Source organism: Kryptolebias marmoratus, linkage group LG14, assembly GCF_001649575.2.
Source record: "Kryptolebias marmoratus isolate JLee-2015 linkage group LG14, ASM164957v2, whole genome shotgun sequence".
NCBI lineage: Eukaryota > Metazoa > Chordata > Actinopteri > Cyprinodontiformes > Rivulidae > Kryptolebias > Kryptolebias marmoratus.
Window position 1 is genome coordinate 17,150,959 of NC_051443.1, and position 68,417 is coordinate 17,219,375.

Below are 68,417 nucleotides of genomic sequence, written 5' to 3' on the forward strand. Positions count from 1 at the left end.
AATCTACTGTACCTCTTGTGTCGGGATGATAGACTCATTTAGATGGAATGTGACCTCTGTTTTTCTGCTCTTTGCTTTCTCTTCTCTCCTCTTCTGCCTTTAAATAACAAAGTGAACATAGTCAGTACAATATCCAGAGAGTAATAAAACAGGACACTAACAAAACAATTTTTGATTGCCTTTTGCTGGGGGTGCATCTGGAAGGGCTACTTGGCCTTCTAGTCGATAGATTGACTCTGAGCAGCTGCAGCTGAGCGTCTTCAGCATCTCGCCGCCCGATTTCTGAACGGGTCAACTCTTCCATGGAGATAAGACGGGTCATTCGAGTTGGAGGAACCGTGCGTGGCATCATCTGCAATAAAAAAAAATTTGTAAAAACAGCTCATTTTACAAGATTTAATTTGACCAAATCTAAAATTCTTGAAGCAATGACAGAACTGCTTACCATTTTAGGTTCAGACTCAATGTGCAGAAGCTTAATCATAGGGGCTCCTGTCACTGGGGCTGAAACGACAGCAGGTCTCGACACAAAGGGAAGCGACAGTTTAGGAAAGGTGACGTTGCTTTGAGGAACGTGCTGCAACTGCAGCAGGCGAAGGCCCTGCGTTGGTGCTGGTGTGAAGGTTGGAAAAGCAGGACGAAGCAGAGAGAACACTTGACCGACGGACTGCTCCGATGGCCACATCTGGGGCTGAGGACTCCTGGGAGTTGGGTTATGTGGAGGATTAAAACTGAGATGTTTGGACCCGTTTCTTTGTTCTCCACTTTTCTTCTTCCGAGTGGCCTGATCCTTGTGTTTGTCCTTGGCCTGACAGGACTCAAAGGTTTCATGGTTTGCGGCGTGCAGCGTCTGTGGACAGTGAGGAGCACTGTGCTGGAATATCACAGAAGGATGGAGTTTAAGTAACTTCAGGCCCAACACCTGAGAAGAAGAGTCATTCTCTGCAGAAGGCAGTAACACAGGAGGGTTTTGAATAGCAGGACAGGTGTCAGTAGTGGCCAGAAGCCCCTGTGAAAAGGGGATCAAGTTCTCCTCCCTGTGTTGAATATCTGGTGACTGTGCTTGGACAGAGAGTGGCTGCATCTGCTGAAGAAAAGAGAACTTGTAAGTGGTGTTTGCACTTAAAGACAATCTTTCACAAGGAAATTAACATTTCACCTTTACCTGATAACTCACACCTACACCACTGGCACTGGAGAGTAGATTTCGATCGGCATGATTCTGGTTGGCTCCTGGAGAGATTTTGGTTGCGCTCCAGTTGACAAACTCACATGATGCAACCGGATTTGACTGTGTTTGAGGTGCAGCAGCAATGGTAGTTTGAATAGGGGAGACATTTGGTTCTGGCATGATTTTGGTAGAAGATGATGATGGCCTATTAGGTTGTGAGGGAATCCCTCCAGGTGGGGCCACAGAAAATCTCTGCTGGGCTTGATGAAAGCTGGAAAAAGAAGCTCCCAAAACCTCACTCAGACTCATATAGTTGATGTGCTGCAAAAAAGAATAGATCTTCAATACAGAGTTCAGTTTAATAAGTTCACTCCTTTCTTTTACATAGCCTGTTATTACCTGCACCAATCGGAATAAGTCTTCACCCAGGCGCTGCCTTATTGGTGAAGTGACTGATGGTTGGTTGCAGGAAGCAGAATCTGCAGCAGCTGTGGAGTTTTGTGGTTGGCGGTTTGGGGGATCCACAGCTGGGTTGGGGAAATGCACTCTACTCGAATCAGTAGGTTCTGCACAAGGAGTAGTTTTAGGCTGAGTGGAAGGAGGAGCAGGAGCTTCTGGGAGTTCAGGAGGACAACTGTGGATCAAACAACACAACAGAAAACATCACGGCTTCATTTATGTTTTATTTTTTCAGTTGCTTCTGTTAAAGAATCAGTTTACAGGACTAGTAAAACAACAAGTATCATTTTAAAGCATGATAAGACTTAAAATACCAAATAAAGTCTTTATTTTGGCCTACAGTAGAGCAGTTTACACTTTCACACATAAATCATTTCAAATTCAAAACATACTTGGAGGTGGAACTTGACATTTCTTCTGCTCTTTCAGAGTAGTCAAGATCTTCAAGCTTTAAACTCTGTAAAGAAAAAATGCAGCAGTTATTTCTGTCTTTGTGACAGCCTGAACAATACATGTGCAGACTAGGATTTTATCTGTTGGTGTCAACCATTTCAGGTGTGCAGATGTTTCTAGAGGTGTCCTCGTTGGAACCAGAAGACAGCACATCCAAACTCTTACTGTCACCGCTTCTGTCTACAAGATGAGACACATCGGTTATTATTCTTTGTAACAAGAGACATGGCAGTGGCTTTCATGGTTTACCTTTTCCACATACCTTCTTTTTCAGGTGTGACATCTAAGTCATCAAAAGACATTTGCTTTTCTGGACTGGCACGTCCCTGCTGAGGATCTAAACTTAGCTGAAGCTGGTCAGCTGGGAGAGGCATCCTCTGAAATGTCAGCTTTTCTGGTTCATCCGTATAAGAAGCACTGCAAAGATGAGCAAATATTATTTAATACAAATCCAGAGGACTCTCTGTTTACACTAAAATGAAAATCTGTACATGCAAAACTAAACATCAACAAAACTGATTATGAATAAACTGTGAAATTCTGAGTTATTACAAACACAGATGCACTTACCAACCATATCTACATTTTAATGTAATTTTACACTTTTAGATTATATCAGCCTTTCATTGCACTCTTTGGCAAAACACAATATCCTTGAATGAACACAAATATCTTCATTAATGCTTCATAACAAAATGAAATTAAAAAAAAAACACTTTGCAAAAAAAAGAATTGTTTCAAAGTTAACCCATTACCAACTCAATAACTTTACATGGGTCATCAAACGTTTTTGTGAAAACAAAAATTAAATGCCAATAAGTAGTCAGTTTCAGAGCAAAACTGACATGATGCAATTATGATCCACAAGAAAAAAGCTGGTTGATAGATTTTATTGTAAGTTTGATAAGCTGACGATAGATTATCAGATAGTTCTGGTAATGGACAATATATCTGTGTATCCCAAAGTTCATACTAACTGCTACTGAACTATTACTTAGAGCTCGGTTACAGTGATTTTGCTAATGTCCCTATTTCTCTTTCCAAAACAAAGGTTTAACTGTTTAGATTACAAACTAATAATCTATCATATTAATAATCTAGACAAAACTGAACACAAACAACCTACATTTTGTACAATACTAGATTCAATTTGGCCACAGATATTTGCATAAAAGACATTTATATTTTTGCACAACCTGAATTGATAGACTTTAGCAATGTATGTATGTGCATTAATCACTGCTGTTTCAGTAATGTAAAACTGTAAATAACAGATGGAGTACTCACAGTTCTCCGTGTTGCAGATTATGATCGAGACCAATGGTGGGAGTGTTAGCTGATCCAGGGTAGCCTGTGTCTATGCTGCTCTCCCTGTCCAGCTTCCTATCCCCCTCAGGTTGCAGCACAGGGGCAACAGCCCATTGCATTTCTGGAACTTGGATGTGAGAGCTGTAGCGTTCAGTCTGGGGAAGAGCAGTGTACTTGTACTCCAGCAAACTGAGCGAAGTGAGGATGGCAGGTGATGAGGCTTTGACGCGAATCACAACTCCTTCATCAGTTTCCCCCTCCTTAACGTTCTTCTTTTTCCCATGGTGACCCAACAGCACCTTTCTATCAGCCCATCGCACCATCCACTCCAGCAGCCGGCCCAGCTCTGGAAACTTAGCCTCTAATTCAGGAGTCAGCCCTTGCTGTAAGTCAGTCACAGCTTCTAGAGACACCGGGGAGCCAAATATGAAGCTCTCCGAGCGCTGCCTTGTGCTACAAGCATTTTTGTTGGGGCTGGTTTCAGAACCAAGAACGGCTTCCTTTACACTTGCTGAAGGTACACCGCTTTGCTGTCGGAGGCCAAACAAACCTTTCTGCTTCCCAGTTCTCAGTCCAGGATGAGAGCTGATGGAAAGGTTGGCCCTGGATGTGGGGGCTTCACTACAAACCAAAGAAGTTTGCAGCTCAGGTTTTTCACCCTGTTTCACAGGTTTATAGCAGCTGCCAGCTCTGAACACTGGTGGGGCACTGCTGCTCAAGTGTTTTCTCACAGGATGATGCTCCACTTTTTGACGACGGTGTATTGTAGAGAGTACGTCAAACTTTAGAGAATTCAGCTCCCGCTCCCTCAGCTCAGAGCAGAAGCCCCTTAGCAAAGGGAGCTCACTGCCCAAATCCTCCCCATCAGTGTTATTCTTCTCCAGCAAATAGCTGAGGAAGAGCTCCAAGAAGTTCAGATACTCCTTGTCTTCCAGCTCAAACTCCCATGTGCCAATGACTGGTAGGGAAGGCTGATCCTTCTCCCCGTCTTTAGTTTTGTCACCCTTCTCTTGAATGACATTTTCAGCATCTTTTCCTTCTTTTTTTGGTTTTTTGCTCCTGAAAATATAAACAAACCACAGAGTAAACCACAACACATACTGAAAAGACTTCCAAATAAAGGTAGAGCTACGTTTCCTCTCTGTGTACCTGGTCTTGGCTCTGAGGTGCTGTTCAGGAGAGACAGCCACAGATGTATTCGCTGCTGCGTCTACATCACCATCAGTTACTGTGCTGGTGGTCAGACTTGTACCCAGTGACAGCTGTCCCATCATGGCCGTGTTGTAGTTGCTCCCTTTGTTTTCTTCAGTCTCTTCTTTCTCCCACAGATGGAGCACAGGAGGGGCCAAGTGCCTCTGCAAACGTGCCAGATGTTTCCTCCTGTATTTGTTTTTGTCTCGAATCAGACTCATCATGGACTTGTTCGCCTCTTTTTTCTCTGCATCTGGAAAACATAAAAAAAATAATAATAGGAAAAGGATCCTATGCAGCAAGTTCAAAAACCAATGTTAGGACATGTCACAGGGTCAAACTAACCGAATATTCTGAGTATTTATCTTTTCCAACCTGAGTTATTAATTTTATAAATAGCAAATGCTTTTAACAGAACGTGAGAAAAGTTAAACTTTTGTCTCAAATCAACAAACAAGTTTAGGCGTTCAAAAACGCTTTTTGAAAAGGCTGCATAAATTAGTTATTTTGCTTATGGAGGAAGATACAGAAAAATCAAAAGACAGGAATTTCTTCAAATCAGTAGTTATAAATCATGTAAGATATTCACATATATGTATTTTTTTATCTGTAACAAACATGTAAGTATCTGTGCAATTTCAAGGCCAGAGATGGTCCAAATATGACCACAAGATTTTTTTTGGTTAAAATTAAATTAAATAAATTCACTGATTTGAATATTAACTCAACAGAATTATATTGTATTTAAACAGAATTAAATTTTACTTGTTTTGTTTCTCTGAAAACGTTCATTGTGAAATGGTGCTTTAAAAACACAATGAACTGAAAGACATGAGAAAGAAACACAGTACACAATCTGATCATTTAAAAAGTAGGTACCCCGAGAGAACATCACAGTTAAATAAGTTGGGCATATGTCAGATAATAAAATACTCTAGATCTAAACTTTGGCTTTCTTTAAGTACTGCACACTATTTCAAAAATATCTGGTAAAATTCAGAAATCTTTGTACCAAGGACGTTGCATTGCTTCAGTCTTTTCAGCAGTAAGTTATACTTCTCTCTCAAAGGCACTCTGACAGACTCCTCCTCTTGTGGGAAGGCTTGCACCAGCGTCTCTGCCACCTACCAATGAGAAAATGTTCTCACTCAGGAGCAAAATCACAGTATTTTTCTCTATAAAGTGCAACGTTTAATTAATCAAAGAATTGCTACCATAGTGACAGGAGGTAGTTCAGAGACCAGGCTGAGCAATATGTCCTGAAGGACTTCCTCAGCACCGAGGAAGTGGGAGAAAGGCAGAAAACGACAAGCCCAGCGGAGAGCATCAACACAAGCTGAATTCACCTCTGAATCATCGGAGATCTAAGAAACACAAATACACATGGGCAACTAAAATCATTAGCCAAAATCATTTTACATTTGTGATACACACATTAAACAGTGTGTGATACCTCTTCATCTCTTCTGTGCTGTCTGGCGGCTTGATACCTCCGGCAGTGAAGGGAGAGCTGATCCCTGACGTGAAGCACCCAGCATAAAGCACACAGCTCCCTGAAACAAACTTATGACAGAAAAAAATAACAATAAGAACAAAAAAAAAACCATTAGATATTTACAGTGTTGTTCATGATAAACAAATGCAATATTACTAATAGTGTGGATGATGTCAGAGTCCAGGCGACCGTCTTTATTGGGCCCTCGTCTAAAGTATCCCCCCCGGGTGATCAGCTTCATCAGTCCTTCTGGGAAAGCCTTTTCCTCCTGATCAGCTGATGGATAGGAATACTTCTTCTTGATCTGAAACAAAATAAGATACTTAAACCATTAATGACGATCAATCATCCCATTCAGTGTTAAACACATTAATTAAAAGAAAACAATCACAAATTGACAGTTTTCTCTTTAATTCTTATTTCCTTTTTACATGATAAACATCTAAAACATCTAAAAGTGTACTTAAATAGAAGCTTAGAACACTTAGAAAAATGTGAATATTTGACAACAAGTTTACCTCTTTGTGTATCACTTATTTGTCAGGATTAGGAACATTACCTTTAGCAATAAATGAAGCCTTTTAATAAATCAGACATAAACCAAGCTTTGGAAAGACAAACCTTGTGTAGTATATGTCTGGCATGGCGCAGACGACTGATGTACCACTGAGCGGCTGGATGGCAACAACGAGCACATCTCAGAAGTAAGAGTAATCTTTGCAGGAACCCGGACACTTTGTGGCGACATGAAACTTCAGCAAAATGCCCCATGGTCCCCATTTGATCCTGAATATGAAACATGGTATTTCATCTTTTTTTTTTTCATTTCATTTCTTTTATTTAACTAGATTTAAAACCCCATTGAGAACAAGATCTCATTTGCAAAGGGGGCCTGGGCAAAAACAATTACAGCACACGTCATAAAAGAGTAAACAAGTCACAAATATAATAAAAATATTCAAGTATTATAGTATTATAGTGTACCTGTGTGTTGGGAGAAGGTTGAGGGCAATAGAGAGGTGGAGAAGGTAGGTAAAGTCCAATAGGTACCAAGGCAGGCAGGGAAGAAGTCATGTTTTTGGCTTTTTCCAGCAAAGACGACAAAGGTGACAGTAAAACATTCACTCCTGCCATGACTGAAGCTTTCAGAATCTCCTGCACAGAAGCCCATAACATGTCCCAGTCTTCTCCTTCCAAAGGACCTGAACAAATGGAGACAACAAATAAATCTAGAATAAAGAGTTATATGGCCACAGCATTTGCCAACTTATTTACACACGTGAGGTTTAACTAACTTGTTAAACTCTTGTCTTCGTCTCTATCGGCACACTCTTGGGAGTCAGTTTTGTTGCCAAGAAGACTCCCCAGCTCAGCCTGAAACATGGTTTCCGGTTGTAAAACTGTTGGCAGGTGGAGCTCTCTCCTCCTGAGCCTGTCATGGAGATGTTCACAAAAAAAATGGTTCAAGTTTGAAAACAATTTTCAAACATCATCTATTTGTTAATTCTGGTTTTTAAACCTACTGAGTGAAGTCATAGCGTTCAGTGCAGTAACTGCTATAGGCCAGACTCAGAGTCACAGCAGTTTTCCAGTCCCCCAGATGATAAGCCAACCACACAGCCTCAGGAAGCAGTCCCCCCAGCAGAAGCAAGTCCAGGGCATAGTCCACTGTCCAAACCTCTGACAGATGTTGCTGTCGAACTGCCTTAGCCACATCCTCTTGGCACAGCGGCAACAAACGGCCAGCACTCGGGGCTGGAAATAAATATATTGACGTATGACCGTAAAGCAACAGTAATAGATAAAGGAGTCATCTTTTAAACTGACAAGAAACGTTTGAAAACACACTGTCGGGTAGATGTAGCAGAGGCAGGACGTCCACATTATGAGCAGGCAGAATAAAGAGCGGCTGGTTGGTGAAGTAAGAGGCCATGAATCTCCCGAGGGTCTGAACCACGGCACTGGCTACATCGCTATGAAGATTCATTGGCAGCCAGGGGCAAGGAAGAGGATCTGTTGAAGGGGGATGAAGACAGGGACAGAAAAAAACATATATCTTTTTTTTAAATTATTTTTTCAGTAACTATGACTTCTTGCGCAATCTGTGAATAGCCCGTAAAGCCGAATTTATGGTGCCTCCAAAGTGCATTTAAGACACCTGGAGAGCATTGGACACAAATCTGCACTCCCAGAACGTTACGATGTCAGTGTTTTTTAAAACAGTTTGATATTCACATATTCCTAACAGATGTAGTTAAAAAAAAATTTAAATGTCATTCCTTTGATGTATTTTTCTCACTTGTTGCTGATATTTTTGACATTTTGCCTAGGCACAGCCAAATAAAACACTTTATATACCGTGTCTCTAAAGAGAAGTGTGCAGCATTATCACATGTCTCCTCACCCACAACATCTTTTCAGCAGCTGACTTTTCATTGGGAAAAATTATATATTTGATTTCAAGCAGGATATATTGAGTTCATAGCCAAGTCCTTCCACTGAATAATGTCAGACCTGTATTGCGCAGCTATAAACACTGGTTTGTCAAGACTTTGAGAATTATTTAAACATTGAACCTGAGTAAATCTTATTTGTATGGAGCAGAAGCTCACCTACATTAACATGAACTACGAGATGCTATTGAACTTCATGGAGCAAAAACCTACTTTTTAATGTGTATATTGATTTCTTTATTAGTATCAAGAAGACTAACACTTCCCCTGTTTACAACTTTTACAATTTGAATGATAATAAAAATGCAGAAATGTAATAGAATTTGTAATATGGATCTAATGTGGATTAATATTACTTGTCACCAGAAATGATGATTCAGGTTTAAGATAAGGTAATTAAATAAGTGCTATGATGCCATTTGGCTCAGTGATGTATTATTATGCTTTCAAGGTTATTAAGCAGGAAGAGGTTGATAACTTCTGCAGCTAAATTCAAAAAGTGAGATATTATTACCCATGGCTGACCTGTTATAGAAGTCAGACTGTCAATCTGGTTTCCAGCTCGAAGCAAAATCAGCTGTGCCATGTGGTCCCCAAACTCTTGGGCCTCCTTCAAATGGTACTGGGACAGCAGACTGTAAAGCAGTGCCAGACAAAGCCGCATCTCCAGGAAGACACTACGTTCACTACCTAACAGGAAGACAAATGTTCATTATTAAGATGAAATGATCACATAAAAAGTACTTTAATTAGTTTCAAGAATAGTTTGAGTCTTACTTTTGCTGGCCTCTTGACAGATTTGCAAACGCCATGCATCTGCACTTTTTGGATACAAGCCACACAGGAAAAGACGTTCGCCTAAAAAGACGAGGGAAATTTCAAGTTCAGCAGCAACGTGTACAATAAGATGAAACAGTCTCTCTCCACGTCTATTTGAAATACCAATTAAGAAATATGTTGCTTTTCATATACATAAACAGCCATTTATAGTTTGTTTTCTGCTTCAGACCTGAGTAACTCAGCAGTGAAGGGCCCTCCTCTAGATTTTGTCCTGTAGTCTGCAGAGCTGTCTGGATCTGGGACATGATGACAGACAACCTTTCCTCTTCCTCCTCCCATCCATCACATCCTTTTAACCTTTTTAGCTCTTCTGCGTACTGCTGGGTTACATTATAGACCAGCTGCCATACTCCCAACAATCTGGAAAAAAAAGAGAAAGCATCACTGCTGTCAAGCCTTGAGACAACTGTATATTCTAAAGATTCATCGCATGTGTTTGACATCTCTCCAAACTCTTTGCTTATTATCATTGATGAATACAAACTCAAAACAGACTGTCCTTACCTGCTAGAAGGCCGATGAGGAACAGGTAGAGCCCGATGAGTAGAACTAGATTTTTCTGTGTTCTCATTTTGTAGCAGATGTATATGGTATACATCTGAAGGCCAGACTTGTGGCTTAGCAGGAGTTACCTCCTCCCCAGAAGACCAGTATGTTCTTTGCTGTAGGCTGTAAGCACGGTCAAGAGAATCAGTGACCAGCTGCAGGATATTCATGATTCTGGACAGACTTTGAGATGATACCAGACAGTGCCCAGTCTGGTAGGAGTCAGGGTGAGGGGTCAGCAGAAGGTGTACAATCCATTTACTAAACTCCACCAACAACCCCAAGCAGTGCGGCCCATCGGATGAAGTGCTATCCCAGGAAAGGAAAGAAAGGAGGGATTTGATGAGGTGCAGGAGGCAAGCAAAGGTGGGGTGGTTCTTTTTTCCTGTGTGGACCATGGAGCTGGGCAGCAAGTGGAGCAAAGCAGCAAATCGAACCACACAGCAGAGTGTATGCTTCATCAGAGAAACTCTGTGTTCAATAGCGTTTCCCATTGACATGCCAAAAGCCCAAGCTGTTAGCAGCTTGCTCTGGATCCTCCCTAACTCACGCTGAAGGGGAATCTTCTTCTCAGATTCAACAAAGTTCTTATTATGAATTGGGCCAGCAGGAAATGCAGAGTCATTATAGGTTTCCAGGGCGTGGAGAGTATCAAACATGGAGGCAAACTCCAAACGACCTCCTTCCTCCATATGAGAACCAGCAGGAACTCCTTCTAAATCAGACTCATCCTCAAAGAAAGCCTAAGAAAGCACAGAAATAAACCACAACTTTAAACAACCATCATATAAGAATAAAGTTCTTTAAACATCAGTCATGACACGTAACTCCTCTGTCCTTTAAACTTGCTTTCCCACAAAATCTAAAACTCTATGTTTTCAATATAAGATCAATAAGATGGAATGACCTGCATGCTTTCAAGAAGCTCCTTGGTGCCACCCAAGGTCTGCTGCTCCTGCAGGAACAGTGGCAACCTGGATGCATCTGTCCCCGCTGAAATGACGGAGTCTGAGGTTTTGGGCCGATATGAAACAGCAGGATTGAACTCATCAAGGCTGCTGTCCAGATTCAAGCAAGATATAGACTCCAGCCAAGCCTTCACATGAACCTGAAAATACTGTGAGTAAACTATACAGCCAAGATAAATCTAAAAAACAATATACTAACACAAGAGCGAAGTAAGAGCTTTTCTTTTAGTGTAAGAAATTTCTCATTGATCACCTGTGATTTATCTAGTTTGCAGCTGGCCTTCTCAAGATCTTTGCTAACTTCTTTTAGAAGAGTCTTCAGGAACAGAGCAGGAGAAGGCTTGTCGAGCACCCTCATAACTGTGGCCATGTAGCCATCAGACACAATGAGATACAACAGTCGTGGATGCCAGGTCACAGAATACCGCTGTCTCAGGATGTCACGCACGGAGATGCTCGAGCTGGACAGGGAAGCTTCGCCTTTGCCTGCAGACACTGGTGCCCTGCAAAGTGCATAGACATCACACATTCTATTCTGGATTTATACTTAAATTTCTTCTTTAGTTGAAAATTATACTAAAAGCAATCAATAGAAAAAACTGGATGTAGGACAGGGAGTTAGAGACAAAAAAGAAACTGTCCAATAAATCTATAAATACTAACATGTACGACAAGTCGAAGGAGTTTACCTGTAGGTGACCAGTGGGTGCAGGGGCAGGAATTGTGCAGGACCAAAGTCAACATTGCAACCAGAACTTGTGAGAGTCAGAAGTCCCCCAAGACGAGCCACCATCAGAAGGGAGCCTCTTTTCAACACACAGGCCAAGAAAAGGCCTCCAGGTGACCAGCTGACACTGCTCACCCAGTAGGACCTTAAAGAGAAAATATGTTAAGATTTAACGAGAACACAAGCATTCGCTTTAGCTAACTACAACAGGGAGCTTGTAGTTTGTAGCACAGTCTTGATGAGACATGTTAGCAAATCAGTTTTAACCATAAAATGTGATTTGTTGTGCCAGGATGTGAACATGTAGCGCTACTGTACCTATTCACTTATTTTGACTTCCCATATAGGCAGTTGTCTGACAGATGCAGAACGAAAGACATCACATCATCACTGGTTAATTTTACTTAAGCATACTGACCTTATATATTTAGATGGGATATCCATTTTCTTACTTCCACACCCACCAAGGGTACTTGAGATTGTAATAGTGTTCTGTGTGCTCACAAACAGAACTTGTGTTGCCTGCATTCAAAACCAGGAACAACACATTTTTCACTGTTTTAACAAAGATTCTAAGATAGACTGATTAAGAAGTTATAAATGAAGTAGAAAGGCCACATTCTCACCTGAGGCTGTCTCTGGTTCAAGACAATGGCCAACAGTCGGCCATCTGGGGAGAAGGCTGGTACCAAGGCTCCTCTGGACTTCACCGGGTGGCAGGGTGGGGTGAGATGAGACATGGGGTATGTCTTCGTAGCCCACTGTATGTTGTAACCAGCAGACCTACAAAGAAAAATGTTCACGTTTTGAAATGATAAGACACAAAACTCAGCGTGGTTCTGTACACTGACACAGACCTGTTCACTCACCCCATCTTCACATGGCCTTCTTTCCGCTGAATTTTAAGAACAGTGATTATGAGCTGTTTCCCAGATGTGAAAACAAAGGCTGACAAGCAAACATCACCCATAACCTGAAAAATTGTACAAAAAAAAAGTTAATATAGTATTTGATATAAAATCATGTCATAGACTCAAAAAAGGCAAAAAATAAATATAGTTTTTTGAATGTTGACCTCTGTCTTGACAAAGATGGTTTGCTGAGATGCTTCTTTATCTTGTAAAGAAGGTAATAAGGTCTCTTCAAGGGGCTGTATATGCGCCCAGTGTCCCTTGACTGGGCCATCTCGCAGACCTGTGAAGTCCCTCACATCTGCACACTCCCACAGGAATACTTGGCCAGTTATGGCTGCCAGGAGCACGTGCATCCCATCACATGAAACCTGAAGAGATAACTTTATGGAATTCTCTGTGAAAAAGCACAAATGTCTTCCATTTAATATTTAGTGAGTTACTGAAAGGCAAAAACATGTTAAATTAGATGTATGATATACATAAAAAGTATATTTCAAGTTGAGATTTCACCTCTACACATTTTGTAACTGACAGCATTGGATCTATGACTGCTATATTTAAACACAGTAAATAAAATGTAATTAAACCGATCAAAAATAAACCAGCAGGTCGGCTCTCTTTCAAATTTATTGTCAGATTTTGGATCTAAACATGTGAGTCTTCATACAATACAAACCTTGAGCAGAGGCAATTATCTGAGCTACTTCAGGGACTGCTACGGCAGTTTTTAATAAATCTTTATCCTTGCTCCACAGAAACAGTTCTCCTGACACCAAAAGTCCACACAGCCACATCCCTGGAAAACAACAACAACAGTTACGTACGATCCAACCTGATGAGATTGTTTTTTATTTCGTTTTTAACCCAATAGCCTCACCATTGTGGGATGAAGCCATTGTCACCACATTGTTGAGCAAATGGTGAAGTTTAGGTGTTTTCTTCTTGGTGCGACCTGACACCATGTTGATCTCACTGATCCGTTTGTCATCTAACAGAAACACAGACTCCTTCTCCTGAGGAGTGATGGCACAGTTCAGTTGTTTTCTCAAGGATGGCTAAGTTTTAGTACCTCTAAAAGGTGAAGTGGTACTCTCAACAACTGACACCTCTCACCTGCCCAAGCCAGCAGAATCGCGGCCATGGTTTCTTCCGTTTGATACTTGATGACAAAATAACCTCCAACTTCAGCTCCATGCTTTTTCATCTCTACCTACTGATCCTGCATCCAGAAAAGTATAAATGTGGCTCAGACAACAACGTGATACATCCATGTATTCGTTATTAAATATGAAAATAGGCTTTGATAATACGTAGAATGCACTAATTCACATCAATGCTTGCGTTAATAGCTGAAAACAGACAAAAGAAAACCCGAAAAAGAAACCAAACATTACCTCATTTATCCGTACCGTTATTGTAGCATTAGCTACCTAGCTAATGTGTTTACAGGCGGGGAATTGTTCCCTAAAAAAATCCCAACTTCACTATTTTAACAACAGAGGTCATACTCACAGGATAAACTCATATCAGATGATTACAAGTGTGTTAACGAAGCATTGGTAATAAATGTTTTATCGTTAAAAAAAGTCATTAAATATTTCGAAAATCCCTCCGCTTCAGTTGCTAGAACGGTTTCCCATGATCCTCTAGGAGGAAGCTCCAGCTCGTTGCCGTGGAAACGTAACGGGAAGTCGAGATGAAGCCGACGCCTTCTGGAAAACAACAGTAAAACTGTCACGAAACTTTCACAACTTTTATAATAAACACAGCATTAACCTTTGACATCTTTGCACCGACGCTGAATTTGAGATAAGCAGTCTGTTCGTTCATTTAATTACTTACAGTTATTGTTGATTTTCAGCACTTTGCTTGTGTTTTTTAATGAAGAATCTCGGGGTCAAAGGTGAAAAATAGTGCTCTTACAAAAAGGTACAACATTCTCAAAATGAGATGCAAATATGAATACAAATTAACCACAAAGGAAAGAATGAATAAATAAGGAGGGGAAATACTAGAACAAAACACAGAAAAATCATTAAAAACAATATAAATGAAGAGAATGAGCTACAAAATAATGGAAGAGGGTCAGGGACTGGACAAAAACAAAGAAATGTAGATGCAAATGAATGAAACATGTTAAATAACCACAAAAATAGAATAAATGAGGCTGAAATAGTCGTGTACAAGACACAAAGTTACAGAAATCTATATCTGCAATGGCACATATCAACAAAACAAGTGAATGGGTTCCCACTATAGAGGATTTCCAGGAAATCGTTTGATATTATTTGCCTCAATGCCCTTCATTTTGTTAATGGCTATGCAAAGGAAAATTGGTGGGAATGTAATTATAAGTGATTGATTTCTTCCCATTTATTAATTTAGAGTGGCCTTTGAATACCATTTTTATTTGATTATCGTATCAGTGCTTGTCTAATCAAGTTTAAATTCTAGTTTAATCATTTGTTAGACCGTAATAATGCTTTCTTTTGTATTGTTCTGAATGCTGTAGCACAAGCACTCTTTTGCCAGCAGATGGCAAAATGCTACAACAGGAGTTGACAGCATAAGACAGTGTTTTTAAACTCATACAGTATTTGAAAGCAGTTCTGACAGAAGCTGACAAAATCTCTGCTGCTGATAAACAGCAGCATAAGATCCTTTTTTATCATTCGTCTCCTTCAAATAACTCTCGAAAAGGTCATTTTTCTCTCAGGTGTTTGCAACCTTATCTGAATGTTTGCGTGGAATAAGTGATCTTTCTCGCCATTAGCATGCTTTGAGTTGTGTGGACCCTTAAGTTTATTATTGCCTTGTTACAGAGAGTTATTAGGTCTGCCTTCAGGCCCCTGCTGGTATTTAATTACCCCTGCAGTCTCTCTGCGTTTCATCATGATGGAGATGACGTCTGCCGTTGCCTATAGGTGAAAGAGAGGACTTCACCAGAACATAATTGCTTCATTTGCCACTGCCTGCCAGCTGCAGATGGAGCACTTTATTTCTGTCACTTCCAGGTTCATTTTCCTCTCAAAAGAAGCATTTTAAGAGGGAGAACTTGACATCCTGAGATAGCATGAGAATACCAAGAAAAGCAAATAATCAGACTTCTATAAAGCATGTTTTTTTTTCTATTTTCATCAGTTTGTTGTTCCATTTTAGCTCAACTTCCAAAATTTTACTGTCATCCTGGTTGATAGTTTTTGATGATATTATTTGAATGTTAGGTTCTCTGCATATTGGTTAAGATGGGTTTCTTCAATTACAGTATTTTTCTCGACACTGATTAATTTTGGTTTGTAATGCCCAGGTTTTTGATGCTTTTATTTGATCACATCATTTATCTACAGGATTATGTTTACCTAATGCTCCTTTATCATATGCTAAAAATGGACTCTACTGAAAGTAATTTCAGTTTACCAACATGTAATTAATTTGAGACTTATCTCCCATCTCTTATCTTTCACATTCAATAAATCAGCATTAGAACGTCAGTTGGCATGGTAACCTCATTTGCCATCTGCAGGCCCCATTCATGCTGAAAAATGACACTCAGGGAAGCTGTCAAGAAACAGTTGAGTATTCCTCAGCAACAGAGGGTCAGAGCGTGTCTGCGGTAAATCTCAGAGCTCTGGAGTGTGTTCAGCTGCCGTTGTTTAAAGATAACCAAAGGACGGTTTTGAAGGGTTTGACAGAGGTTGAATTCATCACATGTTTCTGACAGCTTTTGGCAGGTGTTGGGAAGGGTGATCAGAGTGGACTGACAAATTCATGTGATGTTCTATAACGTGTCCCATATATTGCAATACTTCCTTTTATGAAGGATTCAAGGAAATGATTGATAAAATATCAGTGACTGCAAACAAGAATGTCAATACTCTTGCTTCCAGTCCAAGCAAAGCTAACTGGCAGATGGCTTTAGTCTTTGGTAGATTAAAGCTATGAAATAAAACATAAAAAGGGTATTAAATAGTGCAGTTTGAAAGAGTGTACTTTAATAGTTTTGCAGATATGTTGAATGCAATTTTGAAATGTGGGTCCACACTTAATGTAAACAAAGCACTCATCTGAATTAAAAAAACCAAACATGGAAGCTTGAATTACACGATTGACCTACAGTAGGTTGGCTGTAGTCAGTGTACGTAAACAAAGATGGCCTTAAGTTCAGCATTTGACCTATTTTGAGTCACTTTGGCTGTTTCCATAGGTCAGTGGTGTCCGACCCTGGTCCTGGAGGGCCACTATCCTGCATGTTTTAGGTGTTTCTCTGCTTTGGCAGATATGACGTGAATGACTGAGGGATTAACAGGCTGCTGCAGAACTTGAGGACCTGCTGAAGAGACGCCATTGCTATAGGTAAACCAACACGCAGAGTAGTTGGCTTCCGGTAACAATTTCCCTTGGAAATTTTATATTTAAGGACACATTAATCATCAATATGAGAAAATACAATGGTAATTTTGTTTCTTACTTTATGATTTTTTAAGGTACAGTCTTCATGACTTTGCAGTTGGTACCTTTATTCTCTCAATCAGCAAAACAAGCATCTTATTAAAAAAAAATACTGATTCTCAGAAGACAACAGAAAGTAACTTGTGGTGAAACATTTAACTCATTTGGTCATAAAGTCCAAGTTGATGTTAATGGCACTAATAATGGCTCTATTCTCATCCTGGGTTTTGCAGTAAGCCATGAGAGGCTTACTATAAACCATATATTAAATGAAACTCAGCTTATTTTGTGAAAGAAAATCTGGGGGGAAAAAAAGGCCTGTTGTGTCTATTATATCAGCTAATGATGCACACACACGGACACACACACACACAGGTACATTAACTTTTCTGTAATGCAGTCACATCATGCTGTGGTGCCAATATACTTACAGCACGTTCATTTTTGCAGCCGCAGGAAACAGTTATTAGATTTAAGCTGGGTGAGCAGTCATGCATTGACTGTCATTTCTATCTGACTATGTCATCTACCTGCATGTTCTTAAGTGTAACAAGAAAACTGGGCTATTAAAGTGATAAATGCTCCATTTTTATGTGTCTCCACCTCAGGAGGCATAATGTAAAACATGAAACCAGGAACATGAAGTCACATTCTCCCCTTTAAATTAAATTGTATTCTATTTGTCATTGTTGCCCATAAAACATGCATATGTCACCTCGTTGCATATTTTGTTTTTACTTATTATTATAAATATAGCTGTGAAATTCAAATAATTTGGACCCACAGACACAAAAATGTACCCTTAGGAAGACCTATTTGGCACAGATTGACTGTGTTTGATATTATTTTAAAACCTAAAGCTTTTCAGTTTAACTGCATGCTCAGTTGGTTTCTGTAACAATCTGTGTTTCTTGTCTTGAGTTATTTCTAACCTAAGAGACACAAATTCGTCCTAAATTGAGCTTGCTGTTTGCTGTTAGGACACATGACTGTGGTTATTTGCATTGGAACTGTTTTCATGCGCATGTTTAAATTTCATATTTGTGTTAAGATGCCATAACCTCTCTGAGTTAAACTTGTGTGCGGTTGGGGTTTTTAGAAGCTCACGTAAAAAAAAAAACACAAAGTGTTACTTTGTATCATGTGAGCTTCAGCAGTTTAGGACCACCAATCTGAGGTTTCTTAGATGTTTATTTGTAAGAAGTAGCTTTTAATATTTTTATCAGATTCACCAGCAAAACGTTACTGAAGATGACACATGTCAAATATAAAATTACACAAAACGCACTAAAAAAAAGTCTCAAACAAGACAAACACAACTTTAACACAGGGCGGAGGAAATCTTTAGGTGCCACTGATATACAGCACCAGTTCAAAGTTTAAACTGTTAATATGTTTTCTATGTTCTATGGTGAATAAAATATGGGTTTATGAGTTTTGCAAACCACTGCATTCTGTTTTTCTATTTACATTTCACACGACGCCCTGACTTTTTTTAAACTGGGGTTGTATTTTTTTATGTGCGCACAACATATGTTTAGTGCACACAGCATAACTTCTGTGTGCAATATAACTTTTGCACTCAAGAAAACTATGCTTTGTGGGCAAAATGAAAAAAAAAAACCTTAGCGTCAGTCATAATCCTGGGACTTTGGGCAGTGGAGTTCCAAATAGAAGACATGTGATAATGTAAAATCCCTAACGTAACGCAACTACGCAAAGACTCAAAATGAATACAAAGAGACACAAATGCATTTTAAGAAATTTAAAACATTGACAAAGAGTAGGAAGTTCTTTAAATAAAACACTTTCCTTTTTATGTCCAGATAGAGAAAGAGATAAAATGTCTAGAAAGAGATAAATAAAAGCAGCAGCTAATTAAATGTCATTATGGGAGTTCTCTGCAGTAGAGTTTAGGTACTTGTTCTCAAAGCAGACTTTAAAAATATAGTACTGCAGCAAAAGCACCAGTAAATCAAATTTTATTATCAATTGCACAATGTCATTTATTGTTGCAGTAGGATGGAACAATTAGCTAGACTGCTTTATACACACACACACACACACACATATATATAAATATGTATATATATATATATATATATATATATATATATATNATACACACTGGCAGTATGAAAAGCCAAAACATGTAGAACGCTTTCATCTATGTGAGATTTATAGTTTCTGATTTTATTTCTGAAAGGATGATGACTAGTTAAGATGTTTGGATGAGTGTAAATAAATATCTGCTACTACAACATAAAATTTAAAGAGTATTGTTTTTGTTGGGCTTATTTATTATCAAAACTCCTTCCCCTTTAATTTTTTTTCTGCTTTAAAAAAAGTGGTGGGGGTTGGAAAAAAAAGAGCTTCCTTTGTCATCCCGCTAAGCCCCGCCCTCTCTTCCATCCGATTGGTCGACGCGTGGGAATATTCAAATTTGGCCTTGATTGATTGGCCCGGAGCCGGTTCCAGCAGCGCACGGGACTCGTTTCCCGTTCCGACGTCGCTGTCCAGTCGCTCACACGGCGCTCCGTCTGCTGGCGGGCGATGAGACACAAGTGTCCGCGTCCGGACGGGCAGACCCAGTCGGTGAAATTGTCCTCCGTGCGGGCGGCGAGCATGTCGAGGAAGTAGCTCAACTGCAGCTTCATGGAGCCGGCTTCATCAATGGATGTTCCCCCCGAGGTTTCCAGGGCTCACCGTGAAATCCGTGGCGAGAGATTTGCTTCTTCTTCTTCTTCTTCTGCGAAGGAAATACGCCTTCCTAGGAGGAGGACGGGAACCAATCAGCCGAGGCGAACCAAAGATAAACAAGCCTTATGATCAGACTAAACTCTGTAAGATATTTATCAGATTAATTTAATTTTCTTTGCAATTGGAAACAGGCTAATTCAGGGAAATGTGCATATTTGTATAAATATATATTATGCATGCATTTTAATTGCTGTTTTTAAAATTGTGTGCAATGATGCTCAAATGGTGTTTAAGTTGTTTATCAATCATTTTAGTTATTTATCTGACTTGTTTTTAGTGGTTGATGCATATTTAAATTTATAGATTCCAATTTTGACTATTAAATAATTAGATTAATGGCATCCAAGTCCTTGAAATTGGCCTTATATGTAAGTTAATTACTTGGGAAAACACCAGACCTAATTTGTTTTATGTTAAAGATTTGTGAATTAATGCTTTTTTCTTTCTTTTTTTTCCTCTTGAAAATGATTGGTTGCAAGCCAGCATCTGAGTCTGCACATGTGCACTGGATGATGGCTTTGCATGCACTTTATATATGTCAGCATCCCGGCGCTTTGAAGTGTATTATCAGTCATTCAGGGGGGGTGCCTCTGAGGGGTCTGCAGCTCTATTGTCTGCGGGGTTGGAGGTGGGATCATCGCCCCTCACTGCACTGGTGGCAACTGGGGTTGAAGGTTAGCCTCGGCAGAGGTTTTCTCCAGATTATTGGCCAGGTGTGAAATTCAAGCCTGCCTGCTCTCGCCTGCTCTCTATCCCCCCCGCTCTGCATTTCACCAGATCCTTTATTACTCAAAGAGATGGGGTGTCAGAGCTCACCACCAGAGGCAGGGAAGAAGAGGGGAGGGAAAAAAAACCTGCAATTCGGTGTTTTATTATCTTCAGTGTCAAAATGACAAATTTCCCACAACACTGTTTTCATTGATGAAATTGATTTTGCTTGTTTAAGTCTTAAACTGGATATTTAGCTTTGCGTCTTTACACATTACAGCCCCCCACAAGAGACTAACTCGAAGTAATTAAAGACCTTGCATTCTTTGAAGGAATGCATATCGCCCGCTGCCTTTCACGCCAGTTTTAAACCAAGATCGTCTCATGTTGAGTGATAACTTTACGCTCAGTCTCATGCAATATTGCAGCATCTTGAGTGATCTGTTAACTCGGAGTATGTGTTGAGGATGACGTCCAGCTACTACCACTCAGACTTTTAGCTCCGTATCTGTGAAGTCGACTGAGTTCTAGCCATTTTTGTGTTGGCTAAGTTTAAATCAGGTTAATCAGTTGTAGATGTACAGCCAATGATTACTTTCTGAGAGTTTCATTAAAAATCTGTTCAAAGATTCACAAAATATCTTGACAAACAAACACACACGGGTAAAAACATTATCGCTTTGCCCTTGGGGTCGGGCAATAATTACTTGTCCACGTTTTGTTGCCTGTGCCTGAACTTGTTCTGGAGCCTTTAAATTTTGCAGTGCATCTCAGCAGGCAGTGTGCAGGTTATCCCCACAGGGGTTTCCCTCTGATCCCGGCGTCGCACCCCGGCAGTAATTCCAACTCGGTGAAGAAAAGGGATTTGTCATTTTGGCTGCCTGCTTCCCTTTGCTTTCTCAGGAGCGAAGCTGAGCTCTGATTTATTGTGAAGTTTCCCCAGGCTCGCTCAATCTCCCAGCCTAGCCAAATTACTGACTGAAGGGGAGCTGCTCTCTGCGAGAATGACCTTTTCTTGAAAGATTATTACCCGGGCCAGTACATAGGGGCTGATTAAGGTCGTTTCTTTCTTTCTTTTTCTTTTTTTTTATCTGCCCAGTCATCCGTTGCCTCATGTTCAGGGTTTGTTAAGTGTACAGTTAATTTCCTTGCATCAACTTGCATCAGTTTGTAGTTGGACTACAGAAACTGTACGTGCACATGCACATTTCACCCATCTATAACGTCAAAGTCTTCAGGCCTAACCATTTGTCTTGTGCAGCCTTTGTAATCACCTTTTCTTTTTTTTTTTTCTGCGAGGGGTTGTCATGTGTAATTACGAGTGGCCTGCCATCTTCTGAAATCTGTCTAATTGGTCTTTTCTCCCTAACAGGAGGACGGGGTATGAGACGGGGGGTTAAGGTTGGAGGGTTAAAGAGTGGGTCTCTCTGCTCATTAGGAGGGGGGGGTGAACAGCTAAGATCAATAGTGATGCGAATGCAGATTCAGCATTCGCATTATTGTTTTCATGTTTTTGATTTTTCCGGATTTAGTTTTTTCTTTTGCCAGTTGACATACATCAGCATACTTTGTGGTATTTTTGCCATTGATTCATCTCTTAAATGCTCAGCTCATTTGGGAAATATTAAGATTTAGGAGCTGTTTCTTCTGGTTTTTGTAACTTTTATACTGTTCATTCAATTCCTAGAAGAACCTCTACTTTTACGCTTTGCTACCTTAAGCTTTTTGCTACTTTTAGCTAGCCTTTAGATCATTTTAGCTCTCAACTTGTTTAGCTTCTTTTCGCTTTAAGAACTTAAGTTTAAGCTTCTTCGTCAAAGCCATTCAGCACTGCAATATTGTCAAAAATGGAATTTTTCTGGTATTATTTTACTTCCATGCTTCTATTCCATAATTGCTCTAAATGAATGATTATCCTCCTGCCAGATTGCGTTGCATGCATCATCATTTGTCCCGAAAGGAAACGCGGAGAGATGACGACGTCGTGATTTGCTCTGGAGATCAAAGACACTTTTCTTCCTGATGTGTCTGCTCAATGCTTGGAAGCTTATCTTTAGGTTCTCTGCCACATTAGAGCCGTATAGCAGTGTTTCATCTCGCAGCTTTTAATGAGCCGTATGTTCGCTTTGAGATTTAAATGACTTGAAAGAACCGGTGACCTCAAACTGACTATAGATGTAGTCTTTTGTCTGACGTAGCATAGTTTTATCGCCCCCAAAGGTGGAGCGATCATGTGTTTGCCCCGTGCCTGTGTGTGTTAGCGAAATATGTCGGAAACCACAGGCTGTATTGTAATGAAGCTCTCAGAGTAATCTGACATCTGAGTGTTTCACTTTTGGAGTCAGTCTGATTCAAGATGGCCACCATAGCTGAGCCACTTGGCAAACTCCGGCTATAACTCAGACAGCTTTACAGATGTTGACCTAAAATATGGGGTGGTAGTAGCTGAGACTGATCCCCAGCTCTGTGTATACTCTGAGTCTTGTTTAAAATGTTGCCGGAATCAACTCTTGTTTGTTTGTTTGTTCGCATGAAATCCCATGAACCACTCAACGGGGTTTAATGGAAGTTTCAGGAAGTAATCACTGGATGTACATCTGCAACTGATTAACTTTTGTAGTCAGCCCAATTTAAAATGGCCGCCACAGCTCATTGACCCACTCAAAAATGGCTATACATTAGTGAGTTTTAGAGCTGATGAACTAAAACCTGGTGTGGTAGTAGCTGAGCGTCATGCACAACACATACTCCCAAGTGCTAATAGATCATGTGGGAACATGCAGGTAATTGCAATATTACATCAGACTGCGCATAAGGTTTGACCAGGATGGACAAAAACATTGTTTCTCAGCATATGATGATCTTAGTGTAAAACAGTGGCATTAAAGGTGGCGGGCGATATGCATTCTTCAAGATATGCTTGGCCTTTATTTGTTCCTAAAACAATTAGAAGATTTAAAAATATTGTCAAACAATATAATCTTCTTAGTTTCTGTTTTCTGTAATAAAAAAAACTGTCTAGTCCATTCTTTTATATCTCTTGAGTCCAGGTTTCAAAAGGTTGGGCGGCACAGCTCATTGCGCCGTAACAGTGTGTCTCGATAAGCGTACAGGGCCATGTTTACTCTCTAATGCTTCCTTGGCGCCGGCCTTTACCTCCCGCTGTGCGTTTCCTCTACCTTGGCACAGGCGACGAGGGAGGGCAGATTCAAGTCGGTCCAAGGCTTTCTGCTCCCACCCGAGGCTGCTCTCGCAGATAAGGCCTAATTGTGGATCGGGATTCAGAGCTCCGTTTGTGCTCGGCCCCTTTACGCGGAAAGTGGCGTCGGTGCTCTCCAAATTTACAACTTTGTTTACTTGTGTCATATTCTTCAGGGAGACGAGGTGGAGAAAATTCACAGCAATGAAGCCGAACTGGAAAACTTTAAACAAAGAACGATTAATGATATGTAGAATTGATATATTGTTTATTGGATTAAATTTTAGTAAGTGTGCCATGAGTATTAATCTCATATCGATATATATTAAAGAAAAAGTTGGCATCTTTTGAATTTGGGTTCTGGTGATGCTTCAATTTAGATAAATTGAGTTTAATTGGTCGAGTTTATTGACCTAAGGGTGGGGCCAAAACCAAAGTAATTTGGTGGTGCCTTAAAACAACTCCAGTCTCATACAGACACTATTTTATAAACCTGTATGTTGCCGACAGTTTGACATTCAAGTTATTTTAGCTGATGATGTTCCTGCCTGAAGTGCCACAGGCTGCATAGGAAGGGCTACAGCTAGCTGCTGCTGCCACCATTTGCCAAAGAATTCTGGTTAAATAATTGTGCAATGCTAAACTGGTGTCAATGTGAAGGTGTTCACATGAGTTGTTGTGCTCTGACTAGCTTTTGGCTTGTCAGACTTGAACTCTAATTCTCTGAACTCAGTGGTGTCCAATCCAGGTCCTGGAGGGCCACTATCCTGCAGGGTTTAGATGTTTCCCTGCTCTTCAGCAGGTCTTTGAGTTCTGCAGAAGCCTGTTAATCACTCAGTCCTTCGAATCAGGTGTTTCAAAGCAGAAAAACAACTACAGCATGGAGGACAGTGCCCCCCTCCAGGACTAGGATTGTACCCCACTGTCCTCTCTGAAGTCATTCAAAGAGCCATCTATAGCAGGTAAGATATTATCGTTCTTAACCTTTCCACAGAAATCCACTTCAAAAGATCTGAACTATTCCTTTAAAGTACTTCGCCTAAGTAGGATTTGAAAATATTTGTACTTTTCTTGGATTCTTTCACTTAATTTTGTTACTTTATCCTTTTTTAACTTTCTCATTTTATATATATATATATCTATATAAAAATCTCACAATGAATCAATTCATTGTATAAATGTAAAGTAGCTCAATTCATCGTACCAAATTTAAGGCAATCTGTAATTATATGCACACAAAAATTAAAAGGTTAACGCAGATTTATTTGGGTTGGATAATGGATTCAGAACAGGACGGCCTTTTTAGAAGGAAATTATTCTGTAGCAGTTTATACGTTACTTTTGACAGACTCTGAGTACATTTTAATCATGCTTTGCCTGTATGAAAAAACACTGTGGGGTGAGCGCAGCGAGGTTGCTATTGTGCTGTAGCGTTTCCTCATTAAATAAATGTCTTTGCATTAGTTGGATAGCTGGGAGACTATTAAAGGCTGTCAGTGGAGTATTTGTGTTGTTATTAAGGGTGCTTGATTTTTCAAATGATCTGCTCCACGGTAGCACAGCTGTGTCTTTGCATGAGAGGGTCTGTGATGTAAATGAGTCTCCCAGTCACCCAGCCATTATTGCTGCATGATTTACATCTAATTGAACGCTCCGAACATCTGTCAGAACGCTTCCCAGGGATAAATGATATACATTTTGTGCTTGCATTAAAAATAGTAAAGGAGAGCCTTTCTAATCTTGTAATGCCTTCTATATGGGAGCTAATCTCAATTATAATGAGCCTCATTGTTGCGAGCCGCAGGCCTGGATGATTCCTGTAGTGTAGAGTGGAGTGACTCGGGCTTGTTTGGGGATCCTGCATGTGAACCTTTTGTGTTCTGTTTTTTCGTTTCTCAACAAAGAAGGGAGAACGAAATCTGGCCGTCTTCTGTGCTGTGCTGATTCCAATTATGTAAACTATTAGAGAATTTAACCAGGCCAGCTCTTATCAGCTAATCCAGAAGTAATAGATTCTATTAAAAATGGATGAGGGGATTGGGCATGATCTGTGCCTGTGCTCAAGGTTATATTGAGATGAATCCAGCAGCTGTCGCAGCGCTGCTATCTAATTCTGTCTGTGTTTAAAACTCCTTGTCTGATCTCCATTACTGACAGGTTCCTGCAGCGTCTGTACCTTTTACAAAAACCACACACCGCCGATGACAAGGAGTGGATTGCTGTCCAGGGATTATATCAGTCATCTCTGAAACAAATTCAGCAAGATCGACCTAAAGAAATGTTTCTCTTCGTGCTAGTTCTCCTGACTCGTTATGTTGTTTTTTTAGGCCTCTTCTGCTCCGAAGGCTGGCAGCTTTTTTATTTCTATAGAGAAACTGAAAGAAATAGCGAATTACCGTAAATGCTAGAAAAGCTGCGACATCTAAATTGAATTGCCACAAATGTGGAAAAGGCTGAGTTCAGATTCGTTCTGTGGGTCCACCATTTGGGGTCACCTAGACTACATCATCCATATAAAACAACCCCTTCTATTCTCTTTCCTACTATCTCATTTCTCTTTGTTAGACATGTATTTATTCCTAAATCTCTATGTTTTTGGCTTTTGTGCTCTTTTTGGCTTTTGTTCGTCTTAGCAGTGGAGAGAAGGGAAAACATTACCATAGCTCTCATGTCAGAGAATGAAAAGGTGGCTCATCTTCAGTCTTTTCATTGTTGTTTAATCATTCAGGGAGGATCCTGGGAACTGCTAATAGAAAAAGTCGGGGAAGCTGTGTGTTATAGTGCCAGGGCGAGGGTGAGTCTTTTTTTTTTATCTGTGCATTTCATGTTTGTTGTGAGGGAGGTTTCTTTGTGCAGTTTGCTTCTATATCTTTGCTCTGACCTTTGATGCTGAACAAAGTCATAAAAGACTGACAGAAGGTCAGACAGATGCCGCTGCCTGTGTAATTTAAAGCTTGTTCCTGCTTGGAAGGATCTTCTCATCCTGTTGCTTTGAAGCCAAACAGGTGAAACAATACTTTAATCCATTTCAGGCTTTTAGACACATTAGGTGGTTTTGGGTAATCAAACAGCTTTACTCTCTTAAGAAAAGTGGCCACGTGAGCACAGACAGCGCCAGCTGAATGATTATCAACTGAAGGCAAAGTGGCAATAATGTCTTTGCCTTTGTCTGTGCGTTCGTTTGTCTGTAGTGTTCGCAAAATATCTCCCAAACCAGGGGACGGATTTGAATGAAACTCTCAAAGTAAATATTGGTTGTACATAACTTTTGAAGGCAACCTAATTCAAGTTGGCCACCACAGCCAACTGGCCTTAGGAAAGACAAAAAAAGCTCACGCTATTTTACAGATATTGAGCTAAAATTTGGCTCGGCAGCAGCTCAACACATACTCTAATTGCGTGAGGTCGCACATAAATCTCTGGCATGAAAGGAGGCAGGTGATATGCATTCCTTCCAGCAACGCTAGACCTTTCTTTTAATTGTAAAAGAGTAGTTTCTGTTGAACAGATGCCTAGGAGTTCACTTTAAACGCTTTATTTTCTGCTTAACTACAGCAAACATTAGGGGAAAGTCTCTCCCTCCAAACTTCCTTTATGGCTGTTCTGCTGCTGCACAAAACGTCCCAAAATGCCTGGCACAGATGCCACATTCCGTCTACGACCAGAGGAGAGCTTTAAAATCATTTTGTCTGCCTAAACATTCTTATCACAGCACCATGGGGGACAGTTAGATAGACAACAAAGCACAAGGTCTTTATCTCCCTGGCAGGCCCTCAGTGGGCCACATCCCGCTGCTTATCAGCTGCACGGATATCGCTGCAGAGTGGCAAGAATTAAACATTCTCGCGGCTTAAAACTTTGTGCCCTTGTTACTCACTTTAGAAGAGTCCTTGAAAAGCATGAACTGGTGAGATACTGAGAATTATTTGTGAAGGATGAGCTGGGCTGAGCTTGTAACGGCGAACTGTAAAACTGCTGACGAATGCTCCACAGTTATCACGCACAGTTCATTTTTGTTCACCACGAAAGGCAGGCGCTTCGTTTGTTTGTGTGGGCTTGTCTGTCTGTTAGCAAAATATCTCACGAGCCACAGGACGGATTTTATTATAAAGTCTCAGAAAGCAATCATCAGATGTGCGTCTACGACTGATTCACTTTTGGAGTCAACCCAGTTCAAGATGGCCACCCTTGGCAAGTACAGAAATGATCATGACTCAGTCAGTTTTATAGGTTCTCAGCGACATCTTGGGTGTGGTAACAGATTAGCACAAGAGCTCTGTTTAAAACTTTGGCGTGCAAGGCAGCAGGTGACGTGCTAGTTCTGCTTTGGCCTCATTTCACCCACTCACAGTTGAAGGAGATTTTCGTTAAAGGCATCATAATTAAGAGCAAAGCTTAAAAGCGTTTCATTGTGAAATCAAGCATTCTTTGATCGCTTCATTCTTACGGTAAAGGGAGATTTTAAATTTCAGGTTTTTGGAAGATGTCGGCACGGACCAAAATAATTACTTCTGCTTCTTTCATTTCAACTTTTTAGGTGAAGCCACTGCAGGCCTCTTTGTGAATTCTAATGCCCTCCTTGATGTGTTTTTCTTCCATCTGCAAATTATGAGGGGGTGGGGGGGGGTGTAATGGAAGATATTCCAATTCGTGTCTCATTTTCTGCTTGTGAAGGGATTTCCCTGGAGATGCCTTTCCTCTCTCGTGTCCCTGCTGCTTTTTTCAGCATCTCCCTGCTGACAATTGTGAAGTAATGGGAGGATTATTGTGAAATTGCTATTATTTTCAATAGTGGAATCTGACCAGTGTGCAGCTTTTAGTTCTCCCAATGTGTGTGTGTGTGTGTGTTCAGATGAGATGGGATGCACTGAGCAGTCTGAAGTGAGCTTGTCATCAAATGTTGAGCAGAGATGGAAAAAGAAAGAGAGGGAGAGGGGGGGTGAAGGATTTCTTTTTTTCAAATTATTTTTTATTTTTGTTCGCTCCCGAGTAAAGAATAAAGAATGAAACAGACGACTTGTCTTCCTTTTTTGAAGTGAAGGTAATCGTGTTTCTGCAGCCCATCACTGAACATTCTGTTCTGTGGCTGAGTCGCTTTAGCTGCCCTCTGAGCCTTCGGGGAGAAATAAAAACAAAAATACAGAAACTGAGCAAGAGAGAAAAAAAGGCGATCTGACAGCTGAACGCTGCAGGCTGGTGTTAGCCTTGTTGAAGACGACAGCATAGTGAGGAAAATAAAAATGTATCTATATGTAGCTATTTCATTGATTAACTTTTGACACCACATGCTGTAAAATGTTGCATTGGAAGCGTTTGGAGATGCCTGACTCGCATACATCAGTCTGTTTCTCTCTAGCCTGAGGGTTTCTTTCCCTTTTGCAGCGCTAGCGTTCATATTTTGCTGACTCTTTTGAGGAAGTCGAGTGTGATTATCACTTAAATGTTGTCTCAATGTTTTGGCAATCCAATCAGCAATGGAGAGGCACGGTCTTGTTCTGACACAAGCTCTCATTTCCTCTGACAGTACTTAACTCTGCAAGCAGCCCGCTTTAGGGAGGGAGCTGCTTTCGGCTTTCTCTGCTGATCAATACGGCCATAGATTTACAGAACGAGGGGAAAAAAATAAAACAAGGTCTCTGTGCCGGTTGGTGTTTCTCCACAAGCCTGGCCAGCCCCGGGACTACAGGGGGTTAGCGGTAATCTGTTCGAACATAATTGGAAGAGCAAAGTTGATAACAGGAAAGAGTCATCAGACCAGGCAGATTAAGTCTTTCTAAAATGTTCCTAAATGAGTCCTTAGAGTTTCATATCACCTTTATTTATATATATATATATATATATATATATATATATAAACAGGAGGAAGCTGAGGACAGTATTCGCAGCCTTACAATTGTCATTTTTCACATGGTAGCCACGCCATAATTCATAATTTATACCTGAACTGTACCAAACTAGGAACCATTGTTCTCAAATATGTATATGGTAGCAAAAGACTCAACATCAATATGGTCTCATTAGGTAGATTCACTTTTTACTATCATTGTGCTGGTTGTTCTTCTGAATAAAATATAATTGCTAAATTGATATTCTTCTTCAAAGATATGTATTCTATCAGCTTTCAGACTTTTAGCTCCATATTCACGTCCAAATATGGTCCCTTCTGGTTCAAAAAAGGACAAAGGTGGCTAGAAATAAATGCTAAACTCGAGGCCCCAAACCAGCAGTTTGTGGCCTCAGATTGACGTATGATGTCATCATCAACCTGTATTTCATATATGTGGAGAAGTTAAACATCATGCCATGCAGGTTATTTCTCTGTCACTGGAGTCACTTTCTGTGGACCATTTTAAAAAAAAAAAAAAAAAAAAGGAAGTTAAAGAAATTTAGTGTTTGCTGTTTTTCAGACTCTATATCCACCTTTTATATATATATATATATATATATATATATATATATATATATATATATATATATATATATATATAGAGAGAGAGAGAGAGAGAGAGATCTGAAACTGTGCTCCAAACTGAGAAAACAATGGTGACTGGATAGTGGATAAATTACAAACATTTAGGTCTCAAGAGGACAAATCCCCCTGGAAGTTTGAAAATTACCTTCCCTAATTTAAGATAATGCCTTAATTTATCTCTTTAATCTAGAACTAATGCCGTCTCCATTGAGCTCAGGTGTGCATCTTGGTCTAATGAGCTAAAATGTTAATATTATGTTTGTTAGCTTGCTAGCTTTAGATGAACACGGTGAGCCCTGAGGTTGGCTGTGAGTTCAGCCTCAGAGAGCTGCTGTCTCCTCTGGTTTTGTTTAATGAGCGTTTTATCTGAAGGCCAAACACTGACTTTGTAAAAACTTGTCATTTTTCTTCAATTTAGCAGGAACACCCAGGCTGCGCGCAGCCCCAGTGAACTATCATGCTAGCCTGCATCCAGAGACGGCAGAACTTCTCGTCGCAGCATTTGGGCTTCACGCCCAAAACGCTCGACGTGTCACCGCCGTCGTTACTGCTGCCGGTCCAACAGCTGCAGACATGCGGCCAGAAAGGTGAGTCTGACGGTACAGCTGGAGACACATTTCACCCCGAAAAACGCTCGATTTGTATCACGAAAACACAGTTTACCTTTAAAGGAGGAAATTATCTTTGACTGCACTCACAGAAAATACTGCCAAATTATTTTCTACTCGGCTCTGTAGAAGACAAATCTTCCTGACTGCATGTTCACATTAAATATGAATTGTTTCAAAGCCAGGTGAATCACTTTGAATTAAAATAAAGTGCCTCTTGATGATAATGCCCGGTAATTGGGTCAGTAATCAATGTTCCACTGCTGAGCAAATGCACGCAGGTCAAAGTGGACTCTGAAATCACAGCGTTAATCAGCTCTCCCACACAAAGTTACTGATGATCCTCACATTTTTGTGCTTCGTGTCAGTGTTTGACCTTCACTGTGACTGATTAGACACCATTTGCTCAAAGGTTGGGTGGGTACCTTTAGGCCTGGAATTTGTGATTAGATTCCTTTTCAGTTAAGTGATTACATTCATTATGTCTGCAGATTTAGGTCTCGTCTGATAGCAACTTTTTTATTTTTTATTTTCTAACAAAAGTGTTATTTGTGCAGCAATCTGAGCTGCTTGGTGTACGTCCTGCTAGAGATCCCACACTTCCAACTCGAACACAGTCACACAAACACTATCCTTCAGGAATTTCTCAAGAAACAAAAGCGCTGACGTCTTGGGTTTTAATCTGATTTATATTCAAGAGAATACAGTTATGTAAGCATAATAGCATACAGTATATTTTTGATGTCTGAAGTCATCACAAAGTCAAAAACTCTGGGGAGGGAAAAAACGCAATTCTGTGACTTTTTTTGACTCCTTGGGCTTAAAAAATACCCTGTTCACTTTGTAATTCAGATTTATAGTTAAAAATTAATCTGACTGGAGAAAATCCCACCTGCCTCCTCATCTGCTTCTAACTCAAATGTTTTGTTTTGTTTTTGCTATTGCTTCCTGCTTTGCTGTTAACTGCAGAACATCACTGCATTTTTTTATATCCAGGCTTGAAAAGTGTCATATTATCTAAATATTCATCGGCGATGAGCTACGATTTGATTGTAGCTGAGAGTCATTCCCAACACGTACCGAGAGCGATGCGTTCAAGGAATGCTGCGCCTTTTATTTTGATGCATTTAGGGCTCTGTTTAGACCTCTGCCAGTTCAGTTAGTGCACTGTTCAAGGTGAAAGGGATTACGAGAGATCATACGAGACGTCTTTCTTTTTCTGTTTGAGAAACGGCAAAAACATGCACATTTTTACCACTAATAGTGCACGTGCACATTTTCTTATGGGCAAGACAAAAATGTCAATTTGACTATCAGTGTTATCTCAACTTGTAAAAATAATAAAACAAAAAAGTGCACCTCTGTCAGTGTGGTCAGGGTCGTGTTATCAGTGAAGGCTCGGTTTGTTTGCATGAGCCTTGCTACAGGATATCTTGACATGTCTGGCTATAAAAAGTTTGAAGCATTCAATAAAAATGAACTGGTAAATGTATCATGTTGAAGTACAGAGATCAAGTTATTTGTTCCACTCCGCAGCTGGCATAAGTAAGCTTGAATTGTACTGAATTGAAATAAAACAAAAGGTAGATTTTGATTTTAAGACCCCGTAATTATCGGATTTCTGCCCAGGTGTTTTCACTTATTACGGCTAATTGGACTTCCTCTCACACTGACATTCATTGGAACCACGCTAAGAGTTTGCTAAGGTCATAAAACCTTTTTTATTTTGTAGTTGCCCATAAAAGCTGTCGGGGCTGTAACAGGCACAACAAGACTAACAGGAACGGCTGAGGTCGCTGTCAAAATAAGCGCGTAATCATAATCATTTCGGGCGTAAACAGCCCAAAATGATTCAAAACCCTGTTGGCTTGACAGACGGTGCAGTTAATTATGCCTCCCTGATTTAGTTGTAGCTAATCCATGCGCATCCGAGTCTACCAAAAAAAAAAAAAAAAAGAGAATTTGAATGCTCCATCTACTTGTCTCTCATTTCCCGAGGCAAAATACCTCGTTGTTATTAAATATTAATTTGGAGTCAGTGGAGCACTTGTCTGCTAATTGTTGTTACAGAAGGGCCCGGTTTGCCTCGGGCCAAACCAGGGAAGCATTTCTCATCCTGTTTACCTGCAGGGCCTCGACCCCCCCCCCTCCCGCAGCCCTGCTTAATGCACCCCCCACCCCCCCAGCTGTAGTCTGACATTTCGAGCTCAGCCATGGGGAATAGACTCCTGATGGGAGCTCAGTCTGTGTGGTCCGGCCTTTTTCATTAAATGAGTCGTTGTTGGATCAAGTTAAATAGGGACAGTCTTCAGCGGCTGCTGGGCCTTTGAAAGCCATTTTTAGCCATCAATAAACTGAAGGCACTGAACACGAGAGCGCTCTCTCTCAGCTCCACGAGCCCCGGTGGAAGATTTCTGCGGAAGCCGTATGAAGATGAGACCAAACGAGAGTTTTGCTTTCCCCTGCTGTCTCAGCACGACTACAGGGGCTGCATTTTTTTTGTTGTTGTTGTTTTTTTCTGTTTTTTTCCCACGCTGCTGGCCTGCGCTTCGAGCTGGCTTTCGAGAGGGGAAACTTTGCCCAAAAAACGCTGCGCTCAGCAGCACAGGAACAAACGAGGAACGACAACTGGTGCGAAGAAGCGCTCGCCAGAGCCTCCTCGAGCACACATAGCTAAGTGTTCGACCCTGAGGTCACGCTGTTCTGTGGGCGCCGCTCATCCAGAGGCTACTGACACAGAGAGGGAGGCATGTGAAAACCGGGGTGAATAAGTGTCTGTGTTTGTCGTTTTGTGTGTTTATCAAGGAAGGTCATAAATAGAGAGGCTAGTGTGAGGGAAAACATAAGAGCACATGCTCCGGCGCTGCCATGTCCTGTGTGTCCCCCCCCCCGCAGCGTCGAAGACAGAGAATTAGGAGTCAGATTTGATGCATTGTTTATCACGGTGGACGCCTCAGACCATAATAAGTCCCAACCTCCGTTGCTGTGAACAAGCAAATTAAAAGAAAATGGTAAAAAGATTGTGTGGGTGTTGTTTTTTTGGGTGCTAAATTGAAGCAAACTGCAGAGTTACCCACATTCAGTCATTTGCACATAGATTTTATTCTTTATTTCTTTAGTTATTGTGTATTAGAAGAGCAAATTGACCAGGACAGTTTCTCAGTACTGTCAGAGTAGCTCCCAGAATTGGTAATTTCACATCCTGCAATATTTAAACCAACTTTTTAACTCTAATTGTGCTGTAGATTTGCTTGTTTGAGTTCTTTCAGTTTGTTCTTGTGTCCATAACGAAATCACTGAGCCTCTAATCTGTGATGATTGAATGTTTGACATTCATTGTTTAAAGCTGACTGAAATAATCAGAGTTTACATACATAATAATGCAAATGACGGAAAAGAAAGAGCGGAGTTTATTTTCGCTCTGCGTTCGCCGTTCAGCGGGAGAACTTGGCAGCCGGCCGTGTACTTGTTTACCCTGGCTAAGTGACATATAGTCTATCGCGGAGGCTCGTTTCAAACGGACCGAGGCAGGACCAATTAATTACGTGGTTTTAATTACTGGGTCAACCACGTGCACGGGAGACGTCGTCATGGTAACGAAGAAATGGGTTTCAGATGCGGCGTGCGCGCGCCGCCGAGCTCCGTCCCCTGTTATTAAGGGAGGCCAGAGCATTTTAAATATCGGGATTATTGGTGTAGTAAACAAGTATTTATGCCTGCTGAGAAGCGCTGTTCTGTAATTAACTGCCAGTTTTCAGGGCCGTGTTCCTGCTGAGGATTTGACACCAGTAAACAAGTAATCTCACCCAAGTGTTCAAGATAAGTCATTAGCCTTACATAAAAGACCTGTGGGGATTTCTTTCTCTTTTTCTTTTTTTTTTTTTTTTTGGTTGTTTTTTCTTTTCGCCTGGCAGTTCTGCCAACGTTTATGGGTTTATTTTCGCTTTATCTCATGTGGGAATCATATCTAGCAGTCATGGTAATCGTTTCCTTATGTTCCACCTCCACGCCCCCGCACCGCCACCTCCACCACCCGATATGAAATGGTTGGAAGCTGCGGGTTCAGAAACCCGATGAGCTCGTCCAACTCCTGTTTCAGCCCTGCCTCTGGGGCTTGTTTGGCCCATAAATTAGTGATTAACTCAAACTGCTCTAAAACAATAAGGGCCTCTGCTCTAATCTGGGGCGGGGTGGGGTGGATTCGAGCGTGACCACGGGGAAAAGATTAGCCAGTTTAAAGTGGCAGAAAACAGCGAGCGGGACTGTTTGCAGGGCCAGGGCTTCAAATATACCCCAGCGTAACATGTGTGCTTGTTTGTCTGTCTGTTAGCAAAATATCTCGTGAACCAGTGGACAAATTTTAGTGAAACTATCAGAAAGAAATCACTGCATGAACACCAAGAAGCAGTTAACCTTTGGAGTCGACCTGATTCAAGCTGGTCACCACAGCTAACTGACCTTAGCAAACACAAAAAGGCTTATATCTCAGTCAGTTTTAGAGATATTAAGCTAAAGTTTGGTGTGGTAGTAGCTGAGAGTCATCCCCAACACATACTCAAAGCGTGAACAGTTCAAGCGAGCGCTTGTGATATTGCATGCATTTTCGTATTGCGTTATTTTCATGATTTGAAGAAAGTCGATCCAAGTTTAAAACTCTGTCATGAACGGCAGCAGTTAATATGCATTTCTTTAATGAATTCTGGGCCTTTAATTAAAAGTACTTAATTGCTTCTGTACATTTTTAAATTAACATTTAAAATTTCTTAAACTCAGATAGGCACACATTAGGCTATACCTTTACATAACAGTGTTGATTGAGGGTTTATAATTGGCCTCTACAGCACAAAGCCTTTCTATCCATGCATGTCCCCTAAATAGAAAGGAGGAAATTGGGATTAGCCAGTTGTATCCTCGAAAAGTGTGTCATTCCTGCTTGTTGCCATAACAGCTGATTAGCATTTCCATTGTGCTGAACACCTTTTTAAACCGAGCACAAACTAAAGGCTGGGATCAATAAATGTATCAGGATTCACGCTGCGTCTCACATCTCCGCCATCCTGCTCATTTTGTTTTTGTTAAAAATAAAAAGTACAGTCAAGGTTTTCAGCCCTGTGTGGCTGCCTTCAATCAGCCCCGAGGGAAGAGNGGGGGGGGGGGGATGCTAAAAGGTCAAAGAATATTTAAGCCCTGCATGACGGCTTTGGCCTGGCCCGCTCGCAGAAAAAAAAAAGAAAAAGAAGCCGCTGTTATTTTCTGTGCTGCTTTCTGCTCGCTGTCAGAGCGGAGGGAGAGATACGGCGTGCAGGCTGCAGGTTCAGGGTGATTAAGTGCTTAAGGTCAGACTGCTAATTATCTTCCTGCCATTCCTCACCTCACAACACACAGCTGCCATTTCCCCCGTTGTCATGCGAACAGCCGCAAATTTGTTTTCATTTCTTATCTTTATTTTACAGCGCAGAGTTTTTGTTGTGTGAATACAGTGTCCCTCTGAAAGAAACATCGAAGACAAGCCGCCATGCTGTGGCACTATGATCGTTATTATTATATTACAGCAGAGTATCTTGTTTTTAATCTGATTTGATAGTGCCGTAGTCTTGTCTTATCGTACGTCTTGTGTCTGAGGTTAGAAAACCCTAAAACTCATTTTAACATCACTCATTTAAGAGCAAAAGGTGATACAAAACTAATGTTCTGCTTTCTGTAGCTTGTCTTGTTTTGTCGTCCAACTGCAGAGTCGATGCCTGAGGAAACGCTTATCTAATGAGCCTTTAGTCACCAAAACACAGTTGTTCCACTCAAAACTCCCTGTGATAGTGTGAGCTCTGTCTGCTTCATTGGTGAACGTAAAACCAATAAAAAGGAGTTATCTGGATTTTAAAAGTTTTCTATTAATGCCCCACTCGTACATAAGATAAGATGTTTTTTACTATTCGAGTAAAATTTGGTGTAATGCAATTTTCTTATCTCTGAATAGGATGAGGTCTGCTCACGTGTTTTATTTCTTTCCCCTCAAGTTAGGTTATATCAGTGGTGTCCAATCCTGGTCCTGGATAGCTACGATCCTGCATGTTTTAGTTGTTTCCCTGCTCTTCGGCAGGTCTTTAAGTTCTCCAGAAGCCTGTTTATCACTCACTCATTCAATTCAGATGTGTCAAAGCTGAGAAACACCTAAAACATGCAGGATAGTGGCACTCCGGGACCAGGATTGGACACCACCGGGTTATATCGTAACATTAAAGGCAGCTTTTTATAAAGAGGGGTTCTGTGGAGAGGTTATAAACAGGTAACATCTTACCTGTCATAGATAGCTCTTTGGAGAAATATAGTTTAATTCTGACTGGATTGACAAGCTAGTGGCTACTCTGAGTGAGGCCAAAACCAAAGCAGAATGCCGCCATCTTAAAACAATTTCTGTCTGGAATATTTCATAGCGGTACGTAGCTGTTTTAGAAATAATTATCTCACCTGCCAGTTCATATTACACTAAGGATGTCCTGAGATGATCTGAAGTATCTGATTGGGGTTCTGATCGAGGCCTTTTTCGCTGAGAGGTAGCAGCTGACCGCACTCAGCTCCCAGGCTCTGTTGTTGGCCTTCTGTCTGTGGTTTCATGGAAGCCACACGCTAACGTGTCTGTGATGTAACGAGCCAACATGTCTGTGGTGTGGAAGTGTTTAAAACGCTAAATGAGAGCACCTCTGCAGCTACTTGCGACGCCAGCAGTCCGGGTATCTCACCCATTTTTCTCGTTTCTGCTTGTTAATAATCGTTGGATTCTAATGTTGATCACAGTGTAAAGGTTTATAAACTGCATCAGCATGAACTGCCATGAATTTTTTGAAATTGGAGTTGTTTTAAGATGGCAGCGCTCCACTTTTGTTTCTACTACCTATAACTGCATGTTCATAACCTTTCCACTGAACCCTACAACAAAAGATCTGGACTATTACTTCGATCACCACATATTGTTGTAAGTTTCTATCCTGCACCTGAAGCTTATTTATTTTATTTTAATAATCTCCTGCCCTGCGGTTTTTCTGCATGGTTTGTTCTTACATTGTGCACTCGTTTTTTTGTTTTGTTTTAAAATGGTGACAATCTATTAAAGTCCGGAGACTATATTTGGAGCTTTGTTTTATTTAAGGCCTTATGTCGAGCGTTGGGATAAGATTGGAGCCATTTTGTCGACTTCGGAGTAAAACTTGATCTATCGCCACGCCACGTTGTAATTAATGAGCGCTGAACTTGGCTGTGCTTAAGGGAGAAGGAAAAAAAAAGTGGTTTTATTGCAGTTCCTGCATATTTTCGGGAAAGCATGTAAGCATCCTCTGTCTGTCACACTGTGGCGCTGCAGTTTGTCATTTACTGTTACTGATTGCCACAAAATTTGACAAGATTGATACTTTTTTTTTTTCCCCTGGCTTTAACTGAAAGCAATTGAATGCTGATCTCATATGAGACTTCACATTAACCAGCAGTTAGCTTTCTGTCAGTATACCCTGAACTAATCCCCCCCCCCCTTTTTTATTTTTATTTTTTTTTGGTGTATGTCACCCAGTGGTGGTGCTCAAATGATAAATGTGAATCCAGAGTGCCTATTTGCTAATGAGGTTTCCATGGTGCCACATTAAGGCAGCCGCAGTGGGAAGTGCAGCTGTGTTGTGTCTCCATAGCTCTGATGGGGGCTGTAATCTGTGGACTAACAATATCAGACGTCCCGTGAAGACGTGTTAGCATTTAAAGTGTTTGAAGTGCGGCGCAGCAGCACGCCCCGGCGTGCCACGAGGGGGGGCTCAGCAGTTACGTTTTATTTAAAAAAAAGAAACAGCCAAATTGCAGCGTTCTGATTTGTTTTGCTCAATCATTTATCACTGGTAAGTGTGCAACATTACCCGACATGGAAAAACTGGATCGCTCCTGGTGTGCGATGATGCAAAGAGTTATTAAATTTTTTAATATGTCATTGCTTATGGCCATCTAAGCTCCTTTAGGTGGTTATGATCCTCTTTCTGTTCTTTTATGGTCATGAATTATGCATTTTTATCCAAAAGCCAGAAGTTATTATTACAGCTGGCATTTCTTTTTTTTTTTTTTTTTCCTTTTTCTTCACATGAAGGATTATGGGAAAATGGAGCTCACATCTTGATGCTGTGTACAGTACAAACAGCTCCTCAACATCCCAGATGTCATTGTTTTCTATAGCAGCCCCGCACCGGAACATAATAAGCCGTGTTTTTTGCTTTTGTTGTATTTCTCTGCAGAGTTCATTCGTGCTCCTGGCACCATGGCGCTTGTTCCTTCTGCTCCGCTGGGAGATTGTTGGATGGATTGAACACTCTGCTTTCTACCTCCTTCCTCCATTTTAAACACCCAATTTATTTCTTTCATGAGGTGGATCTTGTAGATTGAGTCATTTTCACAGTCGGGAGGCTCACTGTAGGCCTGAAATGAAATGAACTCCCAAATCAATTTCAAATGGGAACAATGAGCAAGCTCTACCCCGCATAGCTGGAATTGGTTTTGTTATTGAAAATGAAATGAAGTGTTTTTTTGTCTTTTTTTTATTTTTTTGCCCTTATTGCAGATTACAGCCTTGTTTTTTTGCATGCTGAGATTTCCTCTGAGTCGCGGTGCGAGCTGGGTTAATTTTAGTGGCTTTTCATTTTTGTTAGGAATTCCTTAAAATGTCATTTTGAAAGGTGGCAGTCATTTCCAGCAGGTGAATTATTATTTTCTAAATGAGGCACACTTTATTTTTTATTTTTTTGCCTTTGCTGTTTAAAAAAAAAAGGGGGAACAAACAAAACAGCCTAAATAATAGTGTTTAAAGCCAATTTTTGCTTTTCGACACACATTTCAATCAACAGTGCTCGTGATGATTGCCTTTTTAAAAAAACAAACAACTCTTACATTCCCAGCTTTTAAAGATTTAGCCCTAATTTATAAAGCTGTTAAGTAGCACAAAGTGGCATTTAGTAATAGCTGGTATTACCTAAATGATTAGAAATGTCAACATTTAGACAAACTAGGGAGAAATTGATGAAAACCGTAATTAAAACTAGTCATTTTAAAGTATTTAAAAGCTTATAATGTGCTTTTATGGCTCTTCAAATAAATAAATATATATTTTCTAACATCTAAAAGTTCTGCAAAGTTACAGAACCTACAGATCATAACAAAGAATCTGTTTCTTCCTAATAGTGAAGACTAGTTTCTATTAGAGGTCCACCTATCAGGTTTTTTTGCAATTTTCTTGCCCAGCAATTAATTTGGTAGACATTCAAATATGAACTTTCGTCTCACTTTACCATTTGTGTTCAAAGTAAAAGGAGTTGACCAAAGTGCTGGAGTATGCAAAGACAATAAAAGAATACGAGTAAAATACAATTGGACGTAAAACAGAGCGGGCCAAAAATGGGAGAAAAAAAAAGAAATGTCCCAACTCAATTTGGTTTTAATGCAGTGGGATAAAACACGAGTCTTTAAGCGGGCTTTAAAAGTGTCGAGTGTTGGTGATGACCTAATGTGAAGAGGCAGTTCCACAGTCAAAGCGGAGCCCTCTTTAGAAGGGCTACAAAAGTTAAAATTATGAGGAAAATGAAATTGGTTTGTAATCGTCAGAGCATGAAAATCTGTTTAACATTCCCAAACTGAAATCATTAACCTGTAATAGATGACTGAGTACAAGAACTGTGCCAAGATCAAGAGGTTGTTTGATCTGGTTTTGATTAATAAATGCTAAAAAATGTGGACGAAACTGGAATTTATTTTTCTACGTCGGTCTCCTGCAGTTTCAGGGAACTCTTTGCAAAGCATGAACTCAAACACGTGAAAGGTCATCAATAGTTACACCAAATGATGCAGTTTGAAAGGAGTTTGCCCCCAGTAGTTTTCAGATACGTTGAATGCAATTTCAAAATGAGGGTCCACACTCAGCGTAAACAAAACCTTTGGCTGAATCCGCCGAAAACCAGGTCAAAGTCTGAGTCACATGACTGACTTTAGACAGGTTGTGTAGGTAAACAAACAAATATGGCCGCCGAGTTTAAAGTTTGATGTTTTCAATCACGTCGGATGCAGTAGTTGGCATCTTTTGCTTAGAATTTTTTTTATTTAAAGACACATTTTTCATCGCTATGAGAGAAAAACACAGCACTGATTTTGATTCCTAATTAATTATTTTTTATTTTTTTTGTTATTCAGTCTTCCTGATTTTGCCTTTAAGGACAGATTGTCTCACTGAGACAATAAATCTCCTCTTTTTTTCCTTTTTTCCCTGCTTCCCATTTCATTTTGAAGTAAACTAAGCCTGAATTTATCTCTTAAACTTCAAATCAAATAGTGCCAAAGGCATTTTCCTCCTTAAAGGTATTTAACTCTGATTGATGTCTACTATTATCCCCTACTGCGGATGTGGGAATGCATGGGAAAAGCAACAGAACAGGACTTCTGTGGACTTCTGCTGAGTCTGTTCTAATCACCTTCTCTGTCTGTTTTCTTCCCAGGAGAGTCGAGCTCCGTAATTTCTCGGTATCCGTCTCCTGCAGAGCTGGATGCGTTCGCCCAGAAAACCGCCAACAGCCCGTTGTCCATCAAAATCTTTCCGTCCGACATACGGGTGCCACAACACAAACAGCTTAACAGAACCGTGAACGGCTTGGACACCATGGGCCAACGCTACAGCCCCTACTCACACCCACACTCGGGAGGCTACCAGGGCTTGCTGGCCATCGTCAAAGCCTCGGTGGTGGTGAAAAGTGTGGTGAAAAGCTCTGAAGGCAGGAGGACTAAACACGCAAACTCCCAGACCTCTGTGGCACCGTATAATAATCCTTTGAACAATGGCTACAAGGTCCGACATGGGCACGAGGCCTATCGCATAAGCTCCTGCAAGCCCCCAGACGCACCCCTTGAAACACTTTGTTCTACCGCAGGAATGGCCTCCAGAGATCAGAGCCTGGCTCCCCCGAACGAGCTGGCAGAGGTTCAAAGCCTGATGAGGCAGATGAGCAGAGTTCCCCACAGCCAGGCCCTGCAGCCGGGGGGAGCGGCTCGAGCCAACCCCTCGCTGCAGGCTGTGGCCGCAGTGGCGCATACAGACTCCGACTTCGTGTTTGGAGTGCCGCCCCCGAGCAGCTTGGCATTTGCGGGCGCAGTGCTGCCTTCACAGGACGCAGACACGGCCAAAGCGGGATACTTGGAGAGAGGAGACTACACGGTGTGGCAGCACAAAGCTCAAACGCATCATCAGCAGCAGCAGCAGCCGTATCAGCAGGAAGCAGTGAGGATGTACGGTGTGGGTAACAGCACTCAGGGCTGCAGAGCAGCAGAGGCCGGTGTGGGCCAGTCTCCTGAAAGCGGCCTCCCTCTGCCCTGCTCGTCACAGCTGTCGTACAGGCAGCACTCCGGCAGCCTGGGAGCCGGACCAGACCGGGAGCGGCCGGCGGGACAGCTCTTCGCTCCTCTCTGGGACGACCCCAGCAGCGACTGTTACACCTCTCAGGTGCTGGGGCCGTGCGCGGCCGGGCCCGGAGACGTGAGGTTCTCCCACCCGCACCTCCACCCGAGCCAGCCACAGCTCCGCCCTCCTCTTCCCCTCCACCCTCCGCTCCCTCCTCACCCTCATGCCCAGGCGTACACCACAGACCAAAACCTGTGCTGCGGGCTGCCGAGCTTCGGCCTGTGCCACGCTGCCGTCCTCAGCAGCAGCCTGCAGTCTCTGGAGTGCCTCATCAGTGAGATCCACCCGCCCTGCATCAAAGAGCGCATGCTGGGCCGCAGGTACGACGCCGCAGGGATGCCTCAGCTGCTGGAGCACCAACAGCACATCCAGCTCCCCATCTACAGATAGGTGCTGAGACATACAAGACTTTTTTTTTTTTTTAAACACACAACTGGAGTTTAAACATGCCTTTTTTGATTTGTGCATGTATTTGTAGAAGCCTTTCTGTGTTTCATGCCTGGGAAAAGAAGGAAAAATGATAATCAGAAGTTGCGACACGGACTCTTTTTATGTTTGCATCTTTTAATGACTGCTGTGATTGATTTAACACTGAAGCTGAGCACTCGATCACACTCGCGTTTCGTGCTGCAGGTGAGTTTTGTAGGCCTTTGCAAAAAACGGAAACGAGTGGAGCTGAAATGATCAGGGGCACCAATCAAAAACCATGTAAAGAATTTGTGCAACTGTTGTAATTTTATTTTTTTTTCTTAAACATAAAATTGTTTTTTTGAGTGGGAGTTATTTTATTTTATTTTTTTACTTTTTGAGCTTGGTCATCCACTCCTGTGCATCCACGATTCCGTCTGATGAAAGTCTCACAACCACTGAATGAAGACACACTGCTCATGATGTTGAGGAAGGTTTTCCTCTATCACAGTTACAGATAAAATGTTGTCATTTAGCATCTTAATTTGTCTTCTTGTAGTTCTGCTGAGCTCGGCGCATTTGGACTGTTGCATCCAGGCCAAGAAAGATGCACTCTTTGGTTGAATTTTCCACCTTTTTTTAAAGTGGAGAAAGTTCTGCGGTTTGTTTTGCTTCTGAGTGAAATGACTTTACTCACCTTATGGTTGTTTAATAGACTGATTAACATTGGAAAGCAGACCGCCTGAATCATGTACTGTAGGGCTATATCATCCGGAATGATCTGAGACGTGTGACTGAGTAGTTCTCCGTGTGTCTGCGACGGTTCTGTAAAACTATTTATTTATGTTGGCCTGGTGACTTCTATGGCAAACTCTCTATAATTAATATAAAGTGCAATTATTACATATGAACCTGTGAGTCCTCTCTATAAATTATGGTGATGAAAACTACTTTTTGCAGTGTGTGATTGTGATCCTTCAGCCCTTTTTATTTCTGTTTCTTTATAAGGCTTGTCAAGTAAAATAAATTTTTTTATAAACCCAGCAAATACTGTTACTACAGTAAATACATTTAGGTTTACTGTCTAACAAACACGCAGCCTTATTAATGAACTAGCTGTGGAAAACAAATGTTTCTTTCTTTCATCAGTTTTTTTTTAAATTTGTTTTTCTACCAAATATCAAAATACTTGCACTTACTTTTTTACTCACAGATACATGAAAACATTTAACTCGGTGAGGAATAGTGATGCGTTGACTTTCAGTACTTGAATTACTTATTTATTGTCAAAACTTTTGCTCATAGAATCGCATTGAATTCTCTTCAGTTTCTTAAAACTTTGTTCTCTGAAATCGACTTTAGCGTATTTGCTCTACTTTGTCTTTCTGTCCTCTGCTTAACTTTTAGCTACAGTCTTATGCTTAAAGCTATTGTCATGCTAATTTTAGCTTGTAGGTACATCTTGTAGCTTTTAGCTACATTTTGCTAGTTTCAGATTTTAGCTACTGTTATGATTGTTTTACCTTTTTATCTGTTTTTGCTCACTTTAGCTTTTAGCTACTAATTTTAGTCTTTTGCTATGTTTTAGCTCGGTTTAGCTTTTAGTTACCATTTTATTTATTTTATCATTTTGCTACTGTTATGCTGGTTTTAGCTTTAAGCTAATTTTCTAGTTTTGGTTTAGCTCCTTTCAACTTCTACTTGTTTGAACCTTTTTTAATAATTAGGTTTTAGTTTCTTCAACAAATTTCAGCCGTTATTCAGCACTCGGCATTCAGATTTTTGCAGAAAATGCACATTTTTCTAGTTTTCTAATCATGTTTCATCATGAGATTTAGGCTCTTTAAATGCAAGTTATTTTCTGCCTGAGACACATTCTCTTATAAATGATGCAGCTCTGAGCGTTAATTTGCTTATTGTGAATTATGTCAGAGCAGATGGATTACAGGTTCTTGAAGCAGGAGACTTTAAATCTTTTAGAAATGCATATGTAAATGAACATTTGCCAGTCCTTTCTTAATAATGTTACATTGTGAAAAATGCACAAGAATCTTTGTGTTTATATTGTTAAAAAAAACAACAGCTGGTACTTTGCTGATAAATTGTAGGTCTAGTATAGCTGCGCTCTCCGTTTTGCTCAGTTTGTCCTAAATTTAAAGCTACAGCAGTGATGTAGCTTGGATCATCATGGAAACAAAACATGCAGACACTTTAAGTAGATTAGGATGAAACAAAAGTAGCAAGATGGTGAGGAGGAGTGCGTTTAAAAGCAGCCACACCAACTGACAACCTCATTCCAGATAAGCGTGTTCTATTAAAGGTCAGTGATTTTACTCATTGGGGCCGTTGTCGTAAATGAGTTACAGTCTTTATCCTGTTGTGTTCCGACTCTGCTGTAAGTTTTTCCATCCCTGCAGGCAGGACGGCTGATAAAAACCTCCAGGATTACAGACGTGTTCCTCTCGCTCGGAGGTGATTAGCTCGGGCTCCTCTGGGAGAGGAACCAGAACCGCTGCCGACCTCCGGGACGCACTTTAGATAAGTAGAAGTGGGCAGAGGGAGAGAGTGGCTCACAAAGAGGATTAGGATACATGTGGGATAAAACACAATAAAGACAACATCAAAATGTTTTTTACTGGTATGTCATCGTAAGCAGGAGGCATTAAACAAACCTACACCAGCAAAAGTTTTAGAAAAAAGAAACAATTAAGCTGGAATGACACTTAAATTAAAAACAAACCTCTACATGTAATATCAAATATTCCAGTCTGTATCAACCTCCTCAAACAGCAAAATAAACAAAAATGGAGAAACGCTGCCCCCTGGTGGAAGGTCAATGAACTCCATGTAAACGTTATTTCTAAGCTTAAACATTTAAACACTTTTGGACACACATTGATCGTAAATGGTCTGTTTATTCATAAAGTATTCATTCGGAAAATATGGCTCTATTTAATACATTTTTAATAAATATTTAAATAGCATCCAGTATTATTTTCTTTATATCCGACGTAAGGCTTAGGCCACAGAACACCATAAAGCAACTTGGTTGCACTTTCATACTGAACACAAACTTAAAAATAAAAAAAAGCAGAGGGTGAAACAAAATTGTAAAAGAATTATTTTGAACAAGTCTTTGGAAACATTTAACGTTCAACCCCGCCAAAGCAAGGCACATTGTGGTGTTTTGATATTTAAATTCCCAGAGTCAGGTCACCAGTAAAAGACCAGGAAGCAGAGAAGATATAAACAAGAATCATGGTTTACAGTCTTGCATTTCTTTCATGATTAAAGCGTCACCCTATCACGTCATTAAGCAGCCCACCCTACTACAACCCAATCTAAGCCAGGAGTGAGTTGGGACTTACAAAGAAGCACCTTCAGTTATCATTTTCCTTTACATTTAAGGCTTTAGCATGATTAAAGACAAAATGTGCGTACAGCATATTTGGTTAAGGCATCATCCGAGTAATAAATACCACACTGAAAAGAGAACAAGTTTATATATAAACACCCTTATTAAAACTAGTTTTGGAGGCCGGAGTTGGACCCGAGTGCGACGCCACGCCACGCCCCTGCGCCTCCAGTCCAGCTGCATCCTGGGACGTCAAACCGTGTAGTCCAGCTCCGCGTTCAGATTGGTGTACATCTCGTAGATGGCGTCTACGGTGGCGGTGTAGTTGACTAGGAAGTGGCGCACGTTTGCCAGACAGTCTTCCTCTTGCATGTCCTCTCCCTTAGACAGCGCCTTGAGGAAGTTCGATCTGTAGGGAGCCGCGAGTAACGCCGCCTGAGAGACAGAAAACCCCGAGAGAGGAGTAAATGGGGAGTGGGCAGAGGTTGAAACATTTTGCAAAGAACGTCCTACAACTACAGCGTGAAAGATATATTGATTAAAAAAAAAATTGTGATTTTTGTGCATTCAAAGCTAAATCTCCAAGGTTTCTGTACAAGATATGCACTGAAAACCGGTGTATTCAACAATCCAAGGCTTCGTGTGAGTTCTTTAAATGTAATTCTTAGCTTTTTAACTGACCTTAACCTCAGCGAACTAAAGATTTCTTTCTGCAAAGCTAACAGCAATGAAAGGCTATTGTCCTAAATTCTTCAACGATGCTTTTTCACCCTGTCAAAAAGCGAAGAAACGTGTCCCGCCCCCCCCATCCCTCCCTACGCAGAGTCTGGTTCAGCTGCATGTCATCGAGTACCAGGAGACATGAGCTGATAGGAACCATTGTGGCCACAATGATGCGTTCAAGATCTCTGCAAAAAAAAAATAAAACAAGTGTGGAGCAGCTGATTTCTTCTGCCGTTTACAGAAAGCTCTACAACCACTTGATGGCCGTTTTAAACTCGAGGGATGAGAACAGCATAATAAAACTCCTGAAGTTCTGTTGTGTTTGCCATGCCGCCCCGAGATTATCAGTCTGAAGTGTGCCAAAACGTTTGGTCTTACAGTGAAAACCTTCTGAACGAGCCAGCCGTGGTATTTCTTCAGCGCCTGCTCGTAGGCCTTGGTGACGTTGACCCGGATCAGGTTGGGGTTGTTCTCGTCTCGATCGCCGTCGGCCAAGCTCTGCAGCAGGACCTGGATGAAACGGAGACCCCTGCGGGGGAGGGCGGAGACTGACAGGGCTTTGAGAAACTACACCTGAGCCCGTCTGCTAACAACAGGGCCGCCAAACTCAGCTACACAAGGAGGGCAAAATTAAAACTTTGGTCCAAACCCAGGACCGATCTAGACCCACACTTATTAAAAAAAAGACACAAACAAACCTTGGCTTTAGATGTTTTGTGTCAAATTATTCTTAATGAAATTTAAATGACATCTTAGCGACAGATGTAGAATTTAAAATGAACAGGTTAATGAACTAAGAAAAAAAAAAGATCGTTTTAAAAATTTACAATCATATCGCAGCCCATCAAATTAGCTAAAACAAACCCTACACACAAATCCAAACATACTGCTACTAACATCTGACCTGGAAAACCCAGAAAAAAACAACATCCATTAAAGCAGATTCTGTTTCTCGTTAACTCAGGTCAGAAACCCGACATCTCGTCTCGGCTGTGAGCTCGATCTGTCCCATTTGATGTCAAAAACCAAGACGGCTGAGAAATTAAAACCCACTTTTCTTGGCTTCGAAGGGGGTTAGCCGTCATGAGAAGGCTGCACTAAACAGGAGCAGCTTTTCGGGCATAAAGAGAGGCGGCAGGGCCTCGATGAGTCACACACTGCAGGGCCAGGTCTAATATGATTAAAATATTATCTCAGGGGGCCAGAACTAATGTTAACAAGGTCCGGATCTGGCCCGCGGGCCTTGATTTGGACATGGTAAATATGGTAAATGAATCTACAGCTGTATGTTGAGTTGGACACATGTAGCTCAGGAATTCCAGTGTGACCTCAAAGTGCTCACCTCTTCAGCCACATCAGGGCCAAAGTTGCTCCAACTTTGGGCCATTCTGCTCCCTTTGTGTCCCGCTCCGCCTCCAGGATGTCCTGCAGGGTCACGTACTTCGCGGGGTCCGTGAGGTACACTGCTCTTATTTTCTAAAAGACAAAACCCAGACGAGTTAGTTTTGCTGCTTTTTTGCATTCGGCATGAAAGACGCTGCACCGGCGGACTCCGCGTGGCGTTCACGGTCGCAAAAATAAACAAATAAATAATAATAACTCATTCCTTACCGTTATGTTACCATTGATGTCCGATTTGATGATTGAAAACACTTTGGATCCCAAGCAGTCTGCGGGAGGAACAGATATTTGAGAGCAGGGCGATGAAATATGAATGACTCCTCCAAGCAGGAGGGAGCGGAGACCGTGAACGCAGCAGCAGGAAAGTCACAAAGAGGTCACTGTGCGCGTAAAAACAGAGTTTGGAACCCAACACCCCCCTAACTTCTGATGTGCAAAACACTCAAAACACTTAACAGGATGAGACAAGCGATTCGCCCGAATAATATAATCGTGAGAGGAACCGGTCTGAGTCTGAGCGCTGCCTCTCGGATCAGCCGACGTGTTGCGTTCAGGGACTCACCGAAGAACGACGGCAGGCTCGACACGTTGTCCAGAAACGTTTTCGTGTCGACCGACCTGTCGGGGGGCAGCTCTTTAAACAGGTTATCCAGTAAAAGAGACATGGTCCCGCCGGGCTGGTGACCACGGGGGTGGGGGGGAGATCCGGCAGGAGCGGCAGGAGCGACTCAACCCGGAACTGTGGCTCTGTCAAGTGGGCGGGCACGCGCCACCGACACCCCGCCCCTCACTTTCATCTGTCTCCCGAACAGGTGGGAAACGCGTACAAAGTTATTATTATTATTATGAGTTTTTAAAAGTCATAACTACGAGACACAAGGCGACACAGCTTGAACCTGTTGAAGAGGACGGAATATAAACAGATTCACGTGCCTCCGCTGGGAGCTTCGAGGTGTTATTTAGATGGAATTAAAAATATAAATTGTTTTCATTTATGGTTTTGGGGGTACAAGCGCCCTGGTTCTTTTGGAGTTTTCAGCCGACCTCCTCAGTTTGTTGACATAAAGACGCGACACCACGCTTAAAATAATAAAAACATTTATTTTTTTAACCGAACAAGATGTGGACTAGAGCGGAGCAGCACATCCGGGTACTTGGCCTATCCGCTTCCACCTGCTTCTGGGGGAAATAACCCCTCCGCTTTGACTGGCAGGGAGTAAAACTCCAAACTTCTGATGTTTTATTTAAAAATACACACACTTGAAATAAGACTCCAGGGTAGTAGTTGTACTTATTACATATTTATTATGAGCATTACAAAATATAAACTCCTCATGACTTTATGATAAAAGGTTGATGAGAATAAAAGTCATAACATTCAATCATGAGCCATTATTATGAGATTTAGTCATTATTATGACTTTAAAACTATAATTTATAAGATAAAGTCACGAGATACAATGCCATTATGACTTTAAAAGTCAAATATGATGCACTTATTATAACCTTAAAACTTGTGGGACAAAGTTAATGTGAAGATTCAAAGTTATGACAGTTATAATTATATATTATAAGTTGTAAAGTCACTGTCATTTTAAAGCTCATAGTTATGATATATAAAGTCATTATGAGATTAAGTCATTATTATAATGCTCGTTCTCCTTGTGGACATGTGACTTACCCTGGAATTACTTTTTATTAATATTTTTATTATTTTGGAGGCAGAAATACACTTTAATTGGGGTGGGGTGGGGGGGGACTGCCTGGGTGTGTTGAAATCACACTGTGCGTCTACAACACACACGCACACACACACAAAGAAGACAGGGAGCAAGTTGAGGTATTAATCAGTTTATTATACATGAGACAGGGTTTGTTTTCAACCACAGAGGCTGGTGGGAGCTCTAACTTACAGGGAGGTAAATATCAGGTTTGACACCAGAGTTGAAAGTCACCGAATACTCTATTTTGAGGGTTTACATTTAAAAATAAACAATAACTGTATTTTAGAAATCCATGTAAAATAAGTCTTTATTAAGAGACTGGACAGTTGGGTTGTAATTTTAGCCTACACATCACCAAGAATGCTCAAATAAACCCATGACCATTATATGCTTCCAGTTGATTTATTTAAAAACAGAAACTTAGGTAAAATGTTGTTGTTATAATCAGATTTATGCATCCATAAATGTTTATAACCTTTGTGTGCTTTGACAATAGAGAGTAATTATTTAATATAAGTGCTAATTTTGCATTGAGCAAGTTCCTCCAGGCAACTTCTAATGTAAAAAATAAAGCAAAACGAACCAGTATCCCATGTGTGACGGAACAGGCAGCACACCTGAGCAGGTTTGTGTACGGGCAGTGTGATTCGACCAGCTCACTTTTCTTTATCCACGTTTTAGAAAGAGCTCAACTTATTTAACCAACCGTAGTTTACATCTAGTATTCAATATAAACAGAGAGCATTACAAATATTACTTTGTCATTTATATTGAATTGGTGACTTCCTGTCAAACTAAAACGGCCTAATCCTGCTTAAATCTAAATTAGTGGGTTGGTGACCAAAACATCTGGTCTAAAGTTAAATAATTTTAGTTTATGGAAATTAAACTGAATCATTAATAGTTAGTTTTAAGGATAAGGTGGTTTCTGAGTCTATAAGAACATTTTTGTGTATTAAACAAATGAACAGGTGTTACAGAATGACTGTTTTGTTCTTTTATTTTAGTGTTTAAAACCATCATGTAATTTATCAAAAGCTATTCAATCTTGCTTTGACTAAAGTGAAATGAAAGTAATTATTGGCTCATTACAAAACAAAAAAAAAGGGGTAAGAAGAAAATATCTGTTGATGAAAGCTTCCTGAAAAGGGTTGGGATTCGTGGTGCGTGTAAACAGATGAACTGAGCAGGTTCTCCTGTTTGATGAGGAACTCCTTTTTCCTCCTGTTTACGAGCCGATTAGAAGAACTCTCCCATAAATAAAACAAATGATCGTCCTAATAAACACTAAACAGGAGATACTGGCCCAGGAGGTGAATTATAGCAGGATGAGGATATATTACAGTTGTTTTGGCTGTTTGATGCTGATCAGAGGTAACTCAGTCAACTAAAAAAAAAAGAGATTTTGCACTTTTCTTGGAAAACGTTTCATCTTTTACGAGTCTAATTTAAACCTGAGTGATAACAAACTCACTGCGCGGAGAATTACCTTCCCACTGACGGTTCGAACTCTTCAACGAGCGGAGTACACACACAGGGTACAGTTACTTGAAAAGTGGCTGTAAACCATAGTATCTGACCACAGGGAAGCAGGTAAAAAAAACCACCGAAGCTACAGCAGAACCACACCAGATGCACAGAGCTCACAAGCAGCCCATCGCTAAGCACCAGCTGAGACGTCCCACGCACCAGGACCGAAGCTTCTGAAAATAAACACTGGTACTTCCTTAAAGATTAAAACGTACGGTTTATAAATAAAATATCATTTGGGTTATTCTGTTAGCGAATCGCACGGGTACACGCACATCTTACATATTTGCATAATGCTATATTTTCCATGAATTCAAACTGGATTTCACACAAGCTACACGGGGGGGGGTGTCTTTGTGAGCACCTTTGCGAAAACACACACACAAACGTCATATAAGTATGGCTGTGACATGATAACTTCAGTAACTACTTTACGTAAAAACACATCTTCAACCAGCTGAGGGGAAACAAAATTAATTTTTTTTTAAATATCACCGGCTGGATGGAATGAAAGTGTGCAGTCTTGCTGGCCTAACAAAGCTCCGAATACACTGAAGGCTTCCGTATAATCACAGTTGGCTTACGAAAACTTTAAGCAAGCAACATCACAAAAAGGTCTGACACTACAATACTGTCACTACCGCTTACAAACAGTTAGATAGAAAAATAAAGCATCATGACTGGAATGGGTAGAGGTCCGTCTGCGGTGATCCTTGATGTTTCGAGGTTGTTTTTAACGTCGAGGAGCACAACAGATCGACCTTCAGTCACCACTACAGCGTTACAGAGAAGAGTGAAAAGCTCTTTAGATTTGCTTTGTTTTTTTGTTCGATTCTGTTGCACATAAGCACATAACATTGCACTTTCGGACATCAAGTGGTATGAATCTGTGAGGTAAGGAGTAGTAACAGGATTTCTCCTACATTTTTCACTGTGTTTATATGCATGGCACAGATAAAAAATAACTTAGCTTTCGATTGATTGATAAATTTCCATTAAATCTTTTTTTTTGTTGTTAAAGATTTTACCCATCTTAAGGAATGTACAGTATGTGAATGCTTACACTGATTACTATCAGACAACAAATATACATTGATTAAATTGAACTGTAAGCAATACTGAAAGAAATGTCTTTGGGTTTTTGTTGTTTATTCTTAACTAGTTGTTGTTTTCTTTGGTTGTCACAGTAACGAGTTGCTTGGCAGCTTTGGCAATGTCATAGGCACACTGGATAACCTGCTGAGTGACCAGCTGGATGTCCGATGGGCAGGGATTGTGCTCGGCGGCCTTCTGGCACTCGCCGTGGAGCCGACTGGCGCTGGAGGTCAGCAGATAGAGAGAACTCCGTACCGTCTCCAGAGACGGCCTCTGTCAGGAGGGCAAGGAAGGCGAGAGGAGGATGAGACAGGGACAGGACTGGGATCATAAACAACGAATGTGGTCTGTGGCCACAAAGATGCTGGATAAACGCCTGGAAGCGGCCGTCTAATAATCAACTTGGCCAAATCTTTGTATCGCTTAGGATGAATTTTGGTTGTTTACCTTTGGAAACAGGGCAGCCATCTCTGTGACAGCCAGGCAGATCTTTTCAGAGCACGGCAGAAAGCTGTGGAAAACGGGGACAAAAAGATGAAGGAATAGCTACCCGCATACCACTCCAGAACTTTACAACCTGAGATTTGCAGCACCTTAACATAAAAAGAGCTGACTTGTTCAAACATTTAGTTTAACACGTCTTGCATCTTACTGATCACACGCTATACCTTTCATGTTTGGTCTCCTGGGCAGCTCTAAGAAGCTCCTGGATGTTCTTCGTGATCTGCTCCGTCTTACAGATAACATCCTCGGTGCAAGGCAGGGTGGCATCCTCTTCGCCTTCCTCCTCTGGTTCCACCGCCTCGGGGGCTGTAAAAGGGCTGCTATAAACGCAAGGACAAAACAAATGTTACCCTTACAAGAACAAGAAAGAAACATTAAATAAAAGAAGCGGATCTTAAAAACAGGACATGATCTAAAAGTACCAGTTTTTTTTTGTTAATGCATATGTTGTCCTGATCTAAAAAAAATAAATAAAAAAAACTTAACACACTGATGGTTGAACTAAAGCGCAGCCAAGAAAGAGATAGTTATCACAACTAATAAAAACAAAAGAGCAAAATGCAGCTTCAAACCCAAAACAAACTGAGAAGATACTGAAAACAGATCCACAGTGGGGTCTGGATTCCCACGTAAGAATAACAGCTATATATTACCTCTGAGCAGTCAGACTCTGCTCATTTAACACCTGTTAAAGCGGCACAACGGCTTCAGCATCAACCTAAAATGTGCACAATGTGCACTGACAGACAAGATACACTACCGTATTTTCCGGACTATAAGACGCACCTAAAAGCCTTCAATTTTCTCCGAAAACGACACTGCGCCTTATAATCCGGAGCGCCTTATATATGTAAGAAGTTGTGATGTTTTAGTACCACTTTGGTAAACTAAAAAGCTGCACCACTTGCAGCATTAAGGCTCAATTATAGTGGCGCAGGGCTCCACGCACAGCGAGCGGTGGAGCCGTTTATCCTTGACGCTTACGTCGGTGCGGTATGCTTCCAGGAGTTTTGAACCGTTTGATTATCTTTGTGATCTCTCATAGAGGGATCATATAAATGCACAGGCGAACCAGCTCCGCTAGAGCACCAAAATCGTCCATTTTGAATGGAGCGCAGCGTGCGTGATCCACGCTAGGTGATGCGCCTTATATATGACAAAAGTTCAAAAATGGACCATTCATTGACAGTGCGTCTTATAATCCAATCCTACAGTGCGGAAAATACAGTAATTCAAACTTACCATCCTAAAAATTTTGTTCTGCAAAACACAAAGCTATTTTTTATGTCTAATGTTAAGATAGTTGTGTTAGACAATATGTAATCTGCTTGGTTTGTAGTCATGCTCAATGAGAACTTATTATTAGTAGTAGCAGTAAAATGCAGTGTTGGTTTCCTGTGAGTGACATCCAGCTTACTCGTGCACAGTAACTCAGCAGGGATCAGGAGAAAATAAAAAAAAAGGAAACCAATTTACAGTTAGAAAGAAGTCTGTTATTTGAATTGTTTTTTTTTTCCTATCAGACTGAAAGCTTTAATCACAATGACGAAAACGTACTTTGCCATTTCGCAGACAGACGGCTACCAAATAAACACAAACTGTTCTTACTTACCCAGTGTCCTCCAGTTCAGAGTGACTGGGTGTTGTGTCATAGTCATTCTCCAGCATTGCAGTCTGTCCTCCAAGACTACAGCCCTATAGGAACATCAGTGATCAGTCAAACATGGTGGATCTCCAGTATGGTTAGCACACACACACACAACAAACAGTAGACACATTTAAATCCGTCATGCTTCTGAATTAGACATTTCATTTTGAAGTCATCGCAAAGAAAAAGAAGTGCAAAACAAGGTCATTGTGGTGTAAGACATTTGTAGTGCAGCAGATGCAATTAGTAGATGCCACGTGTCCATTTTCGATCAGTGTCAGTCACAAAAAAAACATTGTTTCCCTGGGTTTTATATACTGCTGCAGAGTGACCATTCAGACAACACTGGTGCAACATTTCATCATGGCTGCTAATGTTTACATGAAGGTTGTTCAGATGACTTGAGCTGTGGCAGAGACGCTGTGGAACATGCATGCGGGACTGACAAGAAGCAGTTCAGAGGCACGAGGTCTGGAGGAGAAAAAAAAAAAAAAAAAAGACCGTGGGGTCAAGCAAGAGGATAGTTTTTTCCCCTGGGGCTGCCTCTGAGCCGAGGGGGCTTTCAGTACTCAACCCTTCGAGATCTCTCATCCCACGACCAGGACAGGGGAGAGGGGAAGGTAGGGAGGGAGGAGGCAGCTGTCCCCAAAGGACCCCTACCAATCTAGAAAGGGGTCAAACCGAGTTGAGCATACACGATTGAGATGCAGTAAATCATTGAATGACTAAATGAAAAACAACACCAGCCCCCAAGCCGAGCACCGTCATTTTAAAACCACCACGAGGAGAAACACCAGTGAGGGGTTTTTTGTGCTTACGTTGGTGGGGAAGGGCTGTAAAATGACTCCGTCGTCATGGCGACCCGTTTCGGCTCGGTGGGAGAACTGCTTCGGAGCAGAGCCCGTCTCGTACATGGACATGGCGCGGCCTCCACGGGCCGGATGTCGACCGTGGGGCCCCTGGGGGTGCTGCTGTCCGCCGGGGGCCTGCCATCGCAGCGTTGTGTTCTCGGTCTGCAGGGAGCTCAGCTGTGGATGACAACAAAACATCTCTCAGTTAAATCCTAGCTGGAGGGGGAGGGGGAGGAGGAGGAGGTATCCCTTTCAATAGCTCTGTAGTCAACAGATAAGCCTCCAGGTAAAAGGCAGCTCCACCAGATTGAGTTTGCCTTCATCTCGGCGTTGCTTTGTTTACTCTTTATAGTCTTTCACACAAGAGTTTTGTATCCTTGACAAAAGAACTGCTGACACAGTATGCTGACAGAAACTCTCACAGTGAGATCTCGTGGGAAACAAATGCCCTGAAAGTGGTTGCCCTTCTTCAGAAGAGAAAGAGGAAGAGCAGTGAGAACCATGACTTGTTCAGCTTTCTGTGAAGGGATTTAGAGAACGTCATAATATTATGTCAAGTCCAAAATTAATGTAGAAGAAATGTACAAGGACTGATGTTTGTTATGGTAATATCTAAGCCATACAAAGTTCAGTACAACAAAGCTAATATTTTGTGTTTTTAACAGTTGGATCCTTGTCTAGTTATTCCCTAGACAATGTGGAAGACGGAGAAATAAAATAAAAAAACCTTAAAGCTCTGCTGGCTCAGTAGCTATCATTCAGTACTGACAGCAGCTGAAGTTTGGGTTGGTCCGTGAATAAAGGTAACTTGATGAGCAAAAAGAAAAAGGTAGTTATGAACCTAATAAACCAGCAGGAGGAGGCATTACTCCGTGTCAGCTCAAAGCAAAGAGAAACAGTCCGAGGCGTTCGGGAAAACTAAAAGTGTTAGGTGTGTGTACAGAACACATACAGTCTGACCATCCGCTAATTAAATGTGCATGCTAGCAAACACACAGCACAGTTTAAATGATGACACTAAAGCACTAATCTCTGCTACACAACCGATGGCTGCACAGACACGTGTGAAGGGATCGATGGGGTTTGTTTTGTGCTAACAATCAGATTTAGGATTCTGCCTACATCTTCATTCTGGTTTGCATAAAAAAATTTAAAATTAACAGTAAAAAACTAAGTAAACTTAAGGTTCTATATCTATTATTGCAGATTTAATAAGACTTTATTAAAAGGTATAAGAGCAGCAGCTCCTATGCTGGCACAAAAAAAGACCAATAAGACATCTTTAGGTTTTAGAAGATCATCACCCACAGTTTGAAATAAAAGAGGAATTATTTGCTATATTGAGCAGCTGTCAGGCTGGTTTTCACAATAACATGTCTGTAAAGTCAAACATGCACGTGAACGACTTGATTCAATGTAATTAGACTTGGACTGAGAATCAATTAAGGACTTCAGAAAATCCACCCACCCAGTGGTTTTGATTGTGCCTCAGTTTTTAGCCCATGGTTTAGTGCAGTAAATACATATCAACATGCAGGCAGGCAGTTGAGTAACTAATGCAACGGAGGAAAGCAATCGACCAATCAATAGGCATCAAAGAGGATATAAATGGAATATTTTAAGTGCAACATGACCTCAAACTGAATTATTAATCAATCGACGTGGAATTTCACGGACCTTGCTCTGCATCAACCGCAGCTCCTCACTCAGATGACAGTTGACTTTAAGAAGCTGTTGTATTTTGGCTTCTGATGCGGTGAGGGCACTCTTCACCTCCATGAATTCCTGCACTGTGATTGGTCCATCAGACAGGTCAGAAGACTCTGAGCTCTGAAACAGAAAAAAAAAAATATATATATATATACATACATATATCTGATCAGTTTGCAAAGTCGAGCAAGACCCCCGAGTCTGAGTGTGATTCCAGTTTTGTTTTTAAAGATTAACCTTTGTCCTTCCGTCGTTGCAGTTGTCCGTACATGTGGCCTCCTGTACAGGATCTTCATCCGACGCCACGCTGTCGTAATCCGGCTGGTCGTTGTCTTGGCTCTCGCTGTTATGGCGGCTGTCTATTCCTTGGAGGATCAGCTCCACATTTTCTGAGAGCAAGCAAACCACGAGATCAGAAACTTAGCAGCGAGGAAGATGTTTACGTCCAGATGCTGCAGTTTATTTTTGTTTTTTAATTTACTGGCTCCAAAACAAATTGGAGTTTCTCACAAAAACTCCAAAAATATATCTTCTCCTACAAGGTCCAAATCTGTTTTGCAAAACTGCAGGATTTTTGAGTATTTTTTCTTTTATACAAACATTCAGACAAATCATATGACCCCAGAAAAAGCCCCAAAATATATGAATAAGGGAACTGAAAGTCTGTTAAAATAGCAAACGTCTTCTCATACCTTTCGGACTGTCACAGGAATTACCCCACAGTCTTCGTTTAGCGTCTGCTAAAATATCAATGACGAGGGTGGCGAATTCACGAGCGCTGAACCGGGCCAACTTTTGACGACCCTGAAAAAACATAATAAAATTTTTTTTTTTTAAATCAGCTGTCAAAATTAACTACTGATGCAAATGATGTGGAGACCCATAGGTGAGGTCACTTGCCTGGTTCCTGGTAGATGAATACTCAGGATTGACGGGCAGAAAAGGCACAACTGTGGTTTCTGTGACAAGTGTGCTGTGATTCTGAGTGGCCAGCCACACTGAGAAAGGGAAAGCTTTAAATACAGGTAAAAAAAAAAACAAAACAATAAAACTATGTACAGTTTTGACAAACTCTGCAAGTTAACCTGCATCAGTTTCCCTTCTGTCCACTTCATCATAAACATCCATGGCAAGTTCTTCAAACTGATGGTTGCTCAGCTGCAATAAAATAAAGATAAATTACAGATCCAGTTTAAGAAGATCTGTGCACCAGGAGAATATCAGGTCAGAAAGTCTCAAAGAAATAAATCACAACTAAAAAAATATATATATATCTCACCGACTGCAGCTTCTTCTTCGCAGCCTTCGCAAAATCGGACAAATCCAGACTGCTTTGGACAAAAAACAAATTCTAATATTTTACTTTTTCACCTGACAAACTCCATACCAAACAAAGAGGTGTTAAAACAAATATACTTACTTATTTCTTATTCATCCAAAGAAGCACAAGGGAAAACAGGAGTGTAATTACCCAATGAATGCCTCTTATATTTTACAGTAAAAGACAGATTTAACTGACTTGTGGAAAGGTATTTAAACTCCAGATGAAACCCTCCCAAATCATATCATCAGCTGAGATGTACTCCTCGCTTTTTTTTTTTTTTTGCAACTAAAGCAGAAATTTTTACAAAAACCAGCTATTACCTGTCTGTCATTTGAGGCGTGATGAAGTGCTGCCCGTTTTTGTGATCTAAAACACAACAAGAGGAAAACAGAGAGGGGTTTTCATGAAGCTCCGAGTCGAGCGGCAGGTGGAGGCGAAGCGTCTTCCGGCCCTTACCTGGTCTTCTGCCACAAAGGTAAAACGCCAGCCGATCTGTGAGTTCGTACTGTATCTCCACCAGCCTCTCTGCCAGCTCGTAGTGCCCAGCTTGTCTGCAGAGAGTAAAAATAAAAAGTTCCATAATTGTAATTAAAAGTGACTACATTTAGAACCTCTAAATTAATGGGGGGTTTTTTAATCTCCAAAAGAAGTCCCAGCTCCTGAGCATTACATTAGTTATTAGGAGGAACTACTTTGTTGGGCAATTTTTATTTTTTTTTGTCCTTATGGACCAGCTGCGCCTGTCTACAAGTAATAAAACAGATAAGACACAAAGTGAAATAGGACTGAAGTTCTGACGACCATGTTAAACATTCAAGTAGTAATTATGTTGTAATGTAAGCCACAGAAAATATTATAAAATACTACTTTGACATGTGACTTTACCAGAAGACAAAAACCTTTGCACAATGATTTCTCTATTAATAAAAAAAATATATCTCCTTATACTGTCATTATTCCCATTTTATTTAGGTTTCTTTTTGCAAAAATATAAATACTAAATTAAATAAACTACAATATAATAGAACAATTCAATTTTTTCTAAACAAATGTGCAGAGTTACCGTGCTGAATTAAACACAATGCTTCTGGGTCTGTCTCCAATGTTCATTGTAGCACAAACCATGTCAAATATTTGAGTCGCGTCACGTGACGTCAACGTTTTTTTTTTTTTTTCACTTTCTAACTTGGTTGTATCTCCCTCCTAATCCATAATTGGTTATTTTCTGCACCAAATGCAGGATTTATCCATTATCACATTAGTTAAATAAATAGTGTTTAAATATTAATCTTTTAAAGTACAAGTCTCAGTCAATTCCTGAAAGGGGACTTTTTTTTGGTGATTCACGTTATCTTACTGTTTTACGTTTTCTCTTTATGACCTGTGAGCAAAAAGCTTCTCGTCTATTTATTTTTAATAATCTTTCAACAGCGTGATTTCCCAAGCTTAAAAAAGGACTTGTTTTTGAGGTATTTGCCATGGTGGTTTTCTTTTTTTTTTTTTCCGGCCACCAAGACGGACTGAAGCGAAACGCCTGCCTCTGACAGCCGCCTGACAGTCAAAGGTTTGGGCACAGGAAGCCACAACGCCTCCTTCAGAACAGAATCAAAACTAATTCATATATTTCTATATTTGCTCTAAATGCAAGACGTGTACATTTGATGTCAGTGGGTTGTGTAATTTTACCGCCGTGCTTTTGTTTGGGGTTGAAATATTGCTGCGACAGGAGAGGAGGTGGTTTTGACAATGGACTCATGGGTTGTGGAGAATTCATAGTAAAATGTGTTCTTCTGCAGTGAAATCAAAAAGTAAATGCAGATTATTCAGATAGTTTTTTTTTTTAATTAATTAATTTCAATATATATATGTTTCATTTGTGACTACAGTTAAAGAAAACGCTTTTTGAAAATACTGTTTAAACAACGTCACAAATCATATACATGACCACCTACCAGAGAACCGTTTGGCTCACAGGAAACCCACTCTGTAGGAGAAAGCTAATTTTAAAAATTTAACACCCTTTTAATTCTTTCCTGCCTTTTAGGGGCTTCTGTTCAATCTTTAGAGGATGTGTATCATTTCCTGTCCCACACTGAACAAGTGATGCTTGCAGCTGACGTGCAGGTCGGATTATTTTTACTAAAGTAAAAACTGATGGGACCTGTTATGCTTTTCTTATTGCATCTGTACCACTGGGCTCATCAGAAGCTTTTTGGGGAAGAAGTGACCTGCGTGTTTAGCCGAGTATGACATACATCACACTTCAGTGCTTGAAAACAGGATGCCCCCCCCCCCCAACCACACACACACACACACACACACACACACACCCCTTTAGTGGCTTCTTTGAAATGACAATATGTAGCTGCATACAAATAAAGTTGAATGTATCGTAACATAGTTGTGCTACTAAATGCTGCTCAGACACTAAAAATCCTTTGGAAAACAAAAATACAAACAATAAATGGTGATAAATTAAAAACGTATGTCTCGTTTTACCGTGCGTAATTAATGGGGGTCTTTCCACTGGAGTCCAGAGCTCCGGGGTCAGCGCCGTAAACCGCCAGCAGCTCCGCTTGCAGAATCTGACCTGCTTTCGCTGCTATGTGGAGCGGGGTGTTTCCTTTTTCCTAATATCACATCAGACACAGTTTCAACTTTGGAAAATCAATGGCATTTTGAACACATCAGTTATTTCCCCTCTTATCCTTCTGGTCTTACAGGGTGGAAGAAGTTAGCCTGAGCTCCCAACGACAACAGCCTGAGGCAGGTCTCCAGGTTCCCCGTCCGAACGCTAGAATGAAGTTGCTGAAAGAAAATGAAAGAGCGGTTTGTTTGGATTTGACTGTGAGGTCCATGCATACAGTGTTGGTTTCACTGCATACACATATCTAAAAACTGTCATTTTGTCCTAAAATATGTGGTTATTTTATAGGATAACTGCAAAATGTACAGAATCTAAGATGATATGAAACAACAGCACTTGCCACCTGCATTATGGAGTTTTTATTTATTTTAAATGCGAGCATAACCAGTATGAGAAAATTAAACTGGCAGAGTTTCACAACAGAACTGGCAACAATCTGTACATACACTATATTGCCAAAAGTATTCACTCTCTCATCCAAATCACTGAATTCAGGTGTTCCAATCACGTCCAAGGCCACATGTGTATAAAATCAAGCAGCTAGACATGCAGACTGCTTCTACATTTGTTATTTGTGAAAGAACGGGTCGGTCTCAGGAGCTCAGTGAATTCCAGCGTGGTACCGTGATAGGATGCCACCTGTGCAATAAGTCCAGTCATGAAGTTTCCTCACTACTAAATATTCCACAGTCAGCTGGGAGTGGTGTTATAACAAAGTGGAAGCGATTGGAAACGGCAGCAACTCGGCCATGAAGTGGTCAGCCATGTAAAACCACAGCATTGGTTCAGTGGATGCTGAGACTCATAGAGCACAGAGGTCACCAACGTTCTGCAGAGTCAACATCTACAGACCTCTAAACTTCATGTAGTCCTCAGATTAGCTCAAGAACAGCTGCACCCAAGACTTCCATCATCAAGTGCAGTGAAAAGTGTCGGATGCAGTGGTGTAAAGCACACCACCACTGGACTCTAGAGCAGTGGAGACGTGTTCTGTGGAGGGATGAATCACGCTTCTCTGTCTGACAATCCGATGGACGAGTCTGGGTTTGGCTGCAGCCAGGAGAATGGTACTTGTCTGACTGCATGGTGCCAAGTGCAAAGTTTGGTGGAGGGGGTATTATGATGTGGGATTGTTCTCAGCCACTTAGTTCCAGTGAAAGTCTGAGTGCTTCAGCATACTGAGACATTTTGGACAGTTTCATACTCCCAACTTTGTGGGAACCGTTTGGGGATGACCTCTTCCTGTTCCAACATGACTGCGCACCAGCACACAAAGCAAGGTCCATAAAGACATGAATGAGTGAGTTTGGTTTGGAAGAACCTGACTGGCCTGCAGAGTCCTGACCTCAACCTGACTGAACACCTTTGGGATGAATTAGAGCAGAGACTGAGAGCCAGGCCTTCTGTCCAACATCAGTGTTTGAACTCACAGATGAGTTTCTGGAAAAATGGTCAAAATTCCCATAAACACTCCTAAACCTTGTGGAAAGCATTCCTAGAAGAATTTAAGCTGTTGTAGCTGCAAAGGGTGGGCCAAACATCCTATCAAATCCTATGGATTAAGAATATCTGAATTTCAGTTCATATGCGTGTGAGGGGGGACAAGTGAATACTTTTGGCAATATAGTGTATATAAATAGGACACGCTACTTCTGTCAGGCATTTGACTGATTTAAAGGAACTGGACAGATACAAAAAACATAGTTAAAGTTCCCGTACTTTGAGAGAACATAGAAAATATTCTGTTCCTCTTTTAATGACACTCCAACCTTTTTGATCTGCCACTGCTGTCTCCAAAAGGCTCAGTCAACCAACAGAGTAACAGTGTTACTGCTGTTTCTAATACTGTCAGTGAAGTTAAATATTCAAGTGAGAACCAAAACGCTATACGGTTACCTTACTGAGGTCTTTTGCAGTTACACTATCATCCTCCCGACAAGGCATCCGATGCACGTAAGCCAACATCTGATACTTCGCCTTGATGAACTCTGTCTTGTTGGGGCTGAAAATAAAAATGTTCACATGTGAAACCAGGGGAGCCCCAAAATTGGACAATCAGTACTATTTCCTAAGTAATTTGCAATTCTTGTTTTTTTTTTCCTCTTGCTTGTTCGAATACAAGACTAATCTGTGTTTTATTGTACTTAACTGATTAAAAACTGCCTTGTTATTAACAACAAAGCATGCTCACTGATACTGAAGTTCCTCCTTGTGTTGTGAGTAAAGCTACACACAGTCTGAAGCAGCTGGAGCTTTTGAATGGACGGACAAACAATCAGCTTATTAAGCTGCCCCCACGACTAGCAAGAGATATTTTTCAAGACCTGTTTTGAAGTCCTGTTACTCCAAACATTAACTGCACAATCAGTTCCAAAATCAACTAAAAAGTGTTTTGTTTTTTTTTCTCTGGGAAAGTAATCTACAACTCCTGTCTGTTGTCGACTGAGTGGATGTGTTTGCCCCGACTCTGGGAGCGGGACTCAGCGCAACTGTTTACACATGGCTGAATGTTTATCTTCGCTCCACCAGCCAGACACCAGACTAAAACAATGTTTACCAAGAAATGGACGTGATTCAGTGCATCGCATCTCTCTGTGCTGCAGATTCAGTGATCTAATGGGGTCATACTGGGACAGTACGTCTAACATGTTACACTGAAATGAGCACGGTCTTGTTGCGGGCTCCTCATCTACTGGGAACTGATTGAGGAAGGTCTCCAAGTTAGTCGAGACGGCCTTGCAGTGAGTCATAGTCACGGCGCAGAAGGCCAGCAATGCTTATTCACTGACCTTAACTATGAGAATCTATGTGGCCAGCAGAGCTTTAAACAGAGTGCAAGCAAGCATACCGAAATCTGCAGTGGCATTATCTGAATCCTTAAAAAGCACTTACTGAACTCTGTCCTGGGGGTTGGCTTTGCGCTTCCCGCTGACCGAAGAGGACGGATCCAGAAGGCTATGTTCCCATATGGAATTTGCTCCATTTCCATACAATGTCTGAACCATCTACAACCAAAAAAACAGACATAACAGGCTAGAGCAAGGAAGTTTGTGCTTTTGCATATGCATTTCTCATTGACAAACAGGTAAAACAGTACTGTGCTGATGTTTGAAATCACCCCTGATTTCTTTCTAATTTGCTTCCAAGGAGTCAGACTTTCTTGTAATCTTCGAAGGTGGGTTCAATCAATAGGAATGTAGGCTTTCTGGAAGCTTTTCTTTGGATTTTGGCAGCTTTTTCACCATCTGATTTCAGCCTCCTTCCTTGGAAGCAAAACGCACTATATAAACGAGGTGTGACTCGTGACTTGTGCAGCTGTGTAATGGAGTGCATGTCTGATTATTTAAGTGGATCCCAGTCGTGTCCATGTGATGTCTGCCTGCCCACCTGCAGCTGAGAGGCTGGCCAAGAAGAATGAGTCAGATGTCGAACTTGAGAGCTGTGTCGCCCGAGACCTCGATGGATGCTGCAGCACTCATCACAGATCAACACACCCCTGTTAACAGAGGCCCACCGTGGCTCTGCAACACACACACACATACACAACGTTTGTTAAAACTACTAGCTTTAAAATATGACTCGAAACGATGCGCGTAGCTTTAAACGCGAGCGTCTCCCAACTCGAGCCGCAGATATTCGCTAGCAGTAACAGGTTTTCCCAGCCTTCAACGTGCTCTACAAGGAGGCACTGTCCGACATTACTTGTAATATAAGTAGAAAAAAAGGGAAAACAACTGCCACTGTTCGGCAATGTTAATTAGTTTAAGCTAAGCGGACACAGCAGTAAGTTGAAGTAACAGCTAGCTTGTTAGCTCGGCTGCTAACGGTAAGGCTAGCTTGTTTGCCATCGTACCAGGAGCGCTGCAATCAGCGCAGACCTCTCTGCTTCGCACTCGCTTTGACATCCCTCGGTTGAAATCCTCCGCGTCCAGGGAGAGCAAATGGGTTTTTTAAGGGGTACCACACAAATAATTCGCCCCGAGAGAGTGTTTTTCTTTTCCTAGCAGGCAAAAGAAGCTGTCCGCCTGTGTCTGCCCTCCTCCCTCCTTCTGTTGAACAAAGCGACGTCTCATTCCAGTTTTCACGCAACCTCCTTTTCACTTCCTTGTCTGCTCGCTTCCTTGTTTCCTTCGATCTGTATCTTATCTTCCAAAGTTTTTTTTTTCTTTTATCCCTTAGCGCAACAAGTATAGCATTTAGTTAAAGTATGGGTCGTGGTAATATATAACCATATATATATATATATATATATATATATATATATATATATATATTAGTCGACCACTTTCTCATTTTATATCTAATGTTTCAGGACAAGACCTAAAGTCATCTGGTCCTTACTAGGGATTGTTTCACAAAAGTAGAATTCAGGAGGATAAGATGAGGTAGAAAATCAACACAAAGCAAAGCACATAATACTGGATGGAAACATGGATTACTTTAGATTTTACTTTAACTCAGACAACTCCTGACTCCTGACCACTGCTTTTGCCATTCCAGTTCAAGAATATAAATCCTGACCTAATCCCCAAGGTGGGTTTTGGTAAAACAGCCCCCCTGGTCTTAAAATGAGGCAAATACAACGCCCGATATAACAGCACATTATGTATTACACCAACAACAACCAACCTGAATATGCAGAATCTGTGAAATGGTGGATAAACTGCAGCTCTAAATGAAAGTAATCCCAGCTGCATGACTTTATCAGTCTCTTATACTACTGTGGAGGAATTTTGGCTCACTTGTCTTTACAACATTACTTTAGGGTATTGAGGTCTGTGGTTCTTTGGCTTTCTTAGTTCCACCCATTGCATTTCAGCTGGGCTGAGGTCGGCGTGCTGATTGCAACACCTTCCTTTTCAGCCACTCTGGGACTGTGCTGTTGCATGACCAAGTTTTTTTAAGCAAACTTTACAGGAAGAGTTCATGGTCATCTCTGCTGTCACTGCAAAAAAAAACAAAAAAAAAAACAAGCTTCACAAGGCCACGAAGGCCGGTCCATCTTTGACCGTTTAAAGGAGCCGGCCACGTCTCAAATAGATGCGAGCTTTCAGAAATTAAATGAGATTCGTGGAACCAAAAGAGGCGTGGAGAGGAATTCAGCTGCTTTTACGTGGAGCCCTACACTTAGGCTGTGTTCACACCTGATAGTCCGGTAGACTCGGTTCGAATGGGGATCAAAATTGCGACATTTGTTTCATTTTCAGCTTGTGCTGTTTGCATTCACGCTGCACCGAGTCAATCGAGCCAACCCCTTTGAGCGACCTGTGATTTAGCTCAATATTTGTAAAACTGTCTGAGTTGTAGTCATTTTGTGTTTGCTAAAGTAATTTAGCCTCTGGCTGCCATTTTGACTTAGATGAACATGCAGCATATCCGGTGATGAATAAATTTTTATTAAAATCTGTCCAGTGGTTTGGGAAATATCTTGCTAACAGACAGATTATGCATATGGAGAGGGGTTTGTGTGTGAACTTGTGTTGGGCCGGGGCCTCCCTGGCCTCCCCCATTGGTGTCGCCCCTGGTGCGTGTGTGCGCTGGCCCTTTAAAGGGGTGGTGGTTCGCGGTGAGATAGCAGATAGGTTTAATGTAGTCCCCGAGAACACATCGTGCGTCCAGGAACCGCTCTGCTGTCCGTCTGATAGCTTGTTTTTGTTTCCCCCCTCTTCCTCCTCCTCTTCCTCCTCCTCCTGCTCCCAGACAGTCTCTCTCCAGAACAGCCGAGCGTGTCCGCCCCGGAGCGATGGGAGGTACGGCCACACATCACCATTAATTTCCCCAGCCGGCAGCATCTGACTGACCCGCACATTCATCATGTTTTCTCCCGTGACAGAGGCCGAGACGCGTCAGAAGCTGCTCCGCAATGTGAAGAAGGAGGTTCGTGGCTTTTTTTTTTTTTTTTGCTGATCTTGGTTCATGTTTACAGGGAGCTGACAGCTAACACTGTGTATGTGTGTGTGTGTGTGTGTGTGTGCTGATCATAGGGTTTGACAGCGCCACAGGCCTGTTTGTGATAATAAAATAATAATAATAAAAAAAAACACCGTTTATCTTGCATGAAACACGCACACCAATCACGTTAAAGGCTGCTGCAGATGTTGCCCCAGTCTGCTTCCCCTCTGCTGCACGGTGAACTGGCGTAAGATGAGGATGATGACGGTGATGCTGATGATAATGATGACGATAGTGGTGATGAGCAGAGAAAACCTACAACTGTGCCCTGCGCAGATTTGTGCCCCGTCGTGCCAAAAGCACAATTTTAAGCATCCATTCCAGCAAACTGAACAGGCACCAGCCTAAACTTTGAGGCGTGACCTTGCCGTCCTGTTTTCATTTCAGTCCTCTCCATCAGCTCCAAACTGCAGCTTGTTGGCTTTTGCGCATGAATCCAGTAATAATAATTTAAAAAATAATAATCTAACGTCTAAACTGCTTATTTGACGCCCAGAAAAGGGGGAAATAAGAGGTTTTAGTTGCTGCAAACAGAGTCTGGTGCTTGCTTCCAGACTTTTTTGTATAGTGTTCATGCTCAGCTTCACCTGTGACTCATTGCTTCTTTAAAATAAATAAATAAATAAATAAAACACCCATGGCTCTTGTAGCTCAGATTCTGCAGCAGGGAGGGGCTTAGATTTGATATATAGATTTTGCTCCGGTTATTATAGATGGCTGCTTGTTACAAAGCAGAAATTCAGTGCTTGTAATGAACCAAACTGGATTCTGGGTTCTTACATACAACATGATGCTTCCTGTTCCCCTAACAGAGCGTCCCATTAAAAGTAATTACACTAAGTCGTGCAATTAGATGTCTAATCAAGATTCAAAACGCTCAAAGCATGGAGCTTAAGCTGTACGATTTTGAACAAAAATGGCATCTTCAAAAGTTGTTTTCAGGGGTGTTGACTGAGATACGGATGAGCGTGAGAACAAGTTGGTTTTAAAAGCAGATATTTATTCAGGTAAAAATGGAAGACGACTAAATTATCTTACACCAAGCTAAGTTTTGGTGACTTATTTTTGAAATCTGACTCATATGAAGTAGTGCAAAAACACTCTTACTATTTAAAACAGGTGATTATCAAATTATCAAATTCCTAGCTTAATGTTTAAAGCAGCAAAAGCGTACTGAAGAGATCTTAATGTGTTTTTATGGGGGAAATATTTGTAAATACAGTTTATTGTTTTAAAAAAGTATACGGGTTGCTAAAGTCACAGCACCCATCTCCGAAATGAGCTGAACATTTTGATATATGAATGGCTAAAACAGCACAAAGTATGCAGAAAGATTGGGGAAAAAATGTATGGAAAAATAACA

General features: G+C 41.1%; 5 protein-coding genes across 16 annotated transcripts in view; 2 read left to right on the forward strand and 3 right to left on the reverse strand.

The window, feature by feature from the left end:
- The window catches only part of cplane1 (ciliogenesis and planar polarity effector 1), a 22,063-nt gene extending 7,899 nt beyond the window's left edge, over window positions 1–14,164 (reverse strand). For 2 of the 4 annotated variants that reach the window (XM_017410735.3, XM_017410732.3), the window contains exons 1-34: window positions 14,038–14,164; window positions 13,639–13,744; window positions 13,403–13,538; window positions 13,202–13,321; window positions 12,687–12,919; window positions 12,481–12,584; window positions 12,238–12,394; window positions 12,030–12,133; window positions 11,574–11,756; window positions 11,138–11,387; window positions 10,824–11,024; window positions 9,875–10,659; window positions 9,540–9,730; window positions 9,308–9,388; window positions 9,056–9,220; window positions 7,926–8,090; window positions 7,601–7,832; window positions 7,373–7,509; window positions 7,062–7,279; window positions 6,699–6,863; window positions 6,234–6,381; window positions 6,036–6,145; window positions 5,797–5,946; window positions 5,595–5,706; window positions 4,541–4,835; window positions 3,371–4,450; window positions 2,346–2,500; window positions 2,178–2,263; window positions 2,023–2,087; window positions 1,571–1,805; window positions 1,166–1,492; window positions 446–1,087; window positions 180–352; window positions 13–97 (exon numbers count right to left, since the gene is read on the reverse strand). In XM_017410735.3, coding sequence (XP_017266224.1) covers window positions 13–97; window positions 180–352; window positions 446–1,087; window positions 1,166–1,492; window positions 1,571–1,805; window positions 2,023–2,087; window positions 2,178–2,263; window positions 2,346–2,500; window positions 3,371–4,450; window positions 4,541–4,835; window positions 5,595–5,706; window positions 5,797–5,946; window positions 6,036–6,145; window positions 6,234–6,381; window positions 6,699–6,863; window positions 7,062–7,279; window positions 7,373–7,509; window positions 7,601–7,832; window positions 7,926–8,090; window positions 9,056–9,220; window positions 9,308–9,388; window positions 9,540–9,730; window positions 9,875–10,659; window positions 10,824–11,024; window positions 11,138–11,387; window positions 11,574–11,756; window positions 12,030–12,133; window positions 12,238–12,394; window positions 12,481–12,584; window positions 12,687–12,919; window positions 13,202–13,321; window positions 13,403–13,538; window positions 13,639–13,719 — 7,371 coding nt within the window. In that variant the 5' untranslated portion in view covers window positions 13,720–13,744; window positions 14,038–14,164. Of the gene's footprint in view, window positions 1–12; window positions 98–179; window positions 353–445; window positions 1,088–1,165; window positions 1,493–1,570; window positions 1,806–2,022; window positions 2,088–2,177; window positions 2,264–2,345; window positions 2,501–3,370; window positions 4,451–4,540; window positions 4,836–5,594; window positions 5,707–5,796; window positions 5,947–6,035; window positions 6,146–6,233; window positions 6,382–6,698; window positions 6,864–7,061; window positions 7,280–7,372; window positions 7,510–7,600; window positions 7,833–7,925; window positions 8,091–9,055; window positions 9,221–9,307; window positions 9,389–9,539; window positions 9,731–9,874; window positions 10,660–10,823; window positions 11,025–11,137; window positions 11,388–11,573; window positions 11,757–12,029; window positions 12,134–12,237; window positions 12,395–12,480; window positions 12,585–12,686; window positions 12,920–13,201; window positions 13,322–13,402; window positions 13,539–13,638; window positions 13,745–13,919 lie in introns of all 4 variants that reach the window. The other 2 variants (XM_037979601.1, XM_037979600.1) reach the window with 2 other exon arrangements.
- Window positions 14,165–19,400: 5,236 nt separating this feature from the next.
- Window positions 19,401–43,695, forward strand: LOC108232542 (protein FAM222A). Of its 3 annotated transcripts, none has more exons than XM_017410425.3 (3): window positions 19,401–19,817; window positions 30,535–30,700; window positions 41,227–43,695. In XM_017410425.3, the coding sequence occupies exons 2-3, from the start codon at window positions 30,571–30,573 to the stop codon at window positions 42,570–42,572; spliced, it is 1,476 nt and encodes a 491-aa protein (XP_017265914.1). In that variant the 5' UTR covers window positions 19,401–19,817; window positions 30,535–30,570; the 3' UTR covers window positions 42,573–43,695. The 3 variants fall into 3 exon arrangements, with proteins under 3 accessions (XP_017265914.1, XP_017265911.1, XP_037835550.1); XM_017410422.3 differs by having other exon boundaries at window positions 30,532–30,700; window positions 41,227–43,694; XM_037979622.1 differs by lacking the exon at window positions 19,401–19,817 and adding an exon at window positions 21,092–24,603 and having other exon boundaries at window positions 30,532–30,700.
- A 1,790-nt stretch (window positions 43,696–45,485) lies between these two features.
- Window positions 45,486–48,828, reverse strand: LOC108232597 (glycolipid transfer protein). The gene is made up of 5 exons (XM_017410501.2): window positions 48,632–48,828; window positions 48,280–48,338; window positions 48,011–48,144; window positions 47,047–47,197; window positions 45,486–46,380 (listed from the first exon to the last, which is right to left on the reverse strand). The coding sequence occupies exons 1-5, from the start codon at window positions 48,732–48,734 to the stop codon at window positions 46,198–46,200; spliced, it is 630 nt and encodes a 209-aa protein (XP_017265990.1). The 5' UTR covers window positions 48,735–48,828; the 3' UTR covers window positions 45,486–46,197.
- A 1,076-nt stretch (window positions 48,829–49,904) lies between these two features.
- On the reverse strand, window positions 49,905–65,177 carry git2b (G protein-coupled receptor kinase interacting ArfGAP 2b). Of its 6 annotated transcripts, XM_037979450.1 has the most exons (21): window positions 64,956–65,177; window positions 64,490–64,623; window positions 63,995–64,107; window positions 62,999–63,104; window positions 61,177–61,263; window positions 60,955–61,085; window positions 58,912–59,006; window positions 58,776–58,821; window positions 58,552–58,557; window positions 58,411–58,462; window positions 58,217–58,289; window positions 58,032–58,129; window positions 57,824–57,935; window positions 57,369–57,520; window positions 57,099–57,251; window positions 55,389–55,598; window positions 55,145–55,234; window positions 54,535–54,617; window positions 53,087–53,242; window positions 52,866–52,929; window positions 49,905–52,691 (listed from the first exon to the last, which is right to left on the reverse strand). In XM_037979450.1, the coding sequence occupies exons 1-21, from the start codon at window positions 65,005–65,007 to the stop codon at window positions 52,482–52,484; spliced, it is 2,223 nt and encodes a 740-aa protein (XP_037835378.1). In that variant the 5' UTR covers window positions 65,008–65,177; the 3' UTR covers window positions 49,905–52,481. The 6 variants fall into 6 exon arrangements, with proteins under 6 accessions (XP_037835378.1, XP_037835379.1, XP_017266191.1 ...); XM_037979451.1 differs by lacking the exon at window positions 58,552–58,557 and having other exon boundaries at window positions 58,411–58,459; XM_017410702.3 differs by lacking the exon at window positions 58,552–58,557.
- Window positions 65,178–66,552: 1,375 nt separating this feature from the next.
- The window catches only part of sgsm1b (small G protein signaling modulator 1b), a 15,171-nt gene continuing 13,306 nt past the window's right edge, over window positions 66,553–68,417 (forward strand). Inside the window, exons 1-2 of one of the 2 annotated variants that reach the window (XM_017410681.3) lie at window positions 66,553–66,852; window positions 66,936–66,979. In XM_017410681.3, coding sequence (XP_017266170.1) covers window positions 66,846–66,852; window positions 66,936–66,979 — 51 coding nt within the window. In that variant the 5' untranslated portion in view covers window positions 66,553–66,845. Of the gene's footprint in view, window positions 66,980–68,417 lie in introns of both variants that reach the window. The other variant, XM_017410680.3, reaches the window with a different exon arrangement.

Bases quoted from the DNA above. Each gene is read 5' to 3' on its own strand.
- LOC108232542 (XM_017410425.3), top strand. From the start codon at position 30,571: ATGCTAGCCTGCATCCAGAGACGGCAGAACTTCTCGTCGCAGCATTTG. The intron at 30,701-41,226 runs GTGAGTCTGACG...TTTTCTTCCCAG, and splicing joins GCAGACATGCGGCCAGAAAG to GAGAGTCGAGCTCCGTAATT.
- LOC108232597 (XM_017410501.2), bottom strand. From the start codon at position 48,734: ATGTCTCTTTTACTGGATAACCTGTTTAAAGAGCTGCCCCCCGACAGG. The intron at 48,339-48,631 runs GTGAGTCCCTGA...TTCCTCCCGCAG, and splicing joins GAGCCTGCCGTCGTTCTTCG to ACTGCTTGGGATCCAAAGTG. The intron at 46,381-47,046 runs GTAAGACCAAAC...TCTGTCTCTCAG, and splicing joins TCGTTCAGAAGGTTTTCACT to GCGGCGTTACTCGCGGCTCC.
- git2b (XM_037979450.1), bottom strand. From the start codon at position 65,007: ATGTCAAAGCGAGTGCGAAGCAGAGAGGTCTGCGCTGATTGCAGCGCT. The intron at 59,007-60,954 runs GTAAAACGAGAC...TACTCTCTGCAG, and splicing joins ACCCCCATTAATTACGCACG to ACAAGCTGGGCACTACGAGC. The intron at 58,822-58,911 runs GTAAGGGCCGGA...GTTGTGTTTTAG, and splicing joins CCTTTGTGGCAGAAGACCAG to ATCACAAAAACGGGCAGCAC.